The following is a 72,089-nucleotide window of genomic DNA, read 5'->3' as shown; positions in this document are numbered from 1 at the left end:
GCTCCATGCTTCTTCTAGAGTGATATTCTTTAAAACCTTAGTAGGAGTGCAATTTACTAGTTAATTGCTTCTGCCCAAAAATTAAGACTAAGTCCTTTAGATTGAAGCATACAATTATCCATTTCCTTTAAGGTGTGATTCTTCCTTTCAGCTACACCATTTTGTTGTGGAGTATATGGAACAATATGTTGCATTTGAATTCCATTCTCAGTGCAAAAGTTAATGAATTTGTTGTTAACATATTCTCCGCCATTATCAGATCTTAGCTTAAGAATTCAATGTCCAAATTGTTTCTCAACAAAGTCCTTAAAGGCCAAGAACATGTTAAATACTTCACTCTTGAGTTTTAAGAAGTATACCCAAGTGCGATTGGAGAAATCATCAATGAAAGTTAATAAATACTTGTATCTAGAGAATGAAACAATTGGAAGTGGACCACATAAATCACTATGCACAAGCTGTAAAGGGGTTGAGGCATGCCAAGAGGCATGTTTTTCAAAACTATCCCGATGATGTTTTCCGAGTACACATCCAGAACAAACACCATCTCTGCAAGATACCATAGGAAGACCTATCACCATATTTTATTTACATAGATTTTGAAGGGAGCCATAATTTAAGTGACCAAATCGCTCATGCCAAAGTTTGCTCACTTTATCATTATGAGCAACAAATACCAAGGGAAGAGTTGATGACCCAAAGTTGTTAAACTTATACAACCTTATAGAATCATCAGCAATGTCAGTAGCTAAAATATGTCTAGGATCTCTTAGGTCCTTAATTACAACATCGTGAGGTGAAAATTCAATGGTTTTACCTTCACCTGAATGAGTTATCTGATATACATATAGAAGGTTGCAGGATAAGGTTGGAACACATAATACATCATTAAATTGACCATTGTCTAGATGAATAGTTCCAGTCCCTACAACACTAAGAGATCTATCATCACCAACATATATTTTTTTGGTGTTACAATCATTTAAAGAAGAAAACATGGCTTTGTTTTTGGCCATGTGATAAGAAGCTCCAGAATTAATGAGCCACTCCTGAGAATGAGAAGAAGAAGATACATTTAGTACATAACCAAACCGAGATGCTTGACAACCACATGCAGAAAGTGCTATTCCAGAAGATGAAGTTGAAGTTAAAGAGTGCTCCATTGCTGCTTCCAAGGCTTCCATCTTCTTAAAGCATTTGGATTCTAAGTGGCCATCACAATTACAAAAGTTGCAATGTCTATTAGTCTTCTTCCCTTTGTTTTTATTTGCCTTATCATTTTGTTGAATTGATTTTTCATTTTGAGACTGAAATTGCTTAAGACCCTTGTTTGGTTTAGGACCATTCTCTTTAGGATACTGCTTCTTAGGATTATTTGAATTTGGTTTTTGCTGGGTGGCTAAGGCTTTCTTAGAAGAGTTTCCAAGATTAATAAGACCAAGATGTAAGAGTTTGTCTTGTTCTCTTATTAAACAATCACAAAAAGCATCAAAAGAGGGGGACTTGTAGTCTTGTCCTTGAGAAATAAAGGCTTCTATAGTAGAATGGAAGGTGGAAACAAACACAGAGAAGTCTAAGGGTCTTGAACTTGGACAAAAAATCTTCAATGGAACAAAAATTATTCGGGTCCAACGTAAGCAACTCATTTTTGAGTTGATGGGCTTTAATTCCATTTTTGATTCCAAAAACTTTATTGAGTTGTTTCATTGCTTCATTAGGGGTATCAAGTTCTGCGATATGGAATCTAAGGTCTAGAGAAATAGACATCCCTATCAAACCACGTGCTTGATCTTGCATATTTTCCCATTTGGCTGCCTTATCTTCATCTTTAGGTTTAGTTTCTTGGCTTGAGGCTATTCTGTAAAGACATTTACTTCTAAGTAAATCCATAATGTAGGACCACCATTGGAAGTAGTTGGTGCTGTCAATAATAACTTGGCATGGACTTTCCATTTTAACAGAAACTGAAGATGTAGATGCTGAAACTAAGTGTTCCAATGGAAAATATCAAAAAATTAGGCGGATTAAAAAAAATGGCTTTGAAAACGGCTTCCGGATGAAGAAGTTATGACTTTTTGAAAAAATGTTGTTGAAAATGCTGACGAAGTGCATGAATGTGCAGAAGTGAATGATAATGTTATATTTAAAAAAAAATCCCCGCGCCCCCTTCCAAACTTAATCTAATTAGCTCACTTAAAAAAAAAAAATTGTGACCCACTTTTATAAATAAGTGAAAGTCACTTTTACAATGGTATTTTATGAGCTACCCACTAAATTGTAACTTAAATACAAGATAAAGAGACTTTAGAATTATAAGTGACTCACTTTTTATAATGGGTGAGAACACTTTTACTTAAAGTAACTTTAAAACATAAGTTACATGTGCTTTTTGAAAAAGTAACTCAACAAAAATAAAGACTTGAACTGAAGACCTCTATTCTCATAAAGTAACTTTGGACCAAGTGAGCTAGTTTAAAAGGTTAGTAATTTTTAGAAAATATGAAGAGTAATTTTTTTTTTGTCACTGAATCTTTGGGGTGTGTGCTTACTTGGAAAAACCATTTGTGCCTACAAAATAAAAAACCACAAACCAACACGGTCGTACAACAAAAAACCAAACCTTATGGCTTGAAGTTAGCTTTTACCTGAAACTATATATTTTCCTCTATGTTTCTGATTTTCCGAGATCACACTAAGGCGCGACGAAAAAGAGCATATGCATGAGAAAAATCCTTCCTTTCTGTTTCTGATTTTCCCAGATTGCACAAAGTCACAGGGCAAAGAGCATACGTAGAAATGAAACGTATAGATCTGGTAATAAAAAAATAGACAGATAAATAAACCAAAAAAAAGGGAGACATAAATAACTAAAACTGCAAATAAAGACTGTATACCTCCAGATCTTAAAAATGACGTAGCTAGGGCTACCAGAAACCTTTTCGCATGAAACGAAAGGAGTTCCTCATTGGAACAGATGCTCCTAACACAATAGAGCAGTCCTCTCGGCCCGGAAGCAGACATAAACAATAGATCTAGGAAACGACAGTCGGATGTAGTTGTACTGGCTTCCAATTTGGATCACCAATGGATGTGGTCCTCAAATAGCTCTGATACCATGTAGGAATTTATAGGGTAATTTCCTCAGATAGAACACCAAAGGAAACCACTCACAAACAGATCATAGATCATTACACTAGTATTCTTGATGTGGTTAAAAATCTCAAAGAGGGAAATAGTCCACGGCTTGAGCCAACGCGACCACTTCAGGCAATTTATTAATAAAAGAAAGAAAATTTACACAATCTTCTCTCATGATCGGTCACCCTACAAATGACCCTCCATGCTCTTTAAATAGAGATCATGGACCAATCAGGTGTTAAGCCATGGATTAAGTGTCGGAAATACCGAGGAGAGAATGAATCGTCGGATCACTTCATGTCTAGAACAAATCGTGACCATCGGATTGTAAGTTACAAAAGTACATAGTAAAGAAACACACTTTACCTAACTCTACACTAGACCAATTTATACTTAACTATTTCCTATGTGTCAGAATATCCTAACAGTTAAACTAGTTCTAACTGATGGTGGAACTAATAGGAGGTCTAGCAGTGGGGTGTTCCTTCATGTGTTCAAGCAGTTAATTGATAATTCAGTCTAAATAACTCATGCATGTGTGATTTGAGAGTTACCTAGTTGAGATTAGAGTTCAAGGGCAGTGTATTATCAGTTGTTTAATCATCCAAATTGTACAAGTGGTGCATGCATTCAGAGGAAGGCCTATAGGGATTGTGCAGTTCTGGATGAGGAATTTTCTATTTAGTAGGGGCTAATTCTTCAGGAAACAACATAAGGAAATAGGGACTTGGGCAAGCAAAAAATTGTTTAAGTATTGGCCAAGGCTTGTCTAGGAAGCAGTGAGACAGATAGAGATAATGCAAAGGTTGCTCGAGCTTGAGAAAATCATTGTAATCTTCTCATATTTTATGACTAATGCAATATACATATAGCAGGGGGTTTTAGTTGTGGATTTCCCTAGGAAATCATTGTGTAATGTGTTGATTGAATTCTTTCTCTTGTATGCTTTGTGATTTCACGATCGTCAATTATTTCTGCAGTTGGTAGAGTAGATTTAAGTCTATTGTTTTAGTAAATTACAATTAGTAGTTTTAATCTATAAAGAATTTCTACAACTTCAAGTTGGTTAATATCAAATAGCACCTCATATTTGAAGGGTCTTATTTCATAGGGTAGGTCGTAATGCTAATTTATGCAAATGTCTCATCCCTAACATAGCTAATTGATCATGTATTGTTGGATTGTGGTGATGTTAACAACTTTAATATCTTGATGACTTTTTCTCCAATCATATTCCTATATGTACTGCTACTAATAATGAAATGGAGTAGAGTCTCCTTCACTTACATATTTGAATGGAATAATCACTCACCATCCTTAGGCTCATCAGGTTATTTAATTAGATCTTTATGAATGTAATGATACTATTGGATTCTATATCGATGGTCCACTTTCCTTTATCTAGCTCCAAATCAAAGTTTGAGTTAGATTCTAACTCTAAGGATTTCAACTTGACTAGCAATGACTACTTCAATCAACATTCATCAATGTTGTGCAAGGGGATTTTGTGGAACTTACAACACTTTCCATGGTCCTTCTTCAACTTATTCTTATCCTTCTTTTCCTACAAATTAGACAGGTTGTTTAAATATTAACTATCCTTGCTCTGTCCTTTGTTTTCTAAGTTAGGGATACATTTACCATGATTTTACGATGACTTGCAACTCAAACTCCCACTTATTCCTTTGCTTAATTTTTTGCTTGATTTTAACAACATATGGATAAAAAGTTCCTAATGAGGATGGGTGCAAGAACTTCATATTTGTTTGAATGTGCTTCTGTAGGACACTATTATATTTAGGAACAAGTGCTTCGTAGTCTGTGATACCTAGCAGGTATGCAAGACATTGAGACATTGGTGTACTCCATAATTGTCTAGTATCTCTCTTGGTGCAAATTTTTCCATCTCATATATTGGTTATCATAGTAAATAACATACTAGAATTCATCTTTGAGGCCATCAAGAAAAATTTCTCAATTAGATTCAGTGCCAAATGTTGTAGAATCAATTTTGGCATGTCTATCCCAATAATTGTTTGACCAATATTTAACATGGGGAAGGGAATTAAGGAGCATGAAGGTGATCTTCTTGCGTCAAACAATTTTTGAACATAGTATCAAACCTCTAACATATTTAACCATTTCGAGCCCCAAAGGTTAGCTCAGTTGGTCAAAAACTGTGCCTCGCCATCGCGAGGTCACACGGTCGAATCTGCCCGAAGCCCTTGGGGTTAGGTCTTGCCAGTAGGCTAAGGGGTGATTAGCCCAGATTTTTCCGTGGACGTAGTGACCACTCACTGACCAGGGTGTTTGTGAACCACACTAAAAAAAAAACAAAAAAAAATAAAATAAAAAAAAAAAAATAAAAAAAAATAAAATTAACCATTTCTCCAAAGCATCTACATATATCTAGCCTTTAAATTAAGGAATGTTAAATTTAATTGCACCTTGAAGGGTGTCACCATTAGAGAAATTTTGAGGTAAAAAATGGGCCTCAAAGAAAAAATGTAAAAAAAAATCAAATTTATAAGAACCAATAGGATTCAATATGATGATGTCAACCATGGGGGACGAGTCATCATTTTTGGAGTAAAAAGGTAAAAAAAAAAAAAAAACTACTTTTTCAACTCGTATTTTCAACTTATATCCATATGATTTTACTCAAATTTCGAGTGGGAGCACTTGTTGGATGCAAAATTTAATTACCCATGTTGCATACTTTTGATGGACCCTACTACATGAAAATTGTTAAATACATGAAAAAACATGATTTCAATCACGTTTTTTCATGTATTTCACATTTTTCGTGTAGTAGGGTCCATTGAAAGTATGCAACATGGTTACTCCTTAGATGCAAAATTGGCTTTTCCTTGGAGATTTTGAAGTTGACGAATATTAGACAGGGGAGACAACTAAAGTATTGTCTCAACCTTGAAAGGATCAACTCAAATCCATTCATTAGAAATGATGAGTCCCAACAACCGACCAGATGTAACCACGAAAACACACTTATTAGGGTTCAACCAGATTTTATAATAACGACATCTCTAAAAAATTAGACGAAGATGTTTTGGATGTTCCATTCTCTTACAAGAGCGAGTAGCTAAATCATCCAAATAAGCTTCAATTATATGTTTGATGTCGTGGAAAGCATATGACATAGCCCGTTGAAAGGTAGCCCCATCATTTTTAAGGCCAAAAGGAATTTTCCTATATGCAAACATACCACAGGGGAAAATAAATGTCTTCTTATTTTGATCTTCAGGACGAATCGTTTTTTTATTATATCTAGAAAATCCATCCATGAAGGAAAAAATTTCATTCCCAACACACTCATCAATAATCTGATCTATAAATGAAGTGGGGAAATTGTCTTTTGGACAAGATTTATTCAAATCTCTGAAATCAATACATACACAGATTATTCCTTTTTTTGTCCACATGGACTCGATTTGAAACCCATTCATGTAAATGAACATGGTAGATGAAACATGCTTTAAGCAATTTCTCTACTTCTGCCTTGATAACCACATCTTTCCTAGGGTTGACCGGACGAAGCGTTTGATGCACATGCTTTATGTTTTCACAGGTCTTGATCCCATGATGAACTATACTAGGATAAATCCTAGGAATTTCTTCATAAGACCAAGCGAATACATCTATAAACTCTTTAAAGAGATCGGTGTAAATTTTAATCTCTTCGGGGGAACATTTAGCTCCGATGAAGATATTTTCGATAATGTTGGGATTCTATGAAATATTTTCCATGTTACCTTCGACAAAAATATGTGCTGGAGCCAAAGGGTTTAAAACTTTGTGAACACTTCCATGAGAAAGAGGGTTAGAAAACTTGATTCAACTTAATGCAAGTCAGGGAGAAAATAGGACCAATGATGCAAATCATCCCATGGTCTCTCTACATTAGTCATTGCTTCTATAATTTCCTCCTCATATGGTAAAATGATATCAAGGCAATCCATAGCCAAAGTGGAATCAATTGTCCATACCGACACCACATCATCATCTACATCCTCTAATGAAACATGGATGGGATCATAATCTGCAGAATTAACAATAGATTGATATGCAATTTCTACTGCAGATATTTGATAAGCCATTCCACCCACTTTCCCATCTTCCAATGTGGTTATAGGAGGGGGAAAGGGATAAGGATATGATAAATAATGAGTTCTAAATGAAAAAATTTGAGGGACCATCCTGGAAGATGAAATTACATTAACATGAGAAACAAGAGGTGGAAGATCAAAAGTACCCATCAATCAGGAATACATTCCAACTCCTAAATTCTCAATAGGATGCTTGGCATTCTTAACCAAGGGGACAATGGCGTTAAAAGATGCATTAGGGTCATTGGGAGAATAGGCTAACTGATCAATAATAACAATTCTACCTTCATGACGAAAACATAGGATGTGAAATAAAGATGAGACTATGGCATCCATCGCATAAACCTAGTTTTGACCCAACAAATTATTATAATCAAGATTAGCATTGACTATCTCTACTTCCACGTTAACAACCTTTCCCCCTAAAAAAATAGGGAAGGCATGTAGAATCCCATGAGGCCTATGAGAATGACCATTGAATTTCGTTAAGAGAGTAGGAGAAGGAACAACTTCAAGGGACCAGATAACTTTCCAACATGACATAAACATGACACATGTGGAAGCCTCTTCATCAACTACAATTTGAAAGATGGTCTTCTTATGATATGTGGATTTAATTTGAAAATCCATATGATGAGGGAGTCTTGTTTTAACATTTTACATATCAAATGTAATCAGCGGTGAGTTTTTCGGATCAACTGCTCCAATCGCAGTGAGAAAAGCACCCCTTTACGTAGGACACGATTCGAGTACCTCTAACACTGACATAACATAGGGGCTCTAAGCTAAATCTTCAGCAATGGAATAGTTTTGAGAAGCCCTAGAATTCAGATTATAAGTCGATCATTTTGAGGAGCCTTTCAGTATCCAAGATATAGGTTCAACTGCGGGCCTCTCTATATGAAGAGGTTCTTGAGTATCAGGAGCAATTTTAGCCTTAGAATATTTTGGCTCTCCATAATCATGAGCTCTAGTTGAAATATCAACATGAGTCTTAACCATATATACATTCGATGCAAATTTCCCTTCTTGGTTTCCCCCTGTAGGGGTTCTAGTATTAGCATTCATGCCAACAAGTAATTGCTTCCCTTGGGGAAAAGGGTTAGTAAGCATAACCTAGGAACTAGAAGAACCTTGTTGGGCTAACAAGCACTGAGCATATTGAATCTTGGGAAAATATGAGTAATATGATCCCCAGTGCATAACTTACATGGGAATTTAACCTTGTTTTTAGATTCCTTCTTTCCCTTACCACTGTCCTCATGAGGTTTATTCACATTCCCCTTCCCTCCCTTATCTTTATTCTTCCCATGCAATTTCTTCTTCCAATCAGATTGTTGATTTCCTTTGGGATTTGAGGATTGAAAAAAATTAACTACTAAAGGTTGAGAACGAGGAGACACTGATGACGTAGTCTGTATCACATAAGCATATTGTAATGATAACTTCTATAATTTATTTAACAAACTAGCCATATTACTGTCAATCAATCCTACAAATCCGTCAGCATGGTTGCCTAGTTTCGGTTTGGTGAGATCAATTTTCCATCTAGGAGCATTAGGAAAAGTCTTATAGAGGACTCCAAAATGGGAATAAATGATCTCTAATTGTTGGGCTCTAAAGATATCCTGTTCTTCTGTGAACACTCTTGAAAGTGACACATCATTAGATATCTCTGACTGTAATGATTTCAAAAATCATTTGAGAAGAAATTCATCAGGGATATAAGCCTTAATCAATCTCTTCCTTCTGTGCCACTCTTGATGAGCACCATATGTGGAAAGTGGTTACATGGTCTGCTGGATCCTCACCAGAATTCCCTTCAAATTTTTGTATATTAGACGAAAGTTTGGAAGGGAACAGAGTCCAAGTCGGGTTGTAACGGATTAGATCATTAGTTAATTTTGAAAGATCTGGAAAATTGAGAGTTTCCAAGAACAATAAGCGTGGAGAGACAACGAAATTCCAAGCTCCAAGAGAGGAATTCCCAACATTGGAAAAAAAGTATCTTGGATTTTGAGAGGCACTAGGTTGCCAAGGATTACTCGTAGAAGAAACTGAACTATAAGGGAACCTTGTAGTCTAGGGGTATATAGAGGGTATCCACCCCCTATTGCAAGATTACTAGTCATAGGAAAACTTCCTCCCAGTGGAACATTATATGACTGAGAGAGCCATTGGTAAGGGTTTGAAGCACTAGCCGGAGGAGGAAAAACTTGTGAAGTAATAGCAGTAGGGAAGGGCATATTCCCCTGCTGACCAAATAAATGAGAGATATTCCCATACCCAACACCACTAACAGAAGGATATACCAATCCCTGGTGCCCTTGATAAAGATTAATGTTTTGAGAATAGCCAGAGAAAGGCATAGATCCTACATTCAACGATGGATTGGAAGGAGTAACATGTCCACTTCCAAATGCAAAACCTTGTAAAGTTGTTGAACCACTGGCCATCAAAGTCATAGATATGGAAGCAACAGAAGGTAAGGTTAATGAGACTGAGGGAATCCCACTATATAGCATTCCAAAAGGATAAGCACCAATGAAAGGAGCAAAAGGTTGGGTGCTCCCACTCGAACTCGGGATGGAGGTAGAGCTAATAACTATCGTACTAGGTGTAATAGTATAAATAACAATAGTACCTCATCCAATAGTTGAAGGAGTATATACACCAGTTTTATTGGAAACCATACTTGTGCCACTAACATTGGCCATTAAGAAGAAATAAGGAGAGTGAATAGGGATAGTCGACCTATGAGTCAGAGTACCCACGTATGACACAACGTAAGGAAGATGAGAAGGAACAGGTTCCATAGGAGTCATAGGGGACTTATAAACGTCTTCAATTTCTACTTCTTCTTCTGATTGGAAGAGTACTCTAGTGAGAACTAGAGCGTTTCCACCTGGATTATGGACTAGACTAGGTTCACCCTATGAAATAAGAGCCCTCAGAGAAGGATATCTCTCCATTGTGTTAGCTAGTACTGGTTCAAAAGAACCAACATAATTACTCCTACGCCTTCTAGGTGAAGGCTCGACACTTGTAGGTGAAATCCCACGAAGCCTTCTAGACCAACAAATTGGTCGATCAACCACCTTTATATATAAAGAAAAATTAAAGACTCAAATCACCTATGGCAAGTTAGGAGCACAAATAACTCTCTAAAAAAGTCCTAAAGATACAACCAAGCAAACAACTTCTAAGTATTTCCGCTTTGGGTGATTAGGACTGGACACCAAAATACAAGAAAGTGAAGAAAATGACCTCTCGAAGGTAGTTTGGGATGATGAGAGCCCAAGCCTGCTAGTGAAGGTATCAGAAGTAATTACGTTAACCTTTAGACAATAACCTTTTTTGGTGCAAGTACCCAAGCTTCGCAAGGGAACCCTCCAGAAGCACTATGAAAGTGATACAACTTTTGCTTCAGGTACCACGGGTATTCCCCCTCGCAGTCAGCTGTGTGGTCCCCAGGAAAGGAAATTAAGGTCATTAGCTCATGATCGGAATTGGGCAGAATAGTTGTGGGTGCACAATCCAACAAGTAGGAGAGGGGGTATCTGTCTTTCCTTATCTTCACATGTCCTCGTGCTTGATTTCTGTGCTAGAGGAGCTTTCCCAGATAGCTTAACACCACTAGATTTCCACTCATTAATAAAATTCTATACTTTCAGTTTAAGTGGCCTTGGAGAGTTTACTCTCCACACACCTATGTAGAAATTCCCACTGTAGATCAACAAATTATGCAATAGACTAAAGCAAAATACAAGATCTACTTCTACAAAAAACTCTGTGGAAGCTTAATTGAATTGAGCAAGATTAATGAGAACACATATAACTGAGAATGAGAAATCAATCACACATAACATAGAAGAAATAACCCGGGGAAAGCCTCAGCCTAAAACCCTAATCTCTGTATTATCATACAAGTCGAAATCTTGTTCAAGTTACAAAAAGAATCAGCTCTCAAGCTATCCTGCTTTCTCTGCAATCAAACAATACAGCTCACAGACTAAATAGACATTGTATATGTCCTCCTCAAGCCCTCCAAGCCTCCTATTTCCTTGCATAGTTTTTCTTGGGGTCAAGTGAAGCCACATGTGTGAATTGGCCTCATCACACTCACAAAACCTGAAGAAGTAATTGCGCAATCATCAAGGAAAGAATTCCTTCTGCATGCAAGAGATATTCACAATGGAATATTCTAGCAACTGATAGTACAGTGTCCCTCCATCTGACCTCAACTGGGTCTCTGTCTGAACTGACATGCATGAGTTATTTATGAGAGAATATTCAGTTATCTGAAGTCTAGTAGTTACATGCATGCATGCATTAACTAACTGAACTCACAATTAATAACTGTTTGAATTAATCTAACTGGACTTGACTCAGTTAACTAAGTCAACTAATTACAACTCAATATAACAACTCATCCTTATATCTTTAACTGATGGATAAATTCCTCAATTAATGGAGAAACTGTTGCATGTCCCCACATAGACTTCATGTTTGATTTTCTACAACTAATTAATTCATGGTGAATTAATTAATTATTTAACAAATAGCTGCTGAGATCAAATTCGAATTTTTACTTCTCTATTTTAGTTCAGGGACTAACTAAAATAGGAAGGTATCCTGAAATGCTATTTATAGTAGTACTAAATTTAGCACTTCTATATTTAGCATTTCTTGTTGCTATTTTCAACACTCCCTCTCAACAAGAAAGGGATTATTAGTAACCCCAATCATGTCTCTGTGGAACTCGAACTTGCATTTTGACAATGCCTTAGTCAAAATATCTACATCCTGTTCCTCAGTCGAAACATACAACAACAACATGATCCTCTTGACCACACAGTCTCGAAGATGGTGATACCGGATATCAATGTGCTTGGACCTGTCATGAAAAACTGGATTCTCAGAGAGTTTGATACAACTCTGGTTATTGCAGTAGATCACGGTTGGATCCATCCTCTGACCAAACAATCCCACTAGAATATTCCACATCCAAATGGCCTCACATGTAGCCTGACTAGCAGCCATGTATTCAGCCTCTGCTGAGCTAAGTGCAACTGACCTCTGTTTCCTGCTGTACCAGGAAACTGCAGCTGAACCGAGGTTGAAGATTCCTCCAAAAGTGCTCTTCCGATCTAATGGACTCCCTGCCCAATCCACATTTGTGAAGCCTTGAAGCTTCACTCCCTCTGTCTGTCTGTACCACAATCCGAACTGAGATGTTCCTCAAAGGTATCTCAACACATGCTTCACTGCCTTCCAAAACAGCTTGGTAGGTTGAACCATAGCTTGACTCAGCCGGTTCACTGCAAAGCATAAGTCGGGTCATGTGTTCACCAGATACATAAGTGAATCCACCAGCTGCTGATAAATAGTAGCAACTACTACCTCACCTAAAGTAGCATCCTCCTTCCTCCAGTTCCTAGCTAGAGGAGTCTGCATGGGCTTGCACTTCTCCATGTGAAAGCGCCTGAGTATCTCATTGGCATACTTGCCTTGAGACACAAATACTTCACCATCTTTCTGCCACACCTCCATGCCTAGAAAGTAGTGCATAAGACCCATGTATTTCATTTCGAACTCTCTTGCAAGGTCCTCCTTGCAAGACTGTATCAGCTGATCATCACCTGTCAAAATCAGATCATTGACATAAAGAACAATGATCAATGGTTTACCTTCTACCATGATGTGGTAAAGGTTCACATCTGCTTCACTCTTGGTGAAGCCCAACCTGGTGAAATAGCTGTCGATCCTGGTGTACCAAGCATGGGGTGCTTGCTTCAGCCCATACAAAGCCCTCTTGAGTTGTCACACATGTGACTCATGATCGAAGGTCTCGAAACCCTTTGGCTGCTCAATGTACACCTCCTCCTCAATCTTCCCATTGAGGAATGCTATCTTCACATCCATCTGGTGGATCTTCCACCCCATTTGAGCTGATAGTGCCAACATCGATCTAATTGATGAGTACCTTGCTACTGGAGAAAGAGTCTCATCGTAGTTGATCCCCTCAACCTGTGAGAAACCCCGGGCAACAAATCTTGCCTTATGTTTCTCAACACTGCCATCAGCTACCTGCTTTACCTTGTAAAGCCATCTGGAACTAACCACTGACTTACCCTGAGGTCTTGGGACAACATCCCACACACTGTTCCGAATGATAGAGTCATACTCCTCTACCATTGCATCAACCCAAACTGGTTGCTGCACTGCCTCCTCGAATGAAGAAGGTTCGGTATCTACACACTCCCTAACCAGGGCCATGTACCCAGTGTACCGCTCGGGCGACCTCCTCTGTCTGCGCTGAGAAGATGGCTGTCCCACATTCTCCCGCGCATCCAACATCAACCTGTCAGCTTCCCTTGAGCGTTTCTGCCCATCTCTGGAAGTATCAGCATGAGTGGATGTCTCCACTCCTGGATCCTCTACATGCAGCTGCTCCACATCAATTTAAGGCTCCTCCTCCTTAGGAACTAAAAGTTCCTCCTCTACATGCAAATTGAGCTCCCTCTCAAGTGATAATCGCATGGATTTCTGCTTGTCGAACTTCAGATCCCTGTGTACCACAGTCCTCTGAGTGGAAGGTAGGTACACCTGATAGTTGTGGGGTGTATCTGTATGCCCCACAAGTATTCCCAACTTAGCTGTTGGGTCTAGCTTCTTCCTGGCATCTTTGGTCACATGATAGTAAACTGATGATCCAAAGATTCAAAAGTGACTTACATCAGGTCACTTCCTGGAAAAGGCCTCCATAGGTGTCTTCATCCCCAGTATACGATGCGGGCTTTTGTTCTGCAAGTATACTGCTATATTGCATGCCTCAGCCCACAAATGCAGTGGTAGGCTTTGGTCATGCAACATCGCTTGAGCTGCTCCCACAATCGATCTATTCTTCCTTTCGGCCACCCCATTCTGCTATGGGTTATGGGGTGCCATCAGTTCCCGTTTAATTCCTTCTCCAGAGCATAAGTCTTTAAACTATTGGGAGACATACTCTCCACCATTGTCGCTACGCAAGGCTTTTATTTTCTTTCCAGATTCTTTCTCTGCCAAGGCTTTAAACCCACAAAACCTCAAGAAGGTCTGATCCTTCTTTTGCATAAAGTAGATCCATCATCTACGAGAAAAATCATCAATAAAAATAACATAGTAGCTTTGTTTAGCAGTGGAGGCTGTAGAGAATGGTCCACAAACATCTGAGTGAACTCGTTCCAGGATTTCTCCAGCTCTACTGTCTCAATCTGGAAAGGAAGATTTCACATACTTACCCAAGGTACAACCTTTGCATGTATTCGTCTGCTCAAGTTTTCCCTTGGGTAATCCGGTAGAAATTTGCTGCATGATCTTCAGGGCTCCATGGTGCAAGTGGCCCAGTCTTCTATGCCATAGCTCGCCAACATCTTGGCTCTGCACCATCTCAGCTTTGGAACTCAATGCAACACAATCATCTACCTCCAGCTTGTAGAGATTCTTTACTCGAATCCCAATTCGCTTTGTCTGTCCAGTACCGATATGCCTCAGGAATACCTTTCCTTTACTAAAGACTACATCATAGCCTTTATCTTCTAGCATAGCAACAGACACAAGATTCTTCTTCAAACCTGGTACATACTTTACATCAGTCAGGGTGAGGGAGCTCCATGCTCCCTCTGAAACACGGTACTTTCCATCATCGCCCATCTCGATTTGCATCTTGATATCCTTCTCCTCCAAGGTACTGAAAAGATTCTTGTCACCTGACATGTGGAATGAAGCTCCACTATCTAGGTACCACACACATCCCACCATGGATGAAACCATGCTTGCGATAAGCGAGAAATCCAGCTCAAACTGTGAGGCCAGTGCCTCACCATCAGATCCCTTCGAGGAACCCTTCTTGGATTTCTTCTTTGGATAATTTGTAGCATAATGGCCCACTTCATGACAATGAAAGCATCACACTTTAGATTTGTCAATCTTCTTCCCACCATGGGAAGAACTGGATTTGGGATGGGATGCCTTCCCTTTCCCTTTCCTCGCCTTACTCACTAAGGCTAGATTTTATTCATCATCTTGCTTTGATGAGGATCCATCTCTGGTTCTTCTTCTTATTTCCTCCTGCATTAGATCCGACCAAAGTCGTTCCCAATCTGGTAGTTTTTCTCTTCCATTAACCGAGTCTTGGTAGCTATGCCAGCTCTTAGGAAGACCGAGGAGTGCAAGACTCACCATGTCATCATCAGCGGTCGTGATCCCTACACTTCCAAGCTCATCCCTGCAGGTGGTGAGCTTGTTCAGATATGTAGAGATCGTGTTGCCCTTTTCACACTTGATCTTACGAAGCTTGTCTTTCAACGCCAGCTTCCTCTGATTGCTGCTGTTTTGATATAGATATTTCAATGTTTTCCACATCGAAAATGGTGTCTCCTTCCCATGGAGGCTCGAGACAATGTGGTCTCAAACTCCCTCTAGGAGGATTCTCCTTGCTCTAGCCACACATTTCTTCCATTCTGCCAGTTGAGTAGCATTAGTCGGCTTGGGGACTTCTTGATCAATGAAGTCCTTTTGACCATTATCCTCTAATACTGCTTCCATGCGATCCTTCCAGGCTATATAATTCAAGCTGCCATTAAGGGCATACTCGAGTCTTAAACTATTGAACGCCATTGGTGAAATTGTGATGTGATAAGAACTCGATTTCTATATTCAAGAACCACAAACTTTGAACTTCTCCCTTCTTGTATACTGTTCTTCTCCTTTGATCACCTTTGCTCTGATACCATGTAGAAATTCCCACTGTAGATCAATAGATTATGCAATAGACTAAAGCAAAATACAAGATCTACTTCTACAACAAACTCTGCGGAAGCTTAATCGAATTGAGAAAGATCAATGAGAACACATATAACTGAGAATGAGAAATCAATCCGTTATAGACATATTTGGGCACTGCAACCCAAATCATATATGTCCATAAACCAAGGGCTTCTAAGTACCTAAAAGTGTTGTTTGATACCTTAAAGGAGCAAGGTCAGCTGATTACATCATCTTCCAGAAGTTCTCCCTAAAAAACTACTCAGAACTAGTCAAAACTGGACCATACAGACTGCTCAGTGCTGAGGGTGCAATGCATCTCACCTGCCACATGAAAAAAGTGAGATGAATACTGGAAAGCCCTTCTGTAGGGTGCGATGAATGAGAGCAGACAAATGGCATAAGCAGTTTGCTAGGTGGAAACCTTGAGAATCTTCTAGAAACTGCTCATTTGACACTTGCCTCTCTGAATTCGCCCAGGGATGAGTAAGAGATCACAAAATCTCCAAGTGGAACCAAGAACTATCAGAGAGATGACACTAATCAAAATCCCAGAAGCTGACTCACCCAATTGCAAACATCTATATATGGATCCCTCATCCAAGAGATCCAAGGGCTGGAATTTTGTAATTTGCAAGGAAGTGTTGTTGGTTTCTCTTTGAAGACATTGTTGGGTGATCTTGCTTTGTATGAGGTGAAGAGGGCTTTCATGCTGGGAGGATGGCGCTGGGTCAGACCAATGGGTTGTAATCCTCTCTTCTACTACTTCTATCAATAAAGCTATTTGAGTTTTCCTCCATATTCTTGTATATCTCCGAATCTTGTATTGATATATGCATTTGTGTGGTTAATATACATTTGATCCTATATTGTTAATGGTTATAGATCTCTATGATTTGATGGTATTATGTTGCTTTGAATCTACAGGTGTTCTTTGAAGCGGGACAAGTAAGGAAGGGGTGGCAAATTTCTGTCAAAGGGGAAAGGAAACAAGCAAGGAGCCAAGCGAAAGACTGAGGTTGGTACTCTCTGCTTCTTTCTCATCTATCTCCCATAAAGGAAAACACAAGTGACTTTAATCTGTTTGTTTCTAAGATAGCTACTCGTCTTAGTGGGACTAGCAGCGCTGAATAGACACTAGTTTTCCCGATAACAAAATGGCGACTCCGCTGGGGAATGAATAGTTTGATTGCTTGTCTCTATTTGTTTGCTTCATAAACTACAGACGGAGCCTGAAGTTAAGCCAGCTAGCCTTCAAACTACATTTGCTATGCAAGTGCAAAGTAGATCAACGCTGCTTTAGTCAATCTCCGGGTTTGTTTATGAACTGAACAACTGACTTGCAAACATCCTAAGTGCCATGGTGGTAGCTCAAGTAACCTCATTAGATCAGCCCTTATACTTTGTATTTTATTACTATCATTATCTAAGCTTAAACCCCTGAACTAAGCTGCAAACTGTGACCAAAAACCAAGTGAAAGTCTCGTCCTTGGATCATCGCACTGTCTCCTTTTGACATTCTGGATGAATCGCACCTCCCGTGTGCAGTAGGTGGGATGCATCCCTATTTCCCTGTGTTACAGGTGCGATGATCAGATAAGACTGTTTATGCCTCTAGTTTTTGGTTTTTTCTTCATTGTCTTCAGTTTTATTCAGGAGTTTCGCTGTCTGTGATCAGTATACCACTGTTGAAACTCCCTTCTTTTGCATTATTCAGCCTCCATTGTACAAAGAATTGTGAATGTTTTTATGTATTTTTCGCCATTTACAGTTCTCTTTTACAAAAAGTAGCTTAATCGAACTGTCGTCTTTTGATTTGAAAGTGTCGCAAGTGTCGTTTTCATTCAAAGAAAAGAATCTTACTCTTTTGATGGTCGATGACACTGTTACTCTTGTATTTGATTTGAATTAAAGTATTTCAAGTGTCGAAAGCAGTTTTCAGATTGAAGTTGAAAGTGTCGTCTTGTCTTCCTTTCATCTCTTCAAGAGAAAATTGTTAGTACTGTCGCTTTGAAAGAAAAGATAGTTTAGATTTGTAATAGCATTCTTTTTGTCATTCACACATTAATAAAGCAAAAAACAAATACATGCATGTGCATTTGCATTTAGACTGCTTGTTGATTTTGATTTAGGACAGTGCATCTAGTGTGTGCTCTTTGCTCTATGTTGAAAGAATTTCGCTTCTCTTTCCTTAGTAGCTAGGATTTTCATTGCAAAAAGAAGAGTAAATGACTGTTTATCATCTTAGATTGCATATTTAGGAGTTGTATATCTACATCACGCGGTGAACCTTAAAGGCAAACTTCTTAAGAAAGATCAACTGTAAAATAAATTCAATGAACATAAAAACGTTTTGGAACCTAACGCACAACATCTAGAAGTCTAGGCTAGAGACGTATTCCGGCGTTGTAAAGCCTGGTAACTGTCGCTTTCATCATAGGTTGGGTGATTCCTCCTCTTTGACACGACAAGTGCCAGTACAGACTTGTGCTCCCACGTACCGTCGAGTATATATTGGGAGACCACAATAGGCTATATCCTTTATCCTTAGGAAGCCGTGTCTGCCGCACTATCGATCACAATGCACTGAACACAACATTCAGGAAGATTGACTGCCATATTGCAAAAAGTATTCTGCAGTTTTGTGATTGGTTTGGTAATCCCTCTGTTTAGGTTTCCAGAGTAGTCTCTTTCATTCCTTTTCAGACTCCTTAAAGGAAATGGTCCATCTGAGCACTTGTCACTTCAGGCTCATTAAAAATCGAAGGCGACTAGAGTCATCTTTAGCTTTTTCTCGACTCTTAAAAATTGAAAAAGAAAGTTGTGTCAAAGCGTCATAAAATTTACTTTAATTGGAATAACGTCACTGTTCCCTCATTGGTCTTAGGTTGAGAAAATGGAGTCCACCAATCAAGGATTTCCCCTTGGGCAAATCCCAGTCCTTTCTTCTCTTGGGGGGATGTTGGTGCACCTCATATGGCCACATTGTCCCTTCCAGGACTGACAATTGGCCTGCCAGTATAGCTCTTCTCAACCTCTGTCATTCAAAGCACCGTGATTCCTGAGCAATCAAATCAGCAACTAGATGATACTAAAGTTACCCCCCAACCTTCTACTTCGTTTGTTTCTCCCTCTCCTTCTTCCTCTTCGCTTAGTGAAACCAGTAAAACTAAAACCAAGTCACTGAGAAGAAGAAGAAAGGGAAGGAGAAGAAGAAGAAGGAGCCAATGGAAAAAAGGGGAATCATACATCATCTAGTGAAAATCCACACACTGCACCATCCAAACCTAAATCTCCATGTGTCATTTGCAAAGGATACCACTATCATCGAGATTGTCCTTGCATCCCGTGGATCTTAAGGGAGTGGTCTCCCCGTTTGCACAATCCGGTGTCATCAACCTCTGACGATCATGTTGAGAGTACACCGTCAACTAGTGAAAACGAAGTCAATGGATAGAAAGGAAGATCTAAATTTCCTTGCAGACTGTGTGAAGGCAATCATGCCCTCCGCCATTGTCCCTTCCTGGATGAAGCTAAAACAGTCTTGGATAACTGTCCCACGTCACCGCATCGACTTCCTCCTAGATACAAGAAACTCTTGCCGAGTCCATCGCTAGTTGAAAATCTGACTGACACACCTTTGTTGTCGGTTGAACCACCTATCATTGAAGATAAACCCTCTGAGTCCACCTTGGGCCAAAGTCAACAGGTCGAGACGGTAGTCGACCCAATCTTGTCTTCAGAGGACCCACCTTTAGATGATACTGTCACCAAAGAGAATGAGAATGACACTGTTCAAATTCTTTTCATATACAAATACTCCGATGAACATGGGGGCAATCTACCCATTCCTTTACCGCAGGAAGGAAGTTCATCAGAGACTTACTCGGCTATTTATTCGGTCCCACCTCCAAGCAATCTAGTCGTTTCCTTCGATTGGAATCTACTAGGGAGACCCCGCCTACCATCTAATGTACCATTCTGAATCATAGTACAAGCTTACAAAATGATCATGGTTGGTACTATCATAGATGAAACGGCTTCTGTGAGTATCCTCTCCTCAACTGCTTGGAAAGCGCTTGGTTCACCATCGCTTATGCCTGAGATTCGAAATCTGACAGGCTTCAACAAAGGAACCATTCGACCGTTAGGGATCCTTCCAAATTTACCTATAACTTTGAGAAGGAAAACCGTTTATCTGAACGTAATGGTAGTCCAAGGACCTCTAGATTACAACCTACTCCTTGGGCGTGACTACATTTATATCATGGGAGCTATTGTTTCCTCACTCTTTCAAGTGATGTGTTTTCCGCATGAAGGCAGAGTGGTCTAGCTCGTAGACCAGCTTTCATTCCCCGGTTTACACATAGCTAATAGTCAAATGCCATCCCTAACTGGTCTTTTTGCGCAAGGAATGTCTCATCAATCTCCAATCCGTCCACCTGATGAGCGCGAGTGATTTGGTGATTGTGACTGAAAACCAGGGGGCATGCACCCTAGTCTGCTTCGGCAGGAAAACCCCAGTTGTAAGGTGGGTTTCCGCGTGGGAATATGACTAGTCTGACACACCCGTCCGTTTAGAAAAATGGGATTAGACTAGAATAAGATACCTCCGTCAGAAGGTATGCTTTTCCCGACAAAGCAAATGCTTTGTCTGCAAATTGAAGGGTAACCTGGAAACTCTACTTCGTTATACTTGGGGGCATGCAAACCTTTTTGCATGCAAGTGAAAAGCGACCATTTATTTTCTTAGTTTGTAGGTTCTTAACCCTTTAAACTGGTAGGATTGGTCGTTCCTAGCTTGCATAATGAAAGTATCTAGAGCAAAGTTTCAAATGGGGCAAGCTCCCTAAAAAATGAACCTATCGATGAAACATTCTTATTATACGACTGGCATGAGCAGTTTTACACGAAGTTCAAGCTCGTTAAAAAATAAACCTAGCAATGAGCATATGTTCCACCAGAGTTTAAGCTCATTAAAAAATGAACCCACCTCCGGTAAATAACCATTGCGATCGCATTCTTATCAGCCTTTGAGCCTTGGTTGTGTTCTTACTATCACCTCCAATCTTGTTTAGCCGATCATATGCCTCCATTTGATTGTTTACCCCTTTTTGAGGAACAGCTGCGACGAGTGATCCTATTAGCCACTTTCTCTACACTGTCGTGATTGAAAAGTTCCAAACCTTACCTGGAACCAGCTGCTATCCAAAAACATCACTCGTTCCTCAGAAAACGAGTCTCCTTTAAGCTCTTTTCATCTGACTCGTAAAATATGAAAAGATTGTCGAGCAATTGACCTCTCCAACTTGTTAAAGTGATTGGAAGTGCCATCCCTCCTCTAGATTTTAATCTTTTTGGACCTGAGGGATTATTACACAAAAAGATCGAGCGTTTGTCTTGTTTGGCTCGTTAAAACTATCGAAAAGTCATCCCTTTCGCATTGTTTTATACTTTTTCGGACTTAAGGGATTATATTACGAAAAAGGAATATTGGAGTTTCCTTTCCGTCTCTTTCTAGACTCTCTAAAATTGAAAAGAACTGAATTATCCTTGTCTTTGAACTCGTTAAAACAATAGCAATAAACTTGTCCATACAGACAAGAGCGAGTTTCACTATCGCTAGGCTCGTTAAAACATAGCGACAGGTTTGCCCGAAGAGCAAATTATAGAACAAGCATATGTTATCCTCCTCAAGCTTGAAAAAAATAAAGAGGTACTGGTCAGAAATGACTGGGGAAAATTGGGAAGAAAACTTGAAGAAACTTTATTGGTAGCAGGTCGCTCTTGAACATGACACTTTCATTCCATCGCCATGATTGAGTCAGGTTGGGTTATTCCGTTCACCGGTCATATCACCATTGGTCCACCGTACCATCCATTTTTGGGGTTAACGCTACCAATCCATTTCAGTGTCGCCGATATGTTCAAGAGAAGTCACTCAGAGAATTCACCAACCCAGCTTGTGTCTCATCCGCTGCAATACCTTCACGCTTCATTCTTTCATGACCGCCACCCTGAACCTTGTATCATCAGATCATTTTCATCTCCATAAATTCATTTGCTCTGTTCCGTGTCGTAGATGTGGGATTCATTAATTCCCTCCTACGACAGGTCACTTCTTGTCGACATCAGCTCATTATCCAAGAATTCGACCTAGGAACAACCCTTTTCAGTACTTTGAAGCTTGCATGCCTCAAAGGCAAGTTTCTCACTTCCAGCGATAGGTTTACATTAATGGCCTTCGACCAAAATATTTTGCGTGGTGTTCGACATTGACTCATGTATTCACACCACGTAAATTGTACTGCAGTACCTTGAGGGTCATTATCATTATCGGTGATTCCTCTCGCACCTGTTAATAGCTTACATCATTGGCTGGTAATCAGGCGATTTCTTTCCACGTTCGACGCCGGAACATCTTTTCACATGGATCGACTTGTACTTCGGGCGAAGATTGAACGAGTTTGAAGACCTCGGATCTAGTTTCATCCATCCGGGCTATGATATATTCAGGAAAATAAAGACATCAAATGTACATCATAGTTGCACAGATAATCATCCAAGCTAAAGGATGATGGCTCTACCAGAATCATCAGTCTACCACACAGACGATTGTCTGTCTTATGTACATGAGTATGAATTTATAAAGCTGAGCATGGGAATGCCCGCCTCAGCTAGATCATGAAAATATTGTGAAGATAATGTATTGTGTTGTATCTTATTACAGGTCACCGTCCAGTTAGAAAAACCTCGGATCCTCATTATAAAGCATTTCACCCGACATCAAAAGGATTTACGACCTCATGCTTTAGGGGGCAACTGTTATAGACATATTTGGGCACTGCAACCCCAATCATATATGTCCATAAACCAAGGGCTTCTAAGTTCCTAAAAGTGTTGTTTCATACCTTAAAGGAGTAAGGTCAGCTGATTACATCATCTCCCAGAAGTTCTCCGTAAAAAACTACTCAGAACTGGTCAAAACTGGACCATACAGACTGCTCAGTGCTGAGGGTGCGATGCATCTCACCTACCACATGCAAAAAGTGAGATGCATACTGGAAAGCCTTTCTGTAGGGTGCAATGAGCGAGAGCAGATAAATGACAGAAGCAGTTTGCTAGGTGGAGACCCTGAGAATCTTCTAGAAACTGCTCATTTGACACTTGCCTCTCTGAATTCGGCCAGGGATGAGTAAGAGATCATGAAATCTCCAAGTGGAACCAAGAACTATTAGAGATATGACACTAATCAAAATCCCAGAAGCTGACTCACCCACCTGCAAACATCTATATATGGATCCCTCATCCAAGAGATCTAGGGTTTGGAATTTTGTAATTTGCAAGGAAGTGTTGTTGGTTTCTCTTTGAAGACATTGTTGGGTGATCTTGCTTTGTATGAGGTGAAGAGGGCTTTCATGCTGGGAGGATTGCATTGGGTCAGACTAATGGGTTGTAATCCTCTCTTCTACTACTTCTATCAATAAAGCTATTTGAGTTTTCCTTCATATTCTTGTATATCTCCGAATATTGTATTGATATATGCATTTGTATGGTTAATATACATCTGATCCTATATTGTTTATGGCTATAGATCTCTATGCTTTGATGGTATTATGCTGCTTTGACTCTACAGGTGTTCTTTGAAGCGGGACAAGTAAGGAAGGGGTGGCGAATTTCTGTCAAAGGGGAAAGGAAACAAGCAAGGAGCCAAGCGAAAGATTGAGGTTGGTACTCTCTGCTTCTTTCTCATCTATCTCCCATAAAGGAAAACACAAGTGACTTTAATCTGTTTGTTTCTAAGATAGCTACCCGTCTTAGTGGGACTAGCAGCTCTAAATAGACACTAGTTTTCCCAATAACACAATCACACATAACACAGAATAAATAACCCAGGGAAAGCGTCAACCTGAAACCCCAATCTCTGTATTATCATACAAGTGGAAATCTTGTTCAAGTTACAAAAAGAATCAACTCTCAAGCTATCCTACTCTCTCTGCAATCAAACAATACAACTTACAGACTGAATAGACACAGTATATGTCCTCCTCAAGCCCTCCAAGCCTCCTATTTCCTTGTGCAATTTTTCTTGGGGTCCAGTGAAGCCACATGTGTGAATTGGCCTCATCACACTCACAAAACCATGCAATCCTCAAGGAAAGAATTCCTTTTGCATGTAAGAGATATTCACAATGGAATATTTTAGCAATTGATAGTACACGGACCCTCCATCTAATCTCAATTGGGTCTCTGTCTAAACTGACATGCATGAGATATTTATGAGAGAATATTCAGTTATCTGAAGTGCAGTAGTTACATGCATGCATACATTAACTAACTGAACTCACAATTAATTCAACAAACTGTTTGAATTAATCTAACTGGACTTGACTCAATTAACTAAGTCAACTAATTACAACTCAATATAACAACTCATCCTTATATCTTTAACTGATGGATAAATTCCGAAATTAATGGAGAAACTGTTGCATGTCCCCACATAGACTTCATGTTTGATTTTCTACAACTAATTAACTCATGGTGAATTAATTAATTATTTTACAAACAACTGCTAAGATCAAATTCGAATTTTTACTTCTCCATTTTAGTTCAGGGACTAACTAAAATAGGAAGGTATCCCGAAATGCTATTTATAGCAGTACTAAATTTATCAATTCTATATTTAGCATTCCTTGTTGCTATTTTCAACAACCTATTCCAAGGCCCTAAATTCCCTAAACTAGTTGATGTTACTATGACAAAAATAAAAAGTCTAGTTCATTTTAATTTTAAGCGCTCATTTTGGTTGGTTGTTATTTAAGCCAAGGGAAGAGGAAGTGCAACTGATGATGTTCTGATGAAAAAGAAATCAATAGAAAAACCATGCTACATGAAAATTAAACACTTATTTTTCTTTAGTGAAAGATATTTCTACAAGGGTTTTATGAGAAACCTAAGAAAGAAAAAAAATCTTTTTCTTTTTCAATTAAGCACTCACAAGTTCTTTTGAAATGCATCACTAGATAATTTTTGGTTACTTTGACAATTCATGTCAGGAGGGGACTGATGGTGATGGCAAGTTTCTCTCAGGCGGATCTCTTTCCTCCTTCAGCCAATCTGATCCAGACATTAGATCCAATGCATGCGCCACTGCTAGGGCTCGATCTCGTTGCATCTGGGCGCAGATCTGAACAAGGAACTGTACTCGCTACAGGACAATCCCTAGAAATAATCTCCATACGAATTGGAAGATCTAAGACACTAGTATACTGTGGCCGATATGAAACTCTTTGCATCAAAGACTTGGTGTATGGATACATTGGGAACGCTTCTGAGGCTCGGGATCTGAAGAACCGTGACCCATTTTTTCCAATTGAAGTTAACTTGGTTATAGAGTCCAACTCAACAGCAATGACAAGACATCGAGAATGAGATCTATACTTTCCCATGCCCAACGATCATTTTATTTTATCACCCATGCATACAAAGGATAGATCTATCCTTGGAAGCGATGGCGAGGGTATTGATAAGAAAACAACCTTCTCAATCTACAACCTTGTTCTACCTCAATGTAAAGAAAGATTGGGATATCATTCCAATCTTATGGATCCCATGGAATTTTACATCTCAGCATGCAATAGGGGCCTTAGAAGCCCAAATACCTTGCTATCATCTCAAGGAGCCGAATCCCACTATGCTTTTATCGCAGAAGGAAAAAACGTCTCTCCCAAATCTCTGTCAGATACTCAAGCTCCACGAGAAGCAAAGGAGGTGGTGATAGATTGCAGGATCAACACTGGGGCTAAATAATCCACGGACTTCAATTGCATCTTGTGTTGATCCAGATAAATGAAGGCGGTGGATATACAATAGTATACATTCTGCCTGCACAATCCATGGATTTCAGTTTTCAACTAGGGATCTCTCAATTTTTATGCAGGAAGATATGCTGACGAAGTAAATATCATCAGATTTGCAAGATCTAAATTCAATGATGGTGTTGGAACTCTTGCAGGAAGATTTTTTTATGGAAATTATGGGATCTCAGTACACAATCAGTTGCGGGAGACGAGCGATAGAAACCCGACATTTAGGAATAAATACGCAACAGATCTAGATCTGATCCAAATCTTTATTAGATCATTGCAAGGTAAGACTATTTGTAAGCGGATCTAGAGAGGGATGTAGATACAAGACCTAAAGTGCAAGATTAAAAAACAATTGGGTATATCAGCAAGTATGAAGAACTTGATTCATGCAGGGAAAATACTATAGGAGAACCTTACGCTACAGGACTATGATATAGTTATTGATTCGACCATCATCCTCAACCTGAAATTGCGAGGAGGATGCTCCGGGACCAGCTCTAAAGGTACATTATCTTTCAATGATGCATTCAAAGGGAAGGTGGAAGCCCAAACCAAACCATCACCATTTCCAAATCTACCTAGGCCCTAAATTGTGGAGAAAATACCCCAGATACTAGCCTTGACAGTTACTTTATCTGATGTATTTATGTAGATTTCCATACCAAAGCAGTGATATGTAGATTTAACAGTTATTGGCCTAAATCAGACGCTCTACATCAATGGATATTCTCTACATGGATACCAAACTGTGATATTCATCCCTGTTCCAAGGGGTTTTTTGTTGTTAGATTTGAAACATTAAAAGATAAGGACTATGTCCTTAACGAGGGACCATGGTTCTGGGGAAATGTACGGCTCTTCGTGATACCTTGGTTCCCAGGCTTTGATACTACCAACATGGTGGTATAAAAAAAACATGTATGGGTCAAGATACGTAATCTACCATTGCATTTTTGGCACCATAAAGTCTTAGAAGGAATTGGGAACTCCCTGGGGAAATTTCTCAAGATTGATGCAGATGGAGTATCAAGAGGAATTTTTACTTTTGTCAAGATCTGCATTGAATTAGATCTTATTCAAGGCTTACCTCATCGAATTATGTTAGTACACAACAACAATCAGTGGACACAACCACTAGATTATGAAAATATGACATACCGTTGTCGTGGATGTCTACAAACAGGGCACCTTCATAGTGCATGCTGAAAATCTAAAAAAGACCCAAAAATAAGTAAGAAACAATCTCAAAAGCAAAAAGTTTGGTAATGCACTGAACCCTTGGAAGAGGTAGCATATGAAGCAGAACTCCCTGGAAATACAAAAGACAATAATGAACAGACCACCCAGAACATCTCATAGAAGGACGAGAACGAGCACAGCTCCGCATTAATCCCAAGGCAAACCATCCCACAACAGCAAAGTGAGCAGCACACCCCTGGGAAAGAGGTTACTGGAAAAAAATGAACACATGGATTAGAAGGCTCATATTTTGACAAAGAATTCCCAGCAAGTACCAAAGAGAATCATATGTCCATTGTAACATCCACACCTAACACTGGTGGTTGGCAAAAAGTGGTAAAAAAGAAAGGTAGAAAAGAGTAGATTAGTTTTCTGGATATTTTTTATAGATCTCGAGAAATTAGGATCTATTTATTATGCATATGCTTTTTAGCATCTACAACATGTAATTTTCTCATTATGAATAGAATTACAAATTTTCCTTGGAAAAAAAAAATTAAGCACTCACACATTCAAAACCTAACAAAAAGGACTAAATGATGTCTAAAATGCATCTAACCTAATGCACACTAGCATGTAAATGCAAGATTCAAAGAAAGACTTAAAGATAAACAAATGTGATCACAAAGGTAAAGGCCAATTCAACAAACAAGGAGAAACAAATACCAAAAGAAAAAACAATCCTCAAAGCAAAAATACTTTTAACCTTATAACAATAATTCACACATTTGCTAGAAACCCAAAAGACTATACAACCAAAAAAAAAAAGAAAAGAAACACAAAGAAAATGTTTTTCTTTTTCTTTTAAATATTTAAAGAAATAAAAAGTTCATAAATGGAAAACAATCAAAGATCTTAAGACCAAATGTGTGAAGAAGACTCAAATCCAACTAGTTACAAATGATCATAAAGATTAAAAGACTAGTGCAAATGAGAGGCTTAATACTTCAAGAGTTTGGACAGAAAGATATAAAAGAATCTAAAAGTAAAAAAGACTCCAGAAAATTGAAATCTCTCATTCATTCAAGAATCACAAGCCCCTTTTGAAAAAAAGAAAGAGAAAGAAAAATAGAGCTAATTTCTAGGTCAAAAAAGAAGCAAATCAAGGATCTGGTTGTCAATAAGTTTAAGAAAAAGAAGATTTGTTCTAGAGAACAACCAGATACCTTACAAAGAAGATCTGGAACCCAACTTCAAACACAAAAAGCTTCAACAATGGCAAACCCTAGGTTGACATAAGCATTTATCAAACAAGATGAAAGACACCAACAACAACATATGTCAATGTGATTCCAGACTTCATAAACATCAAGAAATCATAAACAAACTTGGTCAATACCCCAACAAAAGCCATAAATGAATTTTTTTTCATTTTTCAGATCTGTAGGTGATTTTTTAGATACATTTCAATGTATATATGCGACTGTATGTGAAGAAACAAGCGTATACGAAGGTTTCTTTGGAAGAAACTGCTTATGTACACAACTGTCTACAAGAAAAAGCACATATAAATGGAAAATTGAGGAAAAAATAAAAAGAAAACCCATATCTAAAAGATCAGGCTGAATGACCAAATCACTTAAGATTCAAGAAGGCTGGAAATAATCAGGAAACAACAAACTAAACCCAGATCAAAGAAAAAACCTTTCTAGGAAATACTTGATGGTATTCCCCAGTGGAGTCGCAAATTTTGTTGGCAGGAAAAGTTCCCTAAGGAAAGGGTTGAAAGCATAAAAAAAGCAGGATAAGATAATAAAAAAAGAACACTCAATCAAGCATGCCAAACATTCAAATTATCAAATTTGGATTTGGATACATACCTGAAGGTCCTACATTTGAAGATGCTCACGTAGGGTCCAAACCCTCTGCTTCCTCCAAGATGCACATACCTACAAATAAATCACATAAGCATATACATAATAAATAATTCAATGTGCATACATAAGAATATGTTATATCATCATATATAACCATTCAAACTATCATTCATAAGATGACAACATATATCGAGAACAAGACATGAGCTTCTTTATTGATTAATAACAGTAAGTACATGATAGATACAACCTAATGTAGGCCAAAGACACCAATGAAGCCTTCCTTTGGATCCATCCAACCCAAGCAACAAAGAAAACCTCTCTAATAGGTGCAAGAAGATGCTATATAAGGATTTTGAGCATCTCTGTTGAGGTTTCCTAGAGACGAGAGTGCAGGAGGCACGAGAAAAACAAACTTGATATGGGAGAAATAAAGTAGAATGTCGATATCCTTCTTCTCTTGTGCTAATTGTGCCTACCTAAGGGGTGTATATATACGACCTCAAATTGGTTATTTTAGTTAGGCCACAGGCTCCTGTAGGTGGGCTTTGGGTAAAACCAGTAAACACTGCTCGAAAAATAGCATTTTATTTTATTTTTTCATTTTTTTAAAATGTACACGTGGGTATAGTATTATGGGACCCATGTATGTACTTGTTTTTGTACGGGAAAAATCGCGTATGGATTTTGAAATACTGTTTTTTAGTATAAAGTCAAGTATGCATGGGAAAATGGACTACCCAGGGCCATAAAATAGCATTAGGTCTACAGGAGTGTTGGAAGATGCTATAACACTACATTTATTAGAAAATTCATAAAATTCAAGGTCTTGGAAAAACATAAAATCCTCAATTTCTTCCTAAATGCAAAATCTATTACTATTCACAAGAAAGAAGTTTAATATGTTGAATTCTTTACATTGTAAATGTCATGCTCCATTAATGGCACGTGATAACAACAAACAATAACTATGAAATAATATTAAATTAATACAAAATATGGATAGTGCTTTAAAATATATATTTTTTATCTTTTATTTTAATAATAAATATAAAAATCTCATAAAAAATATATAAACATTTAAAAAAAATTGTAAGTTGATTTGTATTACCTCAAAATATCAAATTACATCATTCTTTCCATAAGCACAATACATAACAATACATATACTACCTTCCTGGTCTTAGGTCCGAGGATTTTTCACGAGTTTTTCCTTCTTTCCCTTCCTCTTACAAACATCTATCCATTTTGAGGAGTTTTCAAGAGAAGCTGAAGATGAGACAATGACAACATTTGCTTGAAATGCTTCCATTGTCGAATGTTCTCACATATTTTTTGTTTCCTTGTCAATATCTGAGTGATCTAATTCGTGGGTGCATTTGTTCCCACTCATTAACTGAGTTAAAATTATAGTCGAGTCTCTTTCCTTTTTGGTCAAAGGATGAGATTCCTCTGTTGAGGGTTGAGATGGATCTACATGGGGTTGAGCTTAGTTGGAAGGTGTTGATTTGGAAGTGGGTGATTTCTATTATTGTTTATTATCTTACTTGTGATTTGTAGTATTTTTGGCTCCTTTGGTTACCTTTGGATCATGCCATCCACTATTCTTTTTCTTAGCATCCTGGAGAGTATAGGGCCTTTGTAAAAAGGGGCAGACACTCTGAAGATTACAGGTATGTTGGAAAATATTGTAGTGAAAAGTAGTGCTTTCATAATCCACTAGTTTCAAATAAACCCTACCCTTCCATTTGAAAAGCATTTTATCAAGTAATCCTTTACCAAGGTCCACTTTGACACATATGTGTACAGATGTGATAATTCCATAGGTCAAAGTTTGACTTTGACTAGATTTGCGGGCACTATTTTGAAATTTTTTTGGTTTACTTTGATAAAAAAAGGAGGCCACATTTTTTGGCTATTGACCGAGCTGCTTTGGAGTTGATTTGACCATTGACCATTGAATAGTTAGGGCTTCTTTTGTTGCTACTGACTTTGACCAGATTTAACAAAATTGACTTTGGACCAGATTTAACTACTTGGCTCATTTTAGATTGGATATTGGATAGTTGACTTGGTTATTCAAGGGCTTGACCCTTTGAATCATTATGGATGTACTTGAACATTGTATCTCTATGTTGAACATTTGATGATAATCTAATAGAATAATAATTTGAAAGGGGTTCCCCCCATTGTGGGGTTTTCCCCTGGTCTTTGACCAAAGACTATGTCTCTCTTGTTCTTGGTTGTCCTCTATTGTGCATTGGTTTATTGTTCTATCTACAATTGGTTATTGTTGTTGGAAGATTGAATTACATTGGAGAAATTGATTTCTAATTAAAGAAGAATTGTTATAAGTGATTGTGTTAAGCATTGAACACTAGAAAATTAACAATTAGGAGGGCACAAGTTGAGGCAATGATCCTCATTATGAAATATTTATAATAGCTACCACAAGTGGATAAGTTATAGGAAATGGTAGAAGACATGATGGTCATTATGCTGAAGGTGCACCAAGGGAGGAATATGGCAAAGTTGAGAACATATATGACTTGTATACAAACAAAAAAATAAAGGGAATAGGTTACATAGACGAAGTGGATGGATCCTAAATGTAAAGTGTCAAGTGATGAATGGTTTAAGTGTGGAAGAGGTGAAAGAAAAAAACAATGAAAAGATGAAGAAATATAATAGTTATGTGAGCATGATGTTAGCATTATCAAATGATGGTAATTTAATGTAGGAGCATCCCTAGAACTCTGTCTATATGGTAATTCTAATGATGGTAATTTAATGCAAGATCATCCTTAGTATTATGTCTATATTATAAATTTACTACATTTGATTAGTTTTGATTCTATTTTGTTATTAAAAACCAAAAAAACTTGTAATGTAGTGAAATATTTCTTTTCCTTAAATAATTTATGGTGACCATTTGAATATAAAGCATTGCATTTAGATTTCAAACAATTAAGCTAATTGTGAGGTCCAAATCCAAAGAGCGCAAACATTATAAATAAGTTTGTGGATAAATAATGGCTCTCCTTTGATTTGGTTTGTGTAATGTGGATGGTTGTGTGTTCTAGATACTTTTGCAAAGAGTTTGTGAATGTTAAAAGGTTTGAGAACGTTGGTCATTGATTCAATATAGAGGATTCGCAATTATGTAGTTATTTTTATTGACTAGTTTATTTTGTCACATATTTAAGATTTTTTTTCAATTGAGTTGTAGGCTATGTTGGTTGTCTATTTAATATTTAAATTGTATTTATTTACAATTCATGTGTGACATATAGGGGTTCAGAGCCTCACTACATTAACAAAAATTAATAATGCTAAAAAAAAAGACCTAAGTATCCATATGAAGGATGATACTTACCTTTCCCTATCTATGATGGAACCTAGCTTGAGGTTGTAAGGTTGAATAATACAAGTTTTGAGTGGAACTAAGCCAATGTATATGCATTAGAATGAATCAAGAAGCTTGCAATGTTGGAGCCAAAACAATTATAAAGGTTCTTCTAGAGATACTACATATGACAAGTGTAAGCATCCGAAGAGCGTGATATAGTTGGTCACAAATTTGAGTATTTTCTTGTATGATAGGGTTCGAAAGATAGAATATCCATATGGGTTTTTAAAAGAGAAATTGAAGGGCGTAGATAGGCAAGGGAAAGACCTCAATGTGTAGGTTCATGTTATGTTAGTCATTGGAAGGTCTAACTCATAATGAATGGCCACGCTACATATGTTAACTCAACACTATAGGTTTGTTAAGCCTATGCCGTGGATTGTTAGGCACAAATCACATATTTGTTATCCATGTTGCTTGAAAATAAATGTGCTACCCTCTTAGGAATCTATGGTATACTTTTTTCTAAGAGATCGAGTAGGGTTGAGGAAATTTAAATCATTTTTAATCAATAAATACAATTTCAAATGAATGTAGGTTGCCATCAACCTAAAATGAGGGAATAGAGTAATTATGGATTCAATTGAGAGTTTATACTATTTATTTTTTAATAGTTCTCCAATCTCATAATTATTACTTATGATTCTTTATTAGATTTATCTTTTCTTACATTCATTCTTCATCACAAAATAATTACTCATATAACTTCAACAATAAAAATAATATAAAGAGATAGTCACACAAGAACATAAGAGTTTACCCTAGGAAAACCCACACGGGGAAAATCCCAACAACCTTTGCAATAAAGAAATCTTCAATTCAACAGAGATACATCTTAGTCAATAACTAGGTCAAACTTGGTCCATCCTCCTAGTCAAGTCAACTAGCTCAAGAAACATGCTTTGTTCTGCCCAAGGACATAATTTTGTCCTTCTTCCTCATTCATAAGCTCATCCCTGCAATTCCATTGCACCTCAGAATTTTGGCCTATCTGTCTCATAATCCTACCTTAGGAGTTTGCTTCTTTCTTGCCTTCTTTGCATGCCCAAACATAAGAATATGCCTCAGAAAATAAGCTCGTCCTTGCCTCAAAAATCTAAACTTCTTGAATAAGACCGAATTGTGTGTTGGAGGGAGGTCGAATGCCTCATCTATATAGTAATTTGGCTATCTAAATGGGTGCATATTACATGAGGGCCGAGTTGATTAGGAGGAGGCCGACTTCATCTTTTGGAGCCTTAAATTCAACTTTTACAAATTCAAATTTCCTCTTTTAAGCCGACATGAAGAACATGTCTTTTAATAATTTTCTTTTTGACCCAAGCATGAAGAACATGCTTACAAAAATATTAATGACTCAAATATACATTATGAAGACCAGCCATAGTTACAAAAAATCAACATGTACCCCCAAATAAACCCCATAGAGCTAGTAAATACCCCAAATAAACCCCTCTAGGGTCAAAATGAATCAAATTAATGACAAGGACTAAAATAAAAGGGAAAGAAGGCATCCAAGAATTCCACTTAAGTGATAAACATTCATAATAGGTCAAATGTTTAATCTAGGGTAGGGAGAGCTCCAAGAAAGTATTCCATAAGGTAAAAACAACATTAATAGGTACTATATCACCATTGGGTAGGTCATTCATGAATGTGATGAGCTACACAATGTATCTCCTAAGGAATAAGTGTATATTAGTAAATATCATATGTTACATATGGGAATGTGTATGATAGTTTAATATAAATGCATGCAACATTTATGTTTCTTAACAACTTGTTTATTTTGGAAATCTTAGCTAGAACATATTGAATGTTATAAAAAATAATATCTTTGTGTCAATATTTGTCTTTTTAAAATAGCTTATAGCTAATTTTGGAATTAGTAGTGAGTACATGTGAAAAATATAAAAAATATAGCTAATTTTGGAATTAGTAGTGAGTACATGTGAAAAATATAAAAAATAATTGTATTTATGTATTGTAAAAAATGCACTAGGTTTAAGAATTAAAAGTAATAGCTAAAAATACATATTTAAATGTGACGTCGGAAAATTTAAAAAAACTTAAAATATAAAAATCTTAGTGAATCTTATTCATTCTGAGAATGACAATTATAAAATCTTTAATAACATATTTTAAAAAATATTCAAATTTTAATATTTTATATAATTGTTAACTAAAATACTATTAAACAAATAATTAAAAAAATACAAATTAACAAATCCTTTAAATTAAAATAATAAAATTTAAACCTTAACATTTTCCCTAATAAATAATATTTTATAAAAAATTTAAATAGTATATCCTAATCCCATAAATTTTCCCAACGTGCATCTCATTTCATATTCTTTATTAGTTACATATATGTTCTCTTTTGCATGCCAACTCTTTGCAAAAAAAAATTGCACTAGTTATTAAAACCATTCCATAAATAATTAACTATTTAAATAATTTAGGTAAACAACGATTAAGTGTAGATTATTTTTTTTAATATTTAAATATTAAATATATATCTATATATCTATATATATATTTAATATTATTATTTCAATTACAATTTATTTATTTTTTCAATATCTTAATTTAATCATTATATTTGGTTATTTGATATTTCACTTTCACTCTTCAAGCACGGACGGACTCACTATGTACACTCTCTGCGGTAATAATTTAGGGTGATGTATTTACCATCTCTCTGTGGTAATAATTTAGGGTGATGTATTTACGATCTCTCTGCGATAATAATTTAGGGTGATGTATTTACCATCTCTCTACGGTAATAATTTACAATCTCTCTGCAGTAATAATTTACGATCTCTGCGGTCATAATTTATGATCTCTCTGCGGTAATAGAAAAACAATTTGGGGCACGTTCTTCTGCAGTTCGACTTGCTGATATCAGGTGCACTATTCCTTATATTTTTCTAATACATATTTGCTCATATATTTTCAAGTATGAATAATTCACCACAATTACCAAAGATTACCAAAGGTAGACCTAGCACAGTTACTCTACAGAGCCTCTATGAGTATATAGAGTCTTTAGAGAAACGTAGAGAAGAAAGAGAAGTCAAGCTACAAACAGAGTTAGCAGCCATGCTGGAAAATAAATTCACATCTCTTGAAGACAAGATCCAAAAACAAATAGAGAATAAAATAGAACTATTGGAGAATAAGATGGAGACAATGGAGACTAGGTTGCAGGTTATAGAAAAAAAAAACCAAGATATGAACCAAACATCCCAGCAAGTAGATGCCGATACTTTAGAGAGTCTTAAAATGAAGGACATGATTAAAGAGCTAGAAGAAAAGGTTAATAGCTGCCTCACCCTAAATAGTGTGGCACGTAAATTAGATATCAAAGCAATTAAAGATGAAATGAAAAAATTGATAAAATTAAACCATGAGCGTAACAAAAGGGCCTTGAACCTTATAATCTTCAGTTTGAAAGAGGAGGTAGATGAGGATACTTTAGCCATAGCCCCGATATAATTACATAACAGATTACTAATTGAAACAACGTGTCTCATAGAAGCAACAAGGTTGGGGAAACTAACTGAGAATAAAGGAAGGTTGATCCAAATAAAGGTGAGCTCTACTGACCATAAGTATGACATACTTAGTAAAACCTCAAGTCTAAAAGGAATGGGAATATTTATAAATGAAGATCTCATTCCAGAAGATCAAGCAGAATTGAGAAAGGAGGTTCAAAAGGTAAAGGAAGCTAGGAAGGAAGGAAAATGGGCAATAATCAGAAATATAAAAGCCGTTATTCGAGATAGAAACCAAAAAGATAATATAAATAGCAATTCAACATGCTCCGGGTTCTTTCTTGGAAATGTCGGGGCTTTCCATGGAACAAAGGCCCCAAGATAAGTTGGATCTCGAATGATGTTGATATTATTTTTCTTGTTGAAACTTGGGAGCACGAAGAATCTAAGGTCCCTAACATAGATGGCTATACATTATGGTCTACCTGGAATAAACAATCCTCCTGTAGAGGCATTGGGGGTATAGCTTGTAGCATTAAGAAGAACATCTCTTCCCATGCTAGGATTTATAAAAACAACTCTTACAACCAATATAGTTGGACATAAATTACTAACATTTATGATAAAAAGACCTACATAGCAATCTGTTATTTCCCCCCCATCAATTCTAACTTCTATAAGAAAAAGAATCTAGATAAAAATAGTTCTTACAATGGTTTAGAGAATGATATTTCTAGCCTAAGGAATGAAGGCAATATCCTTTTAATGGGTGACTTTAATGCTCGAACTTCAAGCAACCAAGCTATTCTTCTAGGCAATCATTGCAACCCTAATCCTCTTTGGTTAGATGAAGACCTTCCTCTGGCTAGCCAGTACAAAAGGAGCTCTAAAGATCTCGGGGAGAATTTGTTTGGGTCAGAGCTAGTCAAGCTTTGTAGTGCTCATGATCTCATAATTTGCAATAGTCTAAAGAAGTGGCCCAATTATAGCAAGATGACCTGCATCCATGGGCTTGATAGCAACGTGGTAGACTATGTTATCTTCGATCTCCCTCTATACAACGAAATAACAAATTTTGACATCTTAAACGACCATGAGCATGACTATGATCATAGGCCTTTACTTATAACTCTCAATTTTTTCATGCATAGAGATCCCATAGAAGATAATCCTTATAGCCAAAGGAAGTTAATATTTGATAGAAATAAAAAATATCTCTTTCTAAATTAATTAAAAACTAATTTGCTTCCTTTATCTAGTATAGACAACATAGAAGATCTCTATCATAATTTTACTACAACCCTCTCATATTATATTAACAAGTTCTCAATTGGAGTTTCAAGTAATAAAAGAAATATCAAAACCAACCCATGGTATGACAAAGATTGTAAAAGTGTGAGGAGAGAAATTAAGGGAGTTGTTGATCAATCTCTTAAAATTGGCAAGATAAAAATATACAAAGTCCTAACTAAAAGGAAAAAAAGGCAGTATATTTGTAAAAGACAAGAGAATCTCTTACACCTCTCTAAGGTAGCTCCTAAGAAATTCTGGAGGTAGATTCTAACTAGGAAAACTAAAGATAATAATAAAATTGCTTTACACGACTGGAATTCATATCTTAAAAAGCTTTATGAATCTCCAAATGTCATGGATAACTTTGAAACCCTGCTCACAAAGAAAGAAGTTTTCTCATTAGAAGACATTGATTTTGGGGTTAATCGCTTAGCTAAAGGGAAAGCTAAGGACATTGAAGGTTATCAGGCAGAAATCTTAAAAATTGGAGGTCCTGTCCTCATCCCCTCATTCACAAGCTTTTCAATCAAGCGGTCAAGTAAGGGTTCCCTAAACCATGGACTCAAAGCCTCATTATCCCTATTTTTAAAAGTGGGGATACAAATAACCCTTCTAATTATCGGACAATTATGATCAGCCCTCTCCTAGCCAAGTTATATGGTATTATTTTGGAAAGGAAGTTGAGCATATGGCTTGAAAGTGAAGGTAAACAGGCTAAAGGCCAAGCGAGTTTTAGAAAGCAACACTCAACAACATACCACCTCGTTATGCTTAGGATCATTGTGGAGGAATGCTGCAATGATAAATCCAATCTCTTTTGTTTCTTTGTGGACTTTAGAAATGCTTTCGATACGGTTCCTAGAAACAACCTTTGGAATAGATTAGAAGAGCTAAAGGTTCCTTTTGAGTTGAGAGTTGTCACTATAAGGTTATACGAGAATGTAATTGCCGAGTTAAAGAGCAATGAGGGGTGGTCGAAAGATATTATGTGTAATATTTGAGTTAAACAAGGTTGCCCCCTCTCCCCTACCCTATTTGGAATTTACATTGACAAGCTAGAACATTGTTTAGAGGAAGTAGAATGTGTTGGCACGATCTTAGCTGGGATAGTCATCATCCTTCTTCTCTACACTGACGATATTGTTCTTCTCACAAGGTGCTCATCTGATCTTGATAATCAACTTATACTTCTTAAGGATTTCTGCTCTACCATGGGTATGATTGTTAACACTCACAAAACAAAAGTTATGATTATCAAATCCAAGAAGGACACTTACGCTAATTTTATGTATGAAAATAGTAACTTGGAGGAAGTGTCTTCCTACAAGTACCTAGGAATTGATATTCATCACAAGCTCAACTGGAACTATAGCATTGAGAAAAGGAATAATGGGGGATGGAAAGCTTATTTTGGTCTTGAAAATAATTGTAAAACGACAAACCTTGTAATGTGGGATAGAAAGAAGTTCCTCTTTGAAACTTTAGTCACTCTGGTTATCTTATATGGATGTGAGATTTGGGGTTGTAGCATCTCTAGAGAATCTTGGAGAAAGATTGAGCAAATCCAGAAGCGTTTTATAACGTATAACCTCAAAATTAAAAGTAACACACCCTATCCTATTCTCCTTATAGAAGTGGGTCTTTCCCCTATCGAGAGCCTAGCTATGACTAGGCTTCTGTTGTACAAGAACAAACTCAATAACATAAGAGACCATATACTTCCTAATCTAGCTTTAAATTCCAGCCAAAACCACCTAAGGCTCAAACGAGGTTGGTATAAAGACACCAGGGCCTGGTTAAACCATTGGTAGATCGATGAGAATGTTGCATTGCAAAAAATTAATAACATTAAAATATTGTTACTTCTAAGTTCAAAGAAAAAATGTGGTGTGAGAAATATTTAGCAGCTAAAAGAAAATTAAGATATTATAAGGAGGTCATCAACCCCACCCTAGAATATCATAAGTATCTCTCTGTTTTAACTAGCTCAAAGAAGAAAATTAATATAGCCAAGATTAGAATGAACTCTCATGAGCTCCATAGTGAAACGGGTCGTTGGGCAGTTCCTAAAACACCATGGATGGAAAGGTTCTGCCATATGTGTGAGAATACGAACATCGAGGATGAAAAACACTTCCTCTCAGAGTGCCCCGCGTACAACCACATTAGATCTCAGTTTCAAAATCTTTGTTGCAATACTGACCTTCCTAGCCTTTTGTGTCGTCAAAATTACAGTGAACTCGGGAGGCTTCTCTCCAAGTTTTTTGAGCATAGGAATAAAATCTTAAAACAAACTAAATAATTCGTTTCTTTAGGTCCGCTAGACCAAAGATTGGTTTCAGTGGATGTTAACCATCATCATAATCATCATCATTAATTATTTTTTCCCATAAATATGACATCTATTTTTAATATTCATTAAATAGTAAACTCACCTATAAATCTTTTAATTTTTTAAATAAATATTTTCCAAAAAAATATTATTGGTTTTTCCTAATTTAAAGAATTATTTCAAATATTTAACATAAATTAAAAATCAAATAGCCAATAAATATATAATTTATATAAATATAAATATTAACTTAGCATATTTAAAAACTCTAAAGCATCGGAACATTGTTTTTTATTATTTATTATTTTGAAGTTAGACACTTTGCATTAAGTCAAATGAGTATTACATAAAGGATATTTTTATGTTGCTAGTTTATTAGAATAAGTTCAGAGTCTTGAGGTTGCTAAGATTTGGTCTAATTAGAACATCTCTTAACTAGAGACTTATAAAACAGGTTGGTTGTGCTAGACCTTGACATACATCCACATGAGAAGAAGAACAAGAGAAGAACAAGATTATTAGTGACGCAAGAAAAAAACTAGTGAGTCATAACAACTATTGGCTATAATTTCCAAAACATGATCTCCTAGTTCTAGAATGGTCATATTGCGGTCTAATTGTTAATGTTTTCCCAGCTTTGCCAATATGATATAATTCTCCTGTTGAGTCTTCTTATACCTATTTGTGCTACCTACAATATTCAAATCACATTTCCCATGATCAATAGTGACTAGAACTCATGCAATGCACAAGTATAGTGGGAGCAATCACAGGGCTTTACTAGGGAAGCAATACCATACCACGTGTGTTCATTATTGAGCATATAAAGGGAGGTAGAAAGTTTTTATATTGGTAGGTATAAAAAATGGAACTCAAAGCTAATGAAAAACTATAAAGAGGTATAAAAATGTTAATGAATAAATGGAGCCCTATAAAAATAGGGGTGTTTTAAATTGGGAAGGTGAATTGGACTAGTATTAGTAGGATGTTAAACAATGTGATTTTTTTTTCAATATATAATCAAATGAAAGATATTATTTAATACGCCGTAAAAATAAAAATACTTGATATGTCACAAGTTCATTAAATAAAACCCCTTCACCACAATCCAGGAATCAACCTTCATTATTTATATTATTAAAAAGACCTTTCTTCATTACTTATATTTACAAAAATTTAATACAATTATGCAATTGATTTTCATTTGCCGCTTTTAAAAACATAATGGGGTTAGAGGTTAGAACCGATCCAAAAATCCAAGTAGGCTTTAAAAGATGCAATGTAAATCCAACCATTCATTAAGATCTCGACATGGCACTACATCTACGCTGATTGAAATGAAATATGAGATTCATGATATAGAAATAATAAGCCAAGAATATTATCGATAACGCTATAAACATATTTATTAAATAATAACGGTAGTGTTTAATGGAAAAATGTTGTTTGTTTGGACCTTCAAATAGCATTTAGTTGGTTAAGTTTGAAATACAAAAACTTTATATTTTCTCCCGTGGAAAAAAATACAATACATTTTAATTTATTTCCTATGAAATATGAAAGTATGTTTTTTAAGATGAAAAAAAACCCAACGTGATTTTTTTACAACATATGAATAGGGCTGCTTGTCGTGCATTTGTCAGGGTGGAAACATTATTCAAATGGTCCATTCGTCTGTGAAAAATCATCTGCAATTTGATTTAATGTGGTCATCTTTTTAAATTTTCTCCACTCGAATCTACCACGTGAATGCGGAGCTGTGGATAAGATAAGTTTGGATGAGAACGACATGGCAGGACTGAAGGTCTTTATCGTCGTCTCAATTACCTCCACTCGAATCTACCACGTGATGCGGAGCTGTGGATAAGATAAGTTGGATGAAAGCGACATGGCAGAGGACTGAATGTCTTTATCGTCGTCTCAATTAGGAGGCTCGCCCTCTATATAATCTCTTCATCCTTCACCATTTTAATTCCCAGCAGTACAGTGTATGATTTGCTTCAGTTACAAGTTAAGTAAGCTGTTTGAGTATCAGGGATGGCAACTCTTCCTTTCAGTCTTCCTTTACTGCTAATTCTAGTAGGGCTTGTAGGCCTTCCTGCGATCCCGGCTTCCGTAAGTTATTAACATCTTATAACTATAGTTTACTATTTATTCAAGTTTCTGATATCTTTACTCAAGTTTACTTCATGTCCATGTCCATGTCCAGCAAAGTCAAGTTCTTGTTATTTCAGTATTGTTCCTGTACTACATAGAAAATGTTGGAATTATATCATGTATTAATGCGTTTGTCAATGGATGAATCTGTGCAGGGTGACAAAGTGGACGTTACATTTGTGCTTACCCAACGCGCACAGTATGGCCAAGTCATTAAAATCGTAGGCAACGGGACCGAGCTTAGCAACTGGACACCTTCTGAGGCCGAAAATATGACATGGACTACCGGGAATGTTTGGGTTTACAGTGTGGTATGTTTTGATCATATTAGATAAGCTTTAACTGAACTTTTGGCAGGCACCTGCATTTCACAATTTGGGTTTGGATAAGGTTTAGTGGGATTGGATCATTTTTCTAAATCTTTTTGTAATAATATCTTGTATTTATACTATATGTGCGGTTTCGTCCCTTTCACTAATATTTTTTTTCTAACACAGGCATTGGACAAGGGAGTTGTGTATGAATACAAAGCCACAGTAGTGAACTTTGACACGGGGGCGTGTAATTGTTGGATGCCCCGGCAGAACCAAATTCTGAAGGTGCCCTCGGATTATCCTTATAACAATTACGTGGAGAAGGTTGTTTGGAGTGAATCGTGTGGCGACCCTTGCAATGCAGATGCTTGCAGCATTGGATGGGCATGCCCATCAACCTTTAACCGCTTAATCAATTCTATTATCTAGGTACCGATGGTCATGGCTTGCATTGCCTGTGCACCGGGTTTATGACTGCAGCGGTATTACTTTATAATAATAAGGGCACATGAGTATCTATGCTGTGTCCAAATTGTTGAGTTACTGATTAATCTCGTTGTAATTTCTGTGTTATTATAATATGACAATGTGCCTGATATCGATCTCTGCCTCTCCTTTGTTTTTAGAATGTTGTGGAGCGTTCAATGTAATACGCCAGGGTTCATAGGTTGCAATGTTAGTATCAATAATTCTCAGTAAATGAAGATAAGAAATTATAAGTTGCAATGCTAGCATCAATAAGTTTTAGTAAATAAAAATATGAAACAAATGGAGGCAAATAAAATATATTAAAATAAACTAAATTACATAGTTATTATAGATTTTGGGAATATTTTAGAATTTATATTTATATTTTTCAAATTTTAAAATATTTTTAGATTTTACAGTAATCTCATATATTTTAGAATCTAAATATGGTTAATTTTTTGTTTTTTTGGAAAACAATAATGAAATTTTTGTTAACATTTTTTAACAGTAATAATAATGTTTGAAAAATCTTTAACTTATAAATCAGTTGCCATTATTATACCAAATATAATTATTTATTAATATCATTAACAAGCCAGTTACAATATGTCTCCACAAACTTAAATCTAGGCAATAAAGAAACAAATTGTTTCAAAGTAAAATCTTTTTACGAATTCTATTAACATTTTAACCATAACAATTTTGTTGATAGCAACAGGGATGGATTTCATCAGTAACCAACAGTAGCAAATATTGTTTAATCTTTCGAAGACAAATCACTTTGATCATAATAACAATAATCATCTATTTTGTTGATAGCAAAAGGGATGAATTTCAACAGTAACAAACAGCAGCAAATATGGATGAATTTCAATAGTAATAAACAGCAGCAAATATTGTTTGATCTTTGATCATAACAAGGACTCTTTGATGACAAAGAACAAAGGGCCATACATACATTCATATCACTGAACTTATATTAAATAAGTGAGCCTTTCAACTTATCATAGTATCCCACTTTTTGCATGAGCGATTTTGAACATACATGTCAGGTACGTTAAATGAACAGACCATTTAACATAATATAGCATGACGATATTTGCTTTTTCAAACCTAATATGTTTACACTAAAGAGACCCACAATAAACCATTTATTGAGTCAACTGTAAATTTTTATAGCCGATTCTCCGATTCACCAATCACGCCCTTTATGGATTGCTTAATTCGCCAATAGGCGTTTATATTGGAATTTGTCTTTCAGAATTATTGTTTTATTTAAAAATAAAATTAAGTAGATAGGTGGGATTTCAGTTCCACTGAATATTTTGTCATACAAGATTGATAGTGGAAATTTATTTGAAAGGTTAATCTTATACAACTTGAAACGAATAGAATAATTATACAATGTTGAACAAATAGAATGGACCATTATTATTATCATTATAAGATTAATTTCAAGTAAACTTCAATCTTATACCATTTAAACTTGAAACAAATAGAATAATTATGATTAATTTCAAGTAAACTTCAATCTTATACCATTTAAACTTGAAACAAATAGAATAATTATACAAGGTTGAACAAATAGAATGTACCATTATTATTATTATAAGATCTAAATGAAATATACTCATTTCAAAGAAGCTGGGAATGTTGGGCTTGCCGGCAATGAAATAGTGAGAGGTGCCAACTTGGCCTTTGCAGGCGTTGGCATTGGCATTATGAACTATATGGGATTTCAATTTATAATTATATTCATTTTATTTGTTCCAAATTGTATAATTATTATATCTATTTAACATTGTATATTTATTTTGCCTCCAAGGCAAAGCCTATATGCTAAGTAGAGGTTGCTTCTTGTTAAAGTGAAGTGGTGTAATTTTTATAATAATTTAAGTCAAAATCTTTTTAGCTAATTTTATCAATTTAAAAAAAAAATAGATGAAAAAAAAATGATATTGCTTGTGAGTAAAAAAATTGCATCACAATATGACAATTAAAAATCTATATTGTAATGTGACAAATAGAAAAGTAACATTGTAATGTGACAAATAAAAATCAAACCATAGTTAGCTTTAGTTGACCAAAGTTGAGCATGGTTGACTAAGGTTCAACATAGTCAACCATAGGTATCAATCTTAATCTTAGTCAACAATAGTCAAACATGGCAATCATAGTCAACCATGGCCAACCTCAGTCAACCATGAGCAAGCATGGTCATCTTTAAGTAATCATATTCCCCATATAGTCAACCATTATCAAGCTTACTCAACCATAAGCGGGCATGATCATCTTCGATCAACCATAGTCACCATGATCAACCATTGTTAGCCATAGCCAATGTGATAAACCATAGACAATTATGGTTGCCATGCTTTATTATGGTTGACCATAGTAACCTATGGCAACCCATAATAACCTTTGGTGAGCATGGTCAACCATCATCAACCATAGTTGACTCTCGTCACCATGGTCAATCATAACCAACTTTAGTTAGCCATAGTTAACCATGGTCAATGATGGTCAACCTTGATCAAACATAGTCAACCATACCATAATTAGCCTTAGAGAACTATGGTCAACTCATGCTGAATGATGCTCACCATGGAAAACCATAGTTGACCAAGGTTAGAATGGTTAAACATGCTCATCCAAGGTTACCACGGTTGAACATGATCAACCATGGTCATCCATTGCCAACATGGGCAACCATAATCTATGATAGAAAACAATGGTCAACCATGGTCAAATTGATCAAACTATGTTCACCCATGGTAAACCATGGTGAACATGCGCAACGATAGTCAACCATCATTAAATATGAACCATGGTCAACCATAGTCAACTATAGTTGGTTGTGGACAACCATGGTCATCCATAGTTAATTATATTGACCATAATAAATGCTCCTTTAGCATAACTTGAACAAATTTAGCCATAGTCAACCATAGTCTACTAATCCTCCCGAAGCGCGAAATCATCAACTAGCACAACCACATTACAAAATGCGGTTGATAGACATCGATTGGCAACATTTTCCACCTTTTTTATTCAATCGACATATGAAATGATGTCGAATGGCGTATATCAATCACATTTACTAATGTGGTTGTGTTAGTGATACATTAATTATACATTAACACATGACATCATGTTCAAACATGATTATCCATAGATATTATGTTCAACATGTCCATAATTAACCATAGACATCATGCCCAATATACCCATAATCAACCATAAGCATCATGCCCATAGTGAACATGGGCGTAGACAATAATATAGTTATTGGAGTTAATAACTTTAGATAATGAATTTAATATGACTTTAATATTATTTAAGTTCTAAGTGTTTTCAACATTTAATTTTTATTATAACTTTTAAAACATTTTTCAACAGAGTAACCACACTCTTTCTATTTGGGAAGGCTTTTGTGATGTTAATTAATTATCACAAATGCTCACTTCTCATCTCAAATTTTGGAGCAGAAAATGTCCATCGCATCATTAATTTAATTCCAATGGAATTCATCTAAATTCCAGTGGAATTATCCAAATTAAATGATGGTCTAAAATACTTTGGTTTCCTCTTGAAACCCAACTCATATAAAAGGGAGGAGTGGCGTTGGTTAATCTCCAAGGTGGAAAAGCACATCAACATTTGGTGCCACAAATGGTTGTCCATGGTAGGTTGCCTTGTTCTCATCAAATATGTCCTCGAGGCTGTTTGATGCAGGAGTCTAAATTCCAATGGAATTCTCCCAATTAGACGATGGTCTAAAATACCTGGGTTTCCACTTGAAACCCAACTCATACAAAAAGGAGGATTGGCGCTGGTTAATCTCTAAGGTGGAAAAGCACATCAACATTTGGTGCCACCGATGGTTGTCCAAGGCAGGCCACCTTGTTCTCATCAAATCTATCCTTGAGGTTGTTCCAGTATATTGGTCATCATTGGAATGGATCCCAAAAGGAGTCTTGGAACATTTTAGGAGAATATGTTTTAAATTCTTATGCTCTGGGAATGGTACAGATTCTACGCTTCCTTGGGTTGGAGGGGATAAAATTGGAAAATCAAAATATATGGGGGTTTGGTTGTTGAAGAACATCTTTCATTTCTCTCATGGCCTTAAGGCAAAAGGATTTTGGCGCCTCCTCACATATCAAAGTTTGTGGAAAACGGTTTTCATTGCAAAATACATCACCTCGCTTTTAGTGGGGGACTCGATTAGGTGTGTGGACAACCCTCGTCAAAATATCTCCATCATCTCGAGGGAAGTAATAAACACCTTTGAAACCATTCATAGTGGTTTTGTATGGTGTGTTGGATCGGGCATTAGAGTATATTTGGGAAGGACCCTTGGCCTAGTTCTTGGAAGGAACATCTTCTTCCCATGTCATTAATTGAATCCTTACGAGACTGCAAGATCACAAATATCACTCAAATCGTGGATCATATTTCTACATCTAAATGGTATCAAGGGTGGAAAACAATAGATGAACTGGGTATTCCAATTCAATATGTTCAACATTGGCAATCCTACATCACTGCACTTCATGAAGGTCATATTAAATTAACAAATGGAGATGATGAATTGATCTGGTCTGGTTCTAAGTGTGGAATCTATTCACCAAAAGATATATATATTTCACTCATTAGTTACAAGATTCAAAGTGGTGATGGCCATTGTTGTGGAAAGCTAAATTCCCTTCCAAGGAAAAGATTTTAATGTGGTAAATTCTAAATGGAAAGGTTTTACATGGGACACATTACAAAAAATATTTGTCACATGCCTTGGTTGGTGTGTTCTCTGCCAGAATGATGGACAAACGATCAATCATCTTTTCATGGAATTCACTTTTTTCCAATCTACATGGGATCTTTGTAGATCGACTAAACCTAAAGTTGGTGTTTGGCGTGATCTATCAATGGATTCTGCTTGGCAGTAATGGCTCTCCCTCTCGTCTTCCCGTAAATTTAAGCCTCTTCCTTTAATCATTTCCTTGGGTGTATGGATATCTCGCAATCGGGCGATTTTTTATGACAACATTTCCTTTCCCCGTCACGTTGTTGCCAAAGAGATGGTTATCCTTGGACATTTTCCACAAGAAAATGAATCCCGTAAATCGTGAGTGCTTGTCGATGTCTCTCTAGGCAAATCATATCCCTAGGAGTTCTTTGACGGTGCCCCGGTTGAATTGGGTCAGAAAATTGTTGTTGGTTTCTCTCTCCATCTATCCTTTGATCATTCCTTTCATATTTCCATTGGTTTGGGGTCAGATACAAATAATTAAGCCAAAATTCTTGCTTTTCGACATCTTCTTGCCTTTTCCATTGACGAGGGAATATCTCATTTGCAAATTTATGTTGACTCAAAGCTTGTGGTAAATTCGTTAAATGGTACACAAACATGCATGAATTTTCTCTTACAGCCAATTTTTTCAAATTCACTACATTTAAAGGGTTTGCTCTCATAGTGCACTTGTCTACATATCTATAGGGAACTAAATCTATGTGTAGATGGTCTATTCAAGGTGATGTTCTCTCTGGAAAATAATTTTTGGTGGGTTATGGAGATTTGCAATAGGTTATTAGATACCACAAATTACAGTAGATATCCAGCCCATATGCTCCTTCCTATAGGGGTTAAATGATCGTATTATGGGGTTCTCAAATTCTGTTTTGTTTGTATATATTTCTAAGATGGTCGAAAGATTGCTTTTAGAACTTTAAGAATAGATCTATATCATTTGCTTAAGCATGGATATTTATGGCAACAATTGCATGGATGATATGGGAAACCTATGTAATTTTTCCGAGAATAAAACTAGAAATTTTGAAGAATATGATGGACCACCTAAACTGCATACACATAATAGTGTGTTTATAGAATGTAATTTTTGTTTAGTTTTAATAAAGATTATGGTTTTTTTGGAAAAAAAAATTATATTTACTATAAATTGTATTTATTATAAATTATATTTGCTTATTAATATATGGGAAAAATCCATCATTTATTACATATATTATATTCATTGTATAATAAAAAGATAAAAATTGCTTTTTTAACCAGTGTTGAATTTGTCTATGCGTCTTGGATATACGGTGGGGTGTCTTGTTAAGGAAGTAGGGTGCCTTGTAAAAGAAGTCTTAGTTGTGAAGTCACTGGTTCAATTCTAAGACCTATTATAATGTTATTATTAGACATGACTATGATGTAGCCTCACCAATATCAATTTACAAAAAATTGTTAAATTTAAATTTTATGTATGTATCATGCATATGCATATGGTTTTAATTTTCCACTTTTGACCCAAAAAAAATAAAAATAAAAATTGTATATAAGGGACTCTCGTTTGTGTTGGAAGTATAAAAGCACTACTTCTAACATCATACATATATGAAGGACTATCGTAAATTGTATATGAAGGACTATCGTTTGTGTTGGAAGGACACAAGCACGGCTTATGCATGCATCAGTACATTATAAGAGACAAAGTGCAAAATATCCACCAAAAGTCCAAGCAATAAGATGCAATGTAACTCCAACCATCCATGAAGATCTCTGTAAATTAAAGTTCTATGCAACCCATGTGTGTTTATGGATATAACACTACATCTACGCTGATTGAAATATAAGATCCATGCGATAGAAAGAATATGCTACGAATATCATCATTGTGATAAAGCTATGAACGTGGATATCAAATAACAAAGGCGTGTTCTTTTACCACATATGAATGAGACTGCTTATCTTGCGTTTTCATGGTGGAAGCATATTATTCAAAAGGCCCATTGGTCTGTGAAAAGTCATCTGTAATTTTATTTAATTTGGTCATCTTTTTTAATTTCCTCCACTCGAATGTACCACATGAATTTGGAGCTGTGGATAAGATAGGTTGGTTGAGAGCAACATGGCAGGACTGAATGTCTTTATCGTCGGCTCAATTATAGAGTCTCGCCCTCTATATAATCTCTTCACCCTTCGCCATTTCAATTCACAGGAGCTAGAGATCACTAAGCTGTTTGAATATCAGGGATGGCAACCCTTCCTTTCAGTCTTCGTTTACTGCTAATTCTAGTCGGGTTTGCAGGCCTTCTTGCCATCTCGGCTTCGGTAAGCTATTAATATCTTACAACAATAGTTTATTTAGGGTATTTCAGTATTGTTCCTGTACTACATAGAAAATGTTGGAATTATATCATATATTAATGCGTTTGTCTACGGATGAATTTGTGCAGGGTGACAAAGTGGGCGTTACATTTGTGCTTACCCAACGCGCCCAATATGGCCAAGTCATTAAAATCATAGGCAACGGGACCGAGCTTAGCAACTGGACACCTTCTGAGGCCGAAAATATGACATGGACGACCGGGAATGTTTGGGTTTACAGTGTGGTATGTTATGTTGTGATCATATTAGATAAGCTTAACTGAACTTTTGGCAGACACCTGCATTTCACAATTTGGGTTTGGATAAGACTTAGTGGGATTGGATCATTTTTCTGAGTCTTTATGGAATGATATCTTGAATTTATACTATATGTGTGGTTTCTTCTCTTTCACTAATATTTTTTTCCCTAACGCAGACGTTGGACAAGGGAGTTGTGTATGAATACAAAGCCACGGTAGTGAACTTTGACACGGGGGCGTGTAATTGCTGGATGCCCAGGGAGAACCAAATTCTGAAGGTGCCCTCGGATTATCCTTATAACAGTTACGTGGAGAAGGTTGTTTGGAGTGAATCGTGTGGCGACCCCTGCAAGGCAGATGCTTGCAGCATTGGATGGGCATGCCCATCAACCTTTAACCGCTTAATCAACTCTATTATCTAGGTACCGATGGTCATGGCTTGCATTGCCTGTGCACCGGGTTTATGACTGCGGCGGTATTACTTTATAATAATAAGGGTACATGAGTATCTATGCTGTGTCCAAATTGTTGAGTTACTGATGAATCTCGTTGTAATTTGTGTTATTATAATATGACAATGTGCCTGATATAGATCTCTGTCTCTCCTTTGTTTTTAGAATGTTGTGGAGGGTTCAATGTAATACGCCAGGGATCATTAGTATCAATAACTCTCAGTAAATGAAGATAAGAAATCATAGCTTGCAATGCTAGTATCAATAAGTCTCAGTAAGTAAAGATATAAAGCAAACAGTAAGTAAAGATATAAAGCAAATGAAGATAAGGAAAAAAATATTAAAATAAATTTCAGAAATAAAATGTAATTAAATTATATGGCTATTGTAGATTTTGAGAAATTTCTAAAATCTGATGAATAATTTGATTTTTTATCCATCAAATTTTAAAATATTTTTAGTATCTGGAGATTGTCACTTCTAGTTCCTTTTTTTGGGAAGTAATGCTAAGAGTTTTGTTAACATTTTTTTTAACAGTAATGATAATTTTGTAGAATCTTTAATTTATAGATGGGCTGCCATTATTATATTAAATATAATTATTCATGAATGTTATTAACAGGTTCTAGAAATTTGAATCTATGCGATAAAAACACAAATGGTTTATCAAACCATTAAAGGTAAAATCCTTTTACAAATTCTAACAACAACAATGATAATTTATTTTATTGATAACAACTGGTATGAATTTCATCAGTAACCAACAGTAGCAAATATTGTTTGATCTTTCGAAAACAATGAATCTGTGAAGATAAACAACAAAAGGCCGTGCATTCTTTCACATCACAGGTTTTCCATGTGGCCGTAAAGAACTTATTTAAATAAGTGAGCCTTTCAAGTTATCACAGTATCCCAATTTTTGCATGAGTGACTTGGAAAATACATGTCCATGTCCGCTACGTTAAAAGAATCGATATGAGACATGTTCAGTATATGTTTACATGAAAGACATTCAGAATAAACCATTTATTGAGTCGACGGTAAAAGTTTGGAACCAGTTCCTATCTTGTCCTTTATAACGATATATTCTCAACGTAGGGAAATAACGACGAAACAACATAAAACATTTTTTATTTGGGTCTGTTTGTGGCCAAAGGTCATGCTACGACAAGAGGGATAGCCACAGTCTGAAAGTCTGAAAGCAGGGATAAGCCGCAATGAAAATAAGGTTATATATATATAGATAGATAAGTATTTAATGATTTAATTTTTTTTTTTTTTTAATTTCAGATTTCTGTGATCTAACCTATATTATTATTGAATAAAATTTCACCTATATTATTATTGAATAAAATTTCTAGAATAATCACAGCTTTGTTATGTTTACAACCATTTATTGTGTTTCATTCTCACGACAAAGATGAAAAATCAGCTCTGAAATTAGGTATAAATCTCAGAGATGCCCATGTGCGAGAACTATACATGGGCCATCTCTAAGAATTATACCTAATTTCAAATCTGATTTTTCATCCTTATCCATGAACCACAATAAATGGTTAAAAACATCCACATGGGCATCTCTCATATTTAGACCTAATTTCAGATCTGATTTTTCATATTTGTCATGAGGATGAACCACAATAAATGATTAAAAACATCCACTCCAAAACAATAAATGTGATTATTCCTCAAATTTTAATAACATTATAATATTAAATATAATAAATACATTCGTGTAAGTTTTTAATTTTAACAATTATTCCAAATCATCTTAACATTAATTATGACATTCCTAATTTATATTTCCAACAATTTAATCAAATTGATTGAATCTATCCCTAATTACATTTAAAAAAAATAAAAATAAACATTATATTCCCCTTGCACTGGCTCTGCAAGATCATCGAGGACGTTGTGGAAATACTGAAGATTAATCAAAATCCTTCCGTTGAGGAGATTTCATAGGAAACGGCGTACACGACCCCTTGGATCCTCCGACGCCGACTTGCAGCTCGTTGTTCTCAGGTACATTCCCCCCATCGTATGGTATCGTACTCCTTGAGCTTCCCTATGGCATAATCATCGATAGCATTAGCATCTACCGCCTTCTTGCTCTCGCCGGTGACATAATAGATGTTTTTTTCTGCACCTCTTTCATCCGGGTCTCCATTGACATCTCTCGTCACGCCCCCGAGCCTCAGATCAGAGCTATTGATAGCCTCACGACCTTGTTCTCAGAGAGTTTGTTGGGCGCTCCTCCGGTGACCTTTGCAACTCTGAGCAAGGCAAGCTTAGCCTTGAGCTCCTTGAGCTGGCTTAACAACTCTGATTTGCTCTTGTTGCAGAGTTCATGAACCTTAATCCTGGCCATTTCGATTCAAATCTTTTCGCAAGTCCGCTCTGCGCCTCGGCTCCTCTCTCTATGGTTGAACCGCAGTAACACCCTCACCAACATGCAACAGCAGCTTTGCATGTGATGACCTAACCCTGTGTCGACATCACTGAGGGTTATATACACAGAAACAGAGATCAAATGAATGGATACAGCTAACGCATGTATATTGAATATGTCCAAGTCGCCACACCTCAGGCTGGGGAGGTCCGTATAAGATATTGCATGTGGCTCTATACTTGAAGCGGAAAGGATCCAGACGGTCTTTTTCCACGCATTCTTGGACACGAAGCTGCTGGGATAGTTAAAAGTGTTGAGTACTATGCAGTTGATTTTTAACTTCAGTGTATATTTATGATGGCGGTTTTGGTATAGCGTTGAGCAGTTTGTTGAATTCATGATATTACACAGTTTAAATAATTCAAAGCGTTTGTGTATCATTCAAAATATTGCGGTGTTTCCATAATGTTTTATATACCAAAGCATTTGTAGTATTGCATGATATATTGATATATTGAAGTGATATATTAATACAATGAAGTGATATATTGAAGTGATCCCTTGCGCATTTTTTCAAAACATAGTAGTATTGCAGTGATATGTGAAATGAAATGTTGATGCTTTTAGCAAATATTAGAGGGATTTGAAGGCTGTAACGTAAGGATTTTTTTTAGTAGAAGAATTTTTTTACAGAATGCATTCAATCATCTCTATGGTAGGAATAGTTCTCACTGGCAAGGAGAACTATTCTAAATGGTCTCGGATGGTAAAACACACCCTCATCTACAATGAGTTGTGGAAAGGAGTGTGTGTCGGAGAAGAAGACAAAGACCCTGTGCAGCCTACATCAGATAAAGAACTTGTCATTTGGGAAAACAAGAACAGCAAAGCCTATGCATTGATCGCAACATCTGTAAATGAAGAAGTAAGTCATCATATTTCATCTTATTCCACTGCCTTTGAAGCTTTACAAAAGCTGAAAGAGCTCTATGACTCACATTCTGCACTTGAAGTTGTTCAGCTCATGATTAAACTCTTCACTCTTGAACTGAAAAATAATGATCCTCTTGCTCTTGCATCTGAAGTAAAGTCTATAATGCATGATATTAAATCCACTAAGGTTGAGCTGGATATCCCTCTTATTGCCTTTCTCAAAGCACTCTATCCTAGTACATACTCCAATTATCTTGAGTCATTACAAGAAAATGGAAATCTTAAAGATATAACCTTTGACTCTCTTGTGAAAAAGTTTGCTAAAAGAGAGAAAGCCTTTGGAAAGAAGACAGTCCCTGAATCTTCTGAAGAGACTGTTTGCCTTGCTCATAAAGAAAAGCATCCTGCTCAAGATTCTACAAGAGGAAGAGGTGGACGAAGAGGAAGAGGAAGATACTTCAGAGGCAGGGGGGGCAGACATTCTCAAGGAGAAAAGGCAGATCTGCATTGCATTCGCTGCAAATGAAATGGATCACATGATGCTTCTACATGCAAGCTACCACGGGACAAAATTGAGCAGAGAAGAAATCAGTAGAAAGGTAAAACTGATGATACAGACAAAGGTAAAGCACCTGAATCCGCTCACTATTTTGAGGCACAATGTAACATTGGAGTAAATGAAGATTTGTTTAATGCTTCACTTGCTTCTTCGAAAAATGATTGGCTGCTTGATTTAGGAGCAACCTGTCATATGACTCATAGAAAAGATTTTTTTGAAGATTTCACTCACAATGTTGATGGAGCAGTATACTTTGCAGATCAGTCAAAAATCAAGCCATCAGGGCTTGGCACAATCAGGCTTAAACTGCCTGGTCTTCCAGACTTTCATCTGGACCATGTTCTATATCTCCCACAGCTCAAGAGAAACTTGCTATCCCTGGTCCACATCCGCTAGCAAGGTCACTCCATTCATATGTTTGATGGCAAGCTTGAGGTAAGAAAGGAATCTGACCACTCACTTGTCATGAGGGGTATAGAAGAAGAAAGACTTCTTAAACTGCAAGGAACCTCTGCTCATGCACAACATTTCTCATATATTTCTCATCATGAAGAAGGTACACTTCCGTCAAGTTTATTATGGCATGCTAGATTTGGACATTTAAACTATGATAGTCTCCGCTTGTTGAAGAAAAATGGTATTGCTGGTTTGCCTACAATTCCTAGAAAACATAAGCAATGTGATGCTTGCATTCTAGGAAAGCATAGCAAACAGTCTTTTCATGATTCACATTCAAGAGCACATAGGAAGCTTGAACTATTTCATTCAGATTTATGTGGTCCAATGCCTGTTCCTTCTGCAAATGGAAATAAATATATCATGACATTTATTGATGATTACACCAGAATGTGTTGGGTTTATTTATTGAAGAACAAATATGATGCTTTTCAAACATTCAAGAATTTTCATAAGTGGATTGAAAATGATGCACAATCTCATATTGGGTCTATTCGCACTGATAATGGAAAAGAATATACATCAAATGAATTTGAAAACTATCTTCGCCAACATGGGATCAAACATCAAACAACTGTACCTTATAATCCCCAACAGAATGTTGTAGCAGAAAGAATGAATAGAACAATCTTGAATATGGTACGATCCATGCTTTTCTTCAAAAATGTAAAGATAATGTTTTGGGCTGATGCTGTTCTATGTGCTGCATATATAAAGAATAGATGTCCATCTAGTGCTATAAGAAACAAGACTCCTTATGAATTGTGGTATGGACATGTTCCTTCAGTAAAACATCTCAGGATTTTTGGTTCCACCTGTTATGCTTTAATACCAAAGGTACATAGAAACAGACTTGGTGCTAGAAGTTGTAAGTGTATCTTCCTGGGGTATTCAAACACCTCTAAAGCATACCATCTCTATGATGAAGTAAATAAAAAGTTTGTTGTATCTAGAGATGTCATTTTTCTTGAATCATCCAAATCTGACAGTGTTGTTGAGCGGAAACTTGATCGCTTGGATAGATTCACAAAAACGAAATCATTTCAAGAGTTTGATAATCAGATTCCACATCTTGAAGGGGGGATTCCTATACTAGATCAACATGTGGAATCTTCTTCTGAAGAACAATCTCCCTTGCATGAAACTCCAACACTGGATGATCCTTTAAGTGATGTAATTGATAGAATTGGGAGACTCAATCTTGATTCTGTCCCAACTCAATCAACAGATCAGCCTGGACCATCTCAGAAAGGTCCCCCAAAGTGGCTGAAAAAGACACTTGAAAGTGTTCATCCTGATGAAATTGGAAAAACAGGAACCAGAAATACAAACCGACAAGATGGAGGTGATGTAGATAACTCTAATTCACCTGTTGATATGGATGTTACTTATGATTGTGAATTGAACTTTTCTACAGATTTTGAACCAACTTCCTTCAAAGACGCTGCTTCTCATGATGAATGGAAAGAAGCGATGCAAAAGGAGTATGATGCCCTCATAAAGAATGGCACTTGGAAGCTGGTTGATCCTCCATTTGGAACCAAACCAATTGGCTGCAAGTGGGTCTACAAGAACAAATACAAAGCTGATGGCTCACTTGACAAGCACAAAGCTAGGCTTGTGGCAAAAGGTTTAACACAGAAGGAAGGAGTCGATTATGAGGAAACTTTTGCCCCCACAACAAAATGGGCCACCATCCGGACACTCTTTGCACTAGCTGCTCAGAACGGTTGGAAAGTCCATCAAAAGGATGTAAAAACTGCATTCTTGAATGGAGATCTAAAAGAGAATGTTTTTATGTCCCAGCCCGAAGGATTTGCTATGAAAGGACATGAACATAAAGTATGCAAACTTGTGAAGTCCTTGTATGGCCTCAAACAAGCACCACGAGCCTGGTATGAAAAACTAACTGAGCATCTTCTGAAACTCAACTTCAAACATTTTGATCTTGATGATGCAACTTTATTTGTCAAGAAAGTTGGCAAAATAGTTGTATATCTTGTGGTATATGTAGATGATCTTTTAATGATAGGGAACAATGAAAGCTATATTGCATCCATAAAGAAAGAATTAGGAAAAAGTTTTGAAATGTCTGATTTGGGCTATGTTCATTACTATCTTGGCATTGAAGTAACCCAACATCCAAAATCCATATTTATTTCTCAAAAGAAATACATTGGAGATTTGTTAAACAGATTTGGCATGACAGAGTGCAATCCTCTTTCTACTCCAATGGAACAAAACTTGAAGCTCACATCTATTGAAGGAAAGGAATTTGAGGATGCAACAAAGTATAGACAGCTTGTAGGAAGTCTCATCTACCTCACTACTACCAGACCAGACATTTCATTTGCTGTTGGAATCCTCTCCAGGTTTATGCAAAAACCTTGTGAGGGACATTGGTCTACTGCAAAAAGAGTTCTAAGGTACTTGAAGGGAACTCAAGACCTTGGAATCAAGTATACACAGGTGGACGACTTCAGCTTGATTGGATACTTTGATTCAGACTTCAATGGAGACAAAGAAACTGGGGTATCTACTTCAGGATATGCTATGAGTCTTGGATCAGGAGTTGTCTCCTGGAGATCACGCAAACAATCAGTTCCAGCAGATTCCACAACAGAAGTAGAATACGTGGCAGCAGTTGAAGCAACGAAAGAAATTGTGTGGCTCAGGAAAATTCTTGAAGATTTGCAGGTAAAACAAGTACAATCAACTCCACTCATGATTGATAACACCTCTACAATAAAGTTGGCCAAGAACCCAAAGTTCCATGATCGCACTAAGCACATCAATACTAAATATCATCTGATCCGACATCATGTTGAGGCCAAAACAATCCATCTCCGTCATTGTTCCACAAATGAGAAAATTGCAAACATCTTCACCAAAGCGCTTGGAAGAGAAAAGCTTGAAAGATTCAGAACGATGCTTGGACTCACCAACATCCCTTCAGATTAAGGGGGGGAATGTTCACACCTAATCCTCAGCGGTTGGGTAAACTGGAACGTGAACAGTCATCAAGAAGATGAACTGATCCATCTCATTTATGTATATAAACAATAGTTCTCTAATGAAATAATCAATCAGTTTTCTTCTACCCATTCTGGAGTTACCCTGGCCTGACAATTCCCTGCAATCTAAACTAATGTTAGCATTATTGGAGGGCATTAAAAGTTATCTCAACATTCAGGAACACCCTGGTATATACCAACATATAAGCACAACAGGTCCCTGACCTCCTACAACACATGGCGATTACACCCCACATATATATTGCATGTGAGTGCATGTTTGTCCAGTGGCAAAGGCAGGTTTCGATGTGATGGTGAATCACAGGAAGGGCACACAGCTTGCAACAAAACACATCGTGCAACAAACTGAGGCACATTAAGGTCAGTGCACCGAATTGAGATGGTGAATCGACACAGTCACGGCGTTGTTGGAGAGCTGCGAGTTCCCCTATTTGCAGCCTTCGTCGTAACTTGCTTCTGTCCAGGTAGAAGTGTAACTTCCATCTATCCAAGTAGAAGAGGCAGAAGCATAACTTCCATCTATCCAAGCAGAAGAGGAGGTTTCTATCGCCTTTCGTACTGAAGACGTGTTTGGGAGCATGCTGAATTACATTTCAGAATGCCACGGCTCCCCTTCCATCCATATAGGCCTGGGTTTATTCAGTTAAGGATCGCTTGATTTATGGAGCTGCCAGCCTTGCCATGCCCGCAACAATATTTCATAGGTGAATAAAAGAAGAAAATACTTACTAGCGTAGAAGGCCATGAGGTTGAACCGCGAGGCAAATCTTTAAGGCTACTCAATCCTTCTGACTCAATCAATACTTCTAGGCTAGACGTCAAGGCGCAACTTCTTCCTTATTCATTGAGACTATGTAGTACGCTCCTTTCGCTTCCTTGCTCTACTTATCTTCACTTTGCCTTTGTTCATCTGAGTAGCGCGTGTATAAAGATCTTCTTTGTAGAGAGCATAATGGATTCAGGGTGGTATTTGTTGCTGTCTCCAATCCCTTCTGTCCTTTTTTCACTTCCGTTTCCCTGTTCCTCTAGCTTTGAACCTTAATGCATGTCTCTCTCTTTTCCTGGGGGCAGCTTGTTTCATTGAGGATCGATCCAAGCAGAAGCCCACCTCTGTTTCCTGTCTAGCGTTCATAAGAGAACCCGGGGTGTATATAATATGGTGTCTTCACTCCACATCTTTCTATATTAGGCAAAATACATAAGCAAGGTTTGGTAGCATTCGGTAGCAAGGTCTGGTTCTCTTTATCATGTCTACTAGAGATGAGATGAATGACTGGTTCTTAGGATTCTGAAAAAGAGACGAATGAATAGTTCCGGTCCCTGGGATTCCTAACCTTTCCCTCCACCCTCTACACAACCTAGTTCGTTTAGCTCAGCCCATATTGCCTGTATCTATCTGCTCATCCGAGAGTGTTGGCAGCTAGATGAGACAAATCGCAGAAGGCTGCGAAGTTGAAACTGAAGCACGTGCAGTGGGCAGTTGGATTATCCTTCTGCCTCCTGTATTGACATATGACCATGATACAATGTTAAGTGGCATGGTTTAGGCTCTGCATGCTATGCCATAGAGAAGGAGGTGAAGCATGTGGCACTCATGGGAGGGCCCACATGGAGGTGTTTTAAGTTTTAGTTTTTTAAGAGCTTTATTTCCTTTTAATGCTAAATTACATCACTAATATACCTTCTTTGGTCATTGCAGGTTATACTTCTCTTACTAGTGTACAACGACCTGGTCAGGGTTAGCTATCGCTGCTTTTCGGTGCAACTGAATATATCATACGTCTTGTGTGTGTTATATATGTGAAATTGTAAAGTTCTAAAGGTTGGAGGCTGAATTGAATTTGAATCTCCGGGAGCTTGAATTATAATTGTAAATTAAATTCTCTTTGTGCAGTAAAGAGTAAAATATCCATTCCAGAATTCAAGAGCCAGTTGAGCTCGTCAGCTCTTGTGTGCCGCGGATGAGCTGAGAGCACAATGGCTAGCTGTAAGATTTTTTTTTCCTTTGCTTTTTAATTTGCATGCCGTCTCTCTGACTTTGAAATTTTCTCTATAACATGTAGGACCAAAACTTTCCCTGGTTTTCGATGATATCGCTTGTCTGATACAATGTTTTGGAGGAAACAATCTTTATTACAAGTTGTAAAATTATACATATTATAATTCATTCCTATGTTTGATCTTTTTTTTTTGCTTCACGCAGTGAAGTTTTTATATTACACAAGGGTAGATTCCTACACAGTGGCAATGGTGATATCAGGTAGAGTGGTGAGGTTAAGAGGCTTTTGTTGTTCTAGAGGAAGAGGCGAGTGCTTTCTTGTGTATGATTTTGCACCCAATGGCAATCTATTGCTATTTTTGGATGCAAAATATGGGACGGTACTCGATTGGCCTGCCAGGGTAAGGATTGCACATGGTTTTGCGAAAGGTAAGTCTAAAACTGTTCTTTGCAGGGGATTTCCTTGTTGGTTAGCTGTTGGTTTTATTTTCAGATGTCAGTGTTTACTAGGGAATACTTGTAGGGAACACCTGTATTAAGTTATTAACCCAGATCTGATATGCATCTTCAGATAGCCAAGCCAAACGTTGTGTATGTCCATTCCAATATTTCATATATATAGGTAATTTTGCATAAACATAATGCATCCAGGCACCATCTAGATTTTATAGATTTAATGCATCTAGCTTCTATACACATGTACACACAAAAAAAGGAATGGCACAAGTCTTTTCTCTTTTAGAGGTGAGGTAGGGAAGGCAGACTCGCTCACAAAATTGATGGATCACTCTCACTCTCATTAGAACTGAACTTGCACTGCTACTTTGCCATCTAAATTTAATGTAAACACACAAATATATAATAATTAATGGATCACCCCACCCTCATTTGGTCTGAGCTCACTTCTTGAATCTCTAACCATGACTAGAAACTAGTATAGATCCATCTAACTCTAGGATCAATTCTAACATTTTGTCCCAAGTTGTGAAGTCAGGAGATGCATCCTCAATCTTCACAATCTTGAGGTGCACATCTGACCCGGGTTTAGATGGGTCTATGTTATTTTCCACATCCGATGCACCCAATATGTTGTCTAAATTCAACACTCTGCTGCACAGAGGTACACACAAACAAAAAGAGTTAATGAATTATCTCACCCTCACCTGAGTTGTAAAACGCACAGTATTTCTCTGGGTGCACCAACTAATGAAAATAAGCTTTGGGCATATGCATAAGCCACAACCAGCTTTTTTTGATAATAATAATACTAACTAGTGGAATGTTATACAAAATTCCCCTCACAAAGAGAAGTTGCCACATATGTAGTGCAGGCAAGCAGATGATGGTGCATCATCATATAAACATGTTCAACCAATGTTCCACATTTTCAAACACACTTCCCAGCCCTTTGGGACTTTCAGAATCATTAAACTGGTGGTATTTAAGGTTATGTAAACTGGCAGAGATTTGTCCGATCTGTTACATGCCCGGAGATATTAAATTTCTCGAGGTGCTAATCTCAATGTTTTCCTACAACTGCTTAAAGTGTATCCTATGGAGGCAAAAAAATTAAGATTGACATTACCTCCCTGTATATAATAACTGGACAGAGAAAATATTTATAATATCACATTCGCACGAGGGCTACATACAAAAAACAAAAAGTGTTGATAGACGTCTAGGGCACAAAAATATTGAGCAACAACCAACTCCATAGGTTCATGGAAAACATACCCACATTTAAGTATTTGGAGTATTGCCTAAATTTCTAATCAAAATTCTCCACAAAACGAACATGTTTCGATAAAATAACTAGTAAATGAGATAAATAGATCATTGGTATGGTATACTTTAAGCCTGTCGTTTATTTATGTTGATAGTCACTCGTTGTTTGGTTTTGTTATCTGGTACCAATCTGTGCAGGCTTTGAGTATCTACATGAAGGCATAAGCAAAGCTGTTGTGCATCAAAACATCTCAGCTGAGAAGATTCTTCTTGATCAACACTTAAATCCTCTTCTTTCAGATTGTGGTCTGCATAAAATTTTAGTGGATGACATAGTGTATTCAATCCTGAAATCTTCTGCAGGCATGGGATATTTGGCCCCAGAATACACCACAGTTGGTCGTCTTACAGAGGAAAGTGATGTGTATGCTTTTGGAATCATACTGCTACAGCTTCTCACTGGAGAAACAAGGATAAACTCTTCTTCAATAAGGCCTCTTGTACAATCTCGGAGGCCGGATGAATTCATTGATATAACTCTTGGAAAGGAGTACTCAAAAGAAGAGGCTTCTAATTTAGCATGCATTGGATTGGATTGCACCAGTGAGGTTGTTGCTCAAAGGCCTCCTATCAGTGTTGTACAACAGAAACTCACTTGGATTGATGACAAGGAGCAATGATGACTACTTCAATTCACTTGATCAGGCATGGCAATTTTAGAATGTGGATTCATCCAAACATCTCTATTTGGTCTTTTGGTTAAAGATCCATATCCATGTGTAAAAGGTTTTTCATTACTTGAAACATTCATTAACACTTAGGTATCCTTCAAATCCTTTGATCTTAAATTCAAATACCTTTTTTTCTTCCTGTATAGATTATATAGATGCCAACGTTTAACCAAGAAAACAAATTAACCATTTTGAAAGTGGATTTCAGTTTATGAATTTCGATGTTTAAATTATGCAAATATTTTTCAATATTTTAATTGTTTGGCACAACGCTAACCAAGGGTTGTACCCTTACCTAGGAGCTTAATTTTCAATATCTTCATCCAGATTCTTATTAAGAAAATGTTTTGTATGTTATGGATGGTCATGCAAGCCTGCCACATTATTTGGTTGTATTTTTCTTATATTCAGGTAATGCATGCCCTGTGCGCTTATGAATCATACATATTCTGCCTTAACTGACACATCGACAAATATCTTCAAGAAACTTTACTAGGGAAGACCTATATTAAGTTATTAACCCAGATCTGATATGCATCCTCAGATAGCCAAGCCCAACATCGTGTATGTCCATCCCAATATTTCATATATATAGGCCATTTTGCACAAACACAATGCATCCAAGCACCATCTAGATTTTATAGATTTAATGCATCTAGCTTCTATACACATGTACACACACAAAAAGGAATGGAACAAGTCTTTTCTCTTTTAGAGGTTAGGTAAGGAATTGATGGATCACCGAATTGATGAATCACTTCACCCTCATTTGATCTGAGCTCAATTCTTGAATCTCTAGCCATGACTAGAAACTAATATATATCCATCTAACCTTGGGTTCAATTCTAACATTTTGTCCCATGTTGTGAAGTCAAGAGATGCATCCTCAATCTTCACAACCTTGAGGTGCACATGCGACCTAGGTTTAGATGGGTCTATGTTATTGTCCACATCCAATGCACCCAATATGTTGTCTAAATTCAATACTCTGTTGCATAGAGGTACACACAAACATAAAGAGTTAATGAATTATCTCACCCTCACCTGAGTTGTAGAACACATTGCATTTCTCTGGGTGCACCAAATAATGAAAATAAGCTTTGGGCATATGCATAAGCCACAACCATCTTTCTTTGATCATAAGAATATTAACTAGTGTAATGCTATACAAAATTCCTCTCGCAAAGAGAAGTTGCCACATATGCAGTTTAGGCAAGCAGATGATGCTGCATCATCTATAAACATGTTCAACCAATGTTCCACATTTTCAAACACACTTCCCAGCCCTTTGGGACTTCTGGAAATCATTAAACTGGTGGTATTTAAGGTTATGTAAATTGGCAGAGATTTGTGTGATCTGTTACATGCCCAGAGATATCAAATTTGTCGAGGTGCTAATCTCAATGTTTTCCTACAACTACTTAAAACATATGCTATGGAGGCAAAAAAATTGAGATTGACATTACCTCCCTGTATATAATAACTAGACAGAGAACATATTTATAATACCACATTCACACCAGGGCTACACACAAAAACAATAAGTGTTGATAGATCTCTAGGGCACAAAAATATTGAGCAGCAACCAACTCCATAGGTTCATGGAAAACATAACCACACTTAAGTATTTGGAGTATTGCCTGCATTTCTAATCAAAATTCTCCAGGAAACGAACATGTTTTGATAAAATAAATTGTATATGAGATAGATAGATCATTGGTATGGTATATTTTAAGCCTATCGTTTATTTATGTTGATAGTCACTCGCTGTTTGGTTTTGTTATCTAGTATCAATCTACGCAGTCATTGAGTATCTGCATGAAGGCATGAGCAAATTTGTTGTGCATCAAAACATATCAGCTGAGAAGATTCTTCTTGATCAACACTTAAATCCTCTTCTTTCAGATTGCGGTCTGCATAAAATTTTAGCGGATGACATAGTGTATTCAATCCTGAAATCTTCTATAGGCATGGGATATTTGGCCCCAGAATACACCACAGTTGGTCGTCTTACAGAGGAAAGTGATGTGTATGCTTTTGGAATCATACTGCTAAATCTTTTCACTGGAGAATCAAGGATAAACTCTTCTTCAATAAGGCCTCTTGTACAATCAGGGAGGCCAGATGAATTCATTGATATAACTCTCGGAAAGGAGTACTCAAAAGAAGAGGCTTCTAATTTAGCATGCATTGCATTGGATTGCACCAATGAGGTTGCTGCTCAAAGGCTTCCTATCAGGGTTGTACTTCAGAAACTCGCTTGGATTGATGACAAGAAGCAATGATGACTACTTCAATTCACTTGATCAGGCATGGCAATTTTAGAATGTGGATTCATCCAAACATCTCTATTTGGTCTTTTGGTTAAAGATCCATATCCATGTGTAAAAGGTTTTGTATTACTTGAAACATTCATTAACACTTAGGGATCCTTCAAATCCTTTGATCTGAAATTCAAATACCTTTTTTTTTTCTTGTATAGATTATACAGATGTCAACATTTAACCAAGAAAAAAAATTAACTATTTCGAAAGTGGATTTCAGTTTATGAATTTTGATGTTTAAATTATGCAAATATTTTTCAATATTTTAACTATTTGGCACAATGCTAACCAGGTGTTGTACCCTTACCTGGGAGCTTAATTTTCAAGATCTTCATTTAGATTCTTATTAAGAAAGTGTTTTGTATGTTATGCATGGTCGTGCAAGCTTGCCACTTTATTTGGTTGTATTTTTCTTATATTCAGGCAATTCATGCCCTGCATATTGTCAAGATATATTGTAATTAAGCCATACTTCTTGGCTCACAGTTTTTTAGGAAGTCAAAATGGCATTATTTTGGTTTCATAATTTAGTTACTCTGTCTAAATGTATACAATTGGCATCACTGTTCTTTTGTTTTACTTTTGAAGAGAGTTACCACTTCTGAGGGTTTGTATTCCTCTATTACTACTATATATTTTGGCTTAAATGATATAAGTGAGTGGGTTCTCTCAGTTATATTATAGTTCTTTGTTTGTGTACTATACCTTATAAGATTAGAAATTTATAATATATTAATCTCTTATTTTCCTTTAATTAGTTCACTCTTGTATTGTGATTTGATTTCCAAGAATTACCCGTTTCATAACTATTGGTTGGAATCATTTGGCAGATGATGGAACAAGATGTGAATGCTTCTAGAGCTCCAAATTTAACCTCGAAAAAATTGAATCTGCAACATAGTATTTCTCTGAAAAGAATCTATTGGGAAAAAACAACTATTGTGCTGCTTACAAGCGGGTATTGAGGGACGGGTCTTTTATGGTCATCAAGGCATCAGTAAAATGAGTTGCAAAATGGAGGAATTAGAATTTCAAGAGTGTCTAAAGACTCTTTCGCTTCTTGGGCATGAAAATGTGGTGAGGTTAAGAGGATTTTGTTGTTCTAGAGGTAGAGGTGAGTGCTTTCTTGTGTATGATTTTGCACCCAACGACAATCTATTGTAGTTTCTAGATGCAAAAGATGGAAGGGTACTCGATTGGCCTGCCAGGGTAAGGATTGCACATGGTGTTGCAAAAGGTAAGTCTCAAACCGTTCTTTGCAGGGGATTTCCTTGTTGGTTAGCTTTTGGTTTGTTTTCAGATGTTAGTGTGCTTATGAATCATATGTATTTTACCTTAACTAACACATCCACAAATATCTTCAAGAAACTTTACTAGGGAAGATTAGGGAAGACCTGTATTGAGTTATTAACCCAGATTTGATATGCATCTTCAGATAGCCAAGCCCAATGTCACGTATGTCCATCCCAATATTTCATATATATAGGCCATATTGCGCAAACATAATGCATCCAGGCACCATCTAGATTTTATAGACTTAATGCATCTAGCTTCTATACACATGTACACACATAAAAAGGAATGGCACAAGTCTTTTCTCTTTTAGAGGTCCGGTAGGGAATTAATGGATCACCGAATTGATGGATCACTTCACCCTCATTTGGTTTGAGCTCACTTCTTGAATCTCTGGCCATGACTAGAGACTAGTATAGATCCATCTAACTATGGGTTCAATTCTAATATTTTGTCCCAAGTTGTGAAGTCAGGAGATGCATCCTCAATCTTCACAACCTTTAGGTGCACATCCAACCTGGGTTTAGATGGGTCTATGTTATTGTCAACATCCAATGCACCCAATATGTTGTCTAAATTCAATACTTTGTTGCACAGAGGTACACACAAATAGAAAGAGTTAATGAATTATCTCACCCTCACCTGAGTTGTAGAATGCACTGCATTTCTCTGGGTGCACCAACTAATGAAAATAAGCTTTGGGAATATGCATAAGCCACAACCAACTTTCTTTGATCATAAGAATACTAACTAGTGGAATGTTATACAAAATTCCCCTCACAAAGAGAAGTTGCCACATATGCAGTGTAGGCAAGCAGATGAGGGTGCATCATCATATAAACATGTTCAACCATTTTCCACATTTTCAAACACACTTCCCAACACTTTGGGACTTCTGGATACCATTAAACTAGTGGTATTTAAGGTTATGTAAACTAGCATAGATTTTTCTGATCTGTTACATGCCTGGAGATATCAAATTTCTCAAGGTGCTAATCTCAATGTTTTCCTACAACTACTTAAAGCGTATCCTATGGAGGCAAAAAAATTGAGATTGACATTACCTCCCTGTATATAATAACTAGACAAATAACATATTTATAATACCACATTCATACCAGGGCTACATACAAAAAACAAGAAGTGTTGATAGATGTCTATGGCACAAAAATATTGAGCAGCAACCAACTCCGTAGTCACCTATGGTTGGTATCATCCATAATTTAGCACATGCAACTCCTTCTTTGTTCCATTCTTTGTCTTCACGCAACCTGCATGTCACGCTGTCACCTCATAGCTTGAATCTCCAAATTTGCTTTCATTATCAGTGGATCTGCTTGATCTTACAACTTGGTCTCGCCTCTTTATTGTCAACAACCTTCCTCTTACATTCGCTACATTCGATATCCTACCTTCAGCTATTGTTCATGATGCTACTTGCTATGATGCTTCTGTTGTCATATCTTGATGTCCTTGTCTACGAACAACTTGATGTCTTCGTGAGTATGCAAGCTCATAGATTCTTGATTGGCTGCATCTCCAGATGTGCTCTGAACGGTGTCTTCGACTATTCTCTCTTGGAAACCATTGTACCTACACTGCTGAGAGGCATATGAGCACCTGCAATACCTGGGGACATGTCAACGCTCATGGAAAGCAATTTGTCAGTCGAAAACCAAAATGTACTTGAGAACTGACTTGCAACATACCTGTGTGACTGATCATGAAGGTTGCGCACTTACGGTCGGGAGGTTGGGAGAGCGACTGCCAAGACTGCACAAGGCACAATCTAGGATGCTGGGAGACTAACTGATTGTTGGAACTGTTCAATGCACAGTCTATTCTGGATGTTGACTGCCGGGCTTACATAATGCGCAATCTCAACTGGAAATAACTGCAGGCTCAATGACTGCATTGTGCAAATTCCTTGGCCAACAACCACTGTCCCTCATGATAGTGTAAAACAGGCTTGGGGAATAGTTGCTGGGCAGAAACGCACATTTATGGGGAGAAAGGTAGAGCCTTCCTTCTCAGGATTGCGCAACGCTGCCTTAGTGAGGCAGAGTCAAGGCCGAGGTTGGCCAGAATCGTCGACAGGTAACTGAAAGTGAATGTGAGTGCAAATGCATGTTGATACTAAGAGTAAGCATAAGTGAATGATCATGTAAGCAAATGGTGAATGACAGATTCAGAAAATGGAATGACATGCATGTGGGTGAGGCGAGTCGCTGAATCGATGACCATTTGCAGAAAAAAGTTTCATGCATGCGACAATAGTGGGATGTTGACAAAAACTGAAACGGTTCTAGGAAAAGCCAATATACATGTAAACGACAACACACATTCAAAGAAATTGATCCGGATTTAAACAGGAACGCAATAAAATATAGAGATAACCATAAACACAAAGATGCAGCGGAAATAATACTTCATTTCATTACTGTAAAATACTAAAATATGCTTACAACTAGAAATGGAAATAAACCAGCTAGGGCGATGGTAGCTTATCTCTGAGAAGAGATGTGTGGCTACATGCCTCTGAACTGTTCTAAAACTGTGTTACAATGAGGCTCGAAGGCCTATTTATTGTTGAGAAACAATGGAAAACCCTTCACATTCCAAAACCTAACCCTAGAAGATGAAACACCAAATTGTGGGCCCTGTTTGGGTAAATTGGTACATCAATTTCCCGGGGTCGTAACTTTGGCATACAATCTCCGCTTGACGCGTACGATAGCTCGTTAGAAAGATCTATCCGAGTACTACCACTTTGGGAGGCAACATGGGTCCATGGACCCATGTTGCCCCAGATTCCCAAAAAAACGTCGTTTAGGGCCTCAAAACGGCTCCGGAAGTTCAGTACCCGAAAAACTGCTAAAAATAGTAAACTGTGCTACAATTTAGGAAACTAAAAAAGCTGAAAGAGACAATTGTGGGGGTCCAAATGGGATAGGTGGGTGGCCACCAACATCCACCTGGATCATTCCTCCCCCCTTAGGAAGCAATGGTCCCCGTTGCGTTGAGTTCCTCCCTGAGATGAGGAGGCTTCTGCTGAGCTGGATCTCTAGTGAGCTGTTCTGCAATCTCTAATGTGTCCAGAAATGGTGAGAAGCATGGTTGACGACGGTCCACATTGAACACTCGGTGAAAGCGAAGGAATGGAGGAATGCTGTGCTTCAAAGCATTGTTTCCCATAGCCTTGGTACTGGTGTAAGGACCATGTCGAAGTGGTCTTAGTTTCTGATGGGTTCTGGTGAGGCGTTCTCTTTGCAGATGTAACCAAACTTTGTCGCCCACTTGAAACTTGTGTGATACCCCTGTGGGTGAGGAGAAGTTGTTCCTGTGTTCTGTCTTGACCGTATACCTTTGCTGCTGCTGCTGCTTGGGGGAACCCTTTGAAGGGGTCATGAATGTAGCAATGATTTTCCCCTTACTTTGGGAGTGAACCAGAGAGATAAATTTCCTGGTCTGGGAGATGAGCTTGCTGCCTTTCTTAGCAGTGATCAAAGATGTGGCGGTAGGTGGGGCTACCTCCTGTATCCTGTATAATGAATTATTCAAAGAAATAATGACAGCACGAGGCCTTGACTCATACACAGCTTGTCGCCTCCACAAGTATGGCTAGCCTAATAATACATCACACACATCCAAAGGTGTAACATCACACAATACCTCATCTGTGAATGGTTTGATGCTATAGGGAAGGCGACATTGCTGGCGAACTTTGAGATCTCGTCCTTCATGAAGCCACCCGATACTGTACGGCTGCAGGTGTGGTGTATAGTCAGTAGGCCCAACCGCTTCACGACCTCTGCTGAAATGAGGTTCTTTTGGCTACCATTGTCGACAATGAATTGCAGCGGCGAACCCTTCACCCACATCTGCGAGTGGAAAAGACGCTCCCACTCTTCTGGATCTGCAGGTTCATTCTTCTGGATCTTGGCAGTGGCAACAGTGGCGCTGGGATTCACATCAATGATCTGCTTCCCTTTGCCATTCCCCTTCTCAGGTTCTGGCTCAGGGTTAGAACATGCATCTGATTGAGAAGCCTTCAACTCGACCACCAGCGACTGCTTGGTCCGACACTCACTTGTGTTATGAGTGGGACTCTTGTGGAACTCACACCACTTTCCTGTGTCCTTCTTCGGCTTCGTGGTGTTGTTATTTTCTTGCAGCTTCGACAGGTTATCTTGGGTCACCCCGCCTTGGCTTTGTCCTTTGGGCTTCGGATTTGCAGATCCAAAGTCTCGCTTCTTCTGTTTGAACTTTTGCTCGATTTTGACAGCGTATCGGTATGTTGTGCCGAGTGAGGAGATGTTCAAGAACCCCATCTCTTCCTGGATGTATCTGTGTAGGCAGTTGCGGTATTTGAGTACCAGATGCAGCTCAGTATCTTTGATACCCATCTGTGTGCGAAGGGTATGAAAAATGTTTGTGAACTCCGGAACATCTTGGTCTCGTCCCTGCCATAGTGTAGTCCATTTGATGTATTTGTCCTCATAGCTTCCGACAGGGTAGTACTGCTCTTTGATGGCATCCCGAAAGTCATTCCAAGAGGGTGCGGCTGAAAATAGTGAGCCTGTACTTTCATCCTTCTGCTCGCAGTAGGTTTCCCACCAGTCCTTGACGTGGGGGGCTGCTTTGAGAAGAGCGAAAACAATCTTTTCCCGATTTGAAAATTCATGAACAGAAAAATACCCATCTAGCAGATTTAACCATTTATCTACGACATCTGCATCTATTCGACCCTCGAAGATGGGGATTTCAAAATTAACTTGTACCTTAAATAGTGTGGTGTTTCCAGAGTCACTGTTGGAAGCCGATGCGTCGCCTCTGGGTAGCCGCTGAAGGATTTGCACAAAGCTATCCATAATCGCGTTCCTTAGCTGCTCGAGCGCTTCTTCGAGCAAGATTTTGATAGGATCTCCTGCCCCCTCGTCTTTCTTCTCATCTGCCATGGGAGGCCGTCGGGATTTGCGAGGCTAGTCTTGCAAAGGTTCGACTAGTTCAAGCCCTAACTCCTTATATCCCGACCTCGTTGGGGACATGCAAAGAAAAACAGAGAAAAAGCAGACCGCTCTGATACCACTGATCCGGATTTAAACAAGAATGCAATAAAATACAGAGATAACCATAAACACAAAGATGCAGTGGAAATAATACTTCATTTCATTACTGTAAAATACTGAAATATGATTACAACCAAAAATCGAAATAAACCAGCTAGGGCGATGGTAGCTTATCTCTGAGAAGAGATGTGTGGTTACATGCCTCTGAACTGCCCTAAAACTGTGTTACAATGAGGCTCGAAGCCCTATTTATTGTTGAGAAACAATGGAAAACCCTTCACATTCCAAAACCTAACCCTAGAAGATGAAACACCAAATTGTGGGCCCCGTTTGGGTAAATTGGTACATCAATTTCCCGGGGTCATAACTTTGGCATACGATCTACGCTTGACGCGTACGATAGCTCGTTAGAAAGATCTATCCGAGTATTACCACTTTGGGAGGCAACATCGGTCCATGGACCCATGTTGCCCCAGATTCCCAAAAAAACGTCGTTTAGGGCCTCAAAACGGCTCCGGAAGTTCAGGACCCGAAAAACTGCTAAAAATAGTAAACTCTGCTACAATTTAGGAAACTGAAAAAGCTGAAAGAGACAGTTGTGGGGGTCCAAATGGGATAGGTGGGTGGCCACCAACATCCACCTGGATTAGAAATCATGCAAACAATAGTCATACAAGAGAAAACATGAAAAGCGACAGAAATGCAACACAAGGCATGGAAGGTGGGCTTACCCCGAAACAACTAAGCTAAATGTGCCGACTGCTCCTAGATGTGATGTGGGATGTCAAAGATGTAAGGTAGATGGGAGGAATGAGCTCTGCAGCATCCAGTTGATGAGTTTTGATAACATTGAGGTTGTGGCATGCATGCCACAAATCTAGGGAAACGACACTTAGTGGGAGGTTTCTGAAATGATCCTTGCATGTAACCTCTAACTGCTAAACATAGATCCCTGACAAGGGATGCCTTTGCATGTTGCCTGGGGAGAAGTATCCCATGCATGCAAGTCAATTTTTCTCGATCCCAAGGGGAACCAGTCAACTCAGCTACACATGCAAGAGACTGCTCGACTACTAGAGAAAAATACACATTTCTAACTGCAAGTTGGGCTTGATGCTATTGGAAATACTGAGAGGTGGGGGTGAATCAGTATTTATTTTCAATTGTTACTTTTACCAGTTAGACCACTTATATTTATAGCACAAAATGAAAAATATAAATAAATTCTTTATTAATATAA

General features: G+C 37.3%; 4 protein-coding genes across 4 annotated transcripts; all 4 read left to right on the top strand.

Moving 5' to 3' along the window:
* The first annotated feature begins 41,502 nt into the window (after positions 1–41,502).
* Positions 41,503–42,602, top strand: LOC149209412 (glucoamylase-like). The gene is made up of 3 exons (XM_089396366.1): positions 41,503–41,644; positions 41,842–41,997; positions 42,184–42,602. The coding sequence occupies exons 1-3, from the start codon at positions 41,567–41,569 to the stop codon at positions 42,427–42,429; spliced, it is 480 nt and encodes a 159-aa protein (XP_089252492.1). The 5' UTR covers positions 41,503–41,566; the 3' UTR covers positions 42,430–42,602.
* Positions 42,603–49,439: 6,837 nt separating this feature from the next.
* LOC149209411 (glucoamylase-like) lies at positions 49,440–50,400 on the top strand. Its single transcript, XM_089396367.1, has 3 exons — positions 49,440–49,585; positions 49,711–49,866; positions 50,058–50,400. The coding sequence occupies exons 1-3, from the start codon at positions 49,508–49,510 to the stop codon at positions 50,301–50,303; spliced, it is 480 nt and encodes a 159-aa protein (XP_089252493.1). The 5' UTR covers positions 49,440–49,507; the 3' UTR covers positions 50,304–50,400.
* Positions 50,401–59,955: 9,555 nt separating this feature from the next.
* Positions 59,956–62,112, top strand: LOC149209410 (proline-rich receptor-like protein kinase PERK7). The gene is made up of 2 exons (XM_089398617.1): positions 59,956–60,136; positions 61,631–62,112. Exons 1-2 carry the CDS (start codon positions 59,956–59,958, stop codon positions 62,110–62,112), a joined length of 663 nt encoding a protein of 220 aa, XP_089254743.1.
* A 2,021-nt stretch (positions 62,113–64,133) lies between these two features.
* Positions 64,134–64,448, top strand: LOC149209409 (putative serine/threonine-protein kinase PBL3). Its single transcript, XM_089398616.1, has one exon. It carries the CDS (start codon positions 64,134–64,136, stop codon positions 64,446–64,448), a length of 315 nt encoding a protein of 104 aa, XP_089254742.1.
* The last annotated feature ends 7,641 nt before the right edge of the window (positions 64,449–72,089 follow it).

This window comes from Pinus tabuliformis, chromosome 1_2 (assembly GCF_031772625.1).
Source record: "Pinus tabuliformis cultivar Carrire ecotype Pingquan chromosome 1_2, CPIR1, whole genome shotgun sequence".
Classification (NCBI taxonomy): domain Eukaryota; kingdom Viridiplantae; phylum Streptophyta; class Pinopsida; order Pinales; family Pinaceae; genus Pinus; species Pinus tabuliformis.
Note: the sequence above shows the minus strand (reverse complement) of the source record. Positions and strands in the feature narration are given on the sequence as shown.

What these genes read in the sequence shown, in the direction of transcription:
- LOC149209409 (XM_089398616.1), top strand. Translation starts at nt 64,134, where the DNA reads ATGGGATATTTGGCCCCAGAATACACCACAGTTGGTCGTCTTACAGAG.
- LOC149209410 (XM_089398617.1), top strand. Translation starts at nt 59,956, where the DNA reads ATGGTGATATCAGGTAGAGTGGTGAGGTTAAGAGGCTTTTGTTGTTCT. An exon ending in TGCACATGGTTTTGCGAAAG is followed by an intron (nt 60,137 to 61,630) that starts GTAAGTCTAAAA and finishes CAATCTGTGCAG; the next exon opens with GCTTTGAGTATCTACATGAA.
- LOC149209411 (XM_089396367.1), top strand. Translation starts at nt 49,508, where the DNA reads ATGGCAACCCTTCCTTTCAGTCTTCGTTTACTGCTAATTCTAGTCGGG. An exon ending in TTCTTGCCATCTCGGCTTCG is followed by an intron (nt 49,586 to 49,710) that starts GTAAGCTATTAA and finishes GAATTTGTGCAG; the next exon opens with GGTGACAAAGTGGGCGTTAC. An exon ending in ATGTTTGGGTTTACAGTGTG is followed by an intron (nt 49,867 to 50,057) that starts GTATGTTATGTT and finishes TCCCTAACGCAG; the next exon opens with ACGTTGGACAAGGGAGTTGT.
- LOC149209412 (XM_089396366.1), top strand. Translation starts at nt 41,567, where the DNA reads ATGGCAACTCTTCCTTTCAGTCTTCCTTTACTGCTAATTCTAGTAGGG. An exon ending in TTCCTGCGATCCCGGCTTCC is followed by an intron (nt 41,645 to 41,841) that starts GTAAGTTATTAA and finishes GAATCTGTGCAG; the next exon opens with GGTGACAAAGTGGACGTTAC. An exon ending in ATGTTTGGGTTTACAGTGTG is followed by an intron (nt 41,998 to 42,183) that starts GTATGTTTTGAT and finishes TTTCTAACACAG; the next exon opens with GCATTGGACAAGGGAGTTGT.